A 72,089-nucleotide genomic window follows, 5' to 3' on the forward strand; every position below is an offset into this window, starting at 1 on the left:
ATACAAAAGACTTAAGGTATATAGACTTAAAAAAAACAACTACCAAACAACAATCTTTAAAACATAAACATGTTTATTTACAAATAACTCCTTTGAAATTTAAGGCTTATGTAGGTATAAACTACATAGCCATATATTATGTTTTACAATATCTACATAAACTTCTCTACAATTACATAACTTACATAGCCATATATTATAATTTATAATATCTACATATACATATCACAATTATCTACACATTTCCAACAAAAGACAACTAATATCTTACACATCTAAACCCTCCAACTCGTTACATCAACATTTAAAAGTCTATTTCACTAAACCACTCACAACATTAGCTAATCATATCACGAAGTGACAGACAAAAACATATAATGACAAGAGTTGTCTCTAGTAGAACATGTCACAGTAGGGTCGCGGTGGCTGAGCGGTAAAGCGCTTGGCTTCCGAACCGGGATTTCCGGGTTCGAATCCTGGTGAATTCGGTAGCCTCTGAGTCCACCCAGCCCTAATGGGTACCTGACACTAGTTCGGGAAAAGTAGGGGAAAGTAAAGGCGGTTGGTTGTTGGGCTGGCCACATGACACCCTCGTTAACCGTGACCTTTAGATCGCAATGCCTGAAAGGAGAACTTTATATTGTAGAATATGTCCTTCCAGTTGCAACCCCTATGGGGCTGCGAGGTGACACCCAAGTGGAGAAAATTATATCTTGGCAACAGCAGACACATCAAATAAATTTTTAAAAAGATGTAATTAAGAAGGAAAAACATATTTTGTGAATGTGGCACAGTGGGATGTGGAAAGAGTGGCTTAAACTTCTTGACTATTTAACTGAGAGGGCTCGCGCTGTTAACAGAAAGATACTTCTTGCAATCTATGTTTCTATGACCGACGTTTTAATGACTGTGTCATGTGTCCAGGTCAACGACTAGAGTATTTTAGGCACCCATTAGACTTGAGTGGTTGCAGGGACGTCCGAAAGATTACAAATTTCATAATCGCAATCTTCGCCTACATTGGCACTGGAGACCCGTTGGCTACCTCGACCTATCCGCCGTGAACAAGGAATTTCAATATGAGATTTCATTCGAGCAGAGTTATGTTTGCTAAGAGCATAATGGCAGCACAGAAACCTTCTCCCAGATACCCCATCTCCCCTCCCTCTCTACGCCTACATGTCCACAGAAGCGACGAAGCTTAGTAAACTGAGCCTGCTAGAGGAACTCGGAAGACCCGATACATACACGCAATAATAAACAGGTATGGAAGTTTCGTGTAACTTATTTAAAATGTTATTCTGACCCACGTGATATGTAACTAGAATATTTACATACATATATACATATTTATTGTTACTCGAATGTAAAAGATAGTATATATTTTTGCCCAATTATTCTAGTATATCTTTTTGCTCAATCATTCTAGAATATCTTTTTGTCCAATTATTTTAGTATATATTTTTGCCCAATTATTCTAGTATATCTTTTTGCTCAATCATTCTAGAATATCTTTTTACCCAATCATTTTAGTATATCTTTGTGCCCAATCATTCTGGTATATCTTTTTGTCCAATCATTCTAGTATATCTTTTTGTCCAATTATTTGAGTATATCTTTTTGCCCAATCATTCTGGTATATCTTTTTGTCCAATCATTCTAGTATATCTTTTTGCCCAATCATTCTAGTATATCTTTTTGCTCAATCATTCTGGTATATCTTTTTGCTCAATCATTCTGGTATATCTTTTTGTCCAATCATTCTAGTATATCTTTTTGTCTAATCATTGTAATATATTTTTGCCCTGTCATTCTAGTATATCTTTTTTCCCAATCATTCTAGTATATCTTTTTTCCCAATCATTCTAGTATATCTTTTTTCCCAATCATTCTAGTATATCTTTTTTCCCAATCATTCTAGTATATCTTTTTGTCCAATCATTCTAGTATATCTTTTTGGCCAATCATTCTAGTATATCTTTTTGTCCAATCATTCTAGTATATCTTTTTGCCCAATCATTCTAGTATATCTTTTTGTCCAATCATTCTAGTATATCTTTTTGCCCAATCATTCTAGTATATCTTTTTGTCCAATCATTCTCGTATATCTTTTTGTCCAATCATTCTAGTATATCTTTTTGTCCAATCATTCTAGTATATCTTTTTTCCCAATCATTCTAGTATATCTTTTTGTCCAATCATTCTAGTATATCTTTTTGTCCAATCATTCTAGTATATAATTTTTTGCTCAATCATTCTAGTATATCTTTTTGCCCAATCATTCTAGTATATCTTTTTGCCCAATCATTCTAGTATATCTTTTTGTCCAATCATTCTAGTATATCTTTTTGTCCAATCATTCTAGTATATCTTTTTGTCCAATCATTCTAGTATATCTTTTTGTCCAATCATTCTAGTATATCTTTTTGCCCAATCATTCTAGTATATCTTTTTGCCCAATCATTCTAGTATATATTTTTGTCCAATCATTCTAGTATATCTTTTTGTCCAATCATTCTAGTATATCTTTTTGTCCAATCATTCTAGTATATCTTTTTGTCCAATCATTCTAGTATATCTTTTTGTCCAATCATTCTAGTATATCTTTTTGTCCAATCATTCTAGTATATCTTTTTGTCCAATCATTCTAGTATATCTTTTTGTCCAATCATTATAGCACAAAATTTTCCTATTAAATTACATCCAGAAGACTGTCACCCATAAAACACAGAGTAATATCCCCATTCTTGACCACCGGATGACTGCGGCCTTGCAGGAGTATTCTGACGTGACCAGTGACCGAGGGCAAGCAGGCGGATAGAGAATATCTCCAAGCAGACGTTGATACAGGCTGGTGACATTACATCCACAGGAGCTGGCCTCTGTCTTAAGACACATCATATAGAAGACGAAGTATCTGCGAAACAATTATAGTATGTTAAACAACTATCAATGAATAAAAAGAAAAGATAAGGGAGATTATAAATATTTGTCAGACCATAGCAAAACATTAACACAGTTATCTTTCCAGCAACTTAAAGGAAAAAAAAAATATCTTGAAATTAAGGAAATTTTTATAATTTCTAATTAATTCATCAATAATGGAGAACAGGAAACAATTGCTATGTTTAATATTTTTAGTTTTACAGGCTAATAAAAATTGTTAATCAATAATTGTGATTACATAAATATATCTCACGAGACTAAAGATAACAATGCATTTCTTATAAAAGAATTGCACTCGATAGATCTCGTTGTTGGACTTTCCGTACATATATATTACTAATTCATGTGCGTATATTAGAGTGAATTATAAATTAAAAACAGTATAAAAGAAACATGTTTGAAACACTAAGTTCGAATTTTAGCGTTAGAAATATAAAGACTATCTGTCTCTGTAGCATATTCCGTCTTGAGAGACGATCCTGTCCCTTTGCAACTTCTCGTGTGACTAAAGAGGCCAATCCTCGATACACATCTACAATCACAGGTTGGACATCTGTAACCACAAGATGCCGCTATTTTCACCGTTATTTTATACTTTGTATTTGTATATCCGCAATCCGGGACCGTTCATTTATGCTCGCTCTCCATGTGGATCTATGCAGTGGTTCTTCCTCTCAACAGTTGGTGTCGACTCTGAAGAGCTTCGTGTCACACTTGTATACATCAGTATATCTCAGGAATAACATTTAGTTGCAGCCCAAATATTACATAAAATATCTTAAGATAGTAAGCTATACTTTTTACTTAGCCATACTCATGAATTTATTTTATTCGTGTTGTTGGTAATGCAAATTTTAGAAAGTTAAATCTGAACGATTTCCAACCTAAGTATTAAGATTTTTCATCCCCTGACGGATAACGGCACAAATCCAAGAGAGTACATTTTTAAGCTTAAAAAAAAATAAACTGTTAGACCATTGATGCAAACTTTTCCTTTAATAAGTCCAAACGATGTCTAAATAGATCAATCTAATGGGGTCTGCATTTGGCGTAGTTATACATTGTACTGTTTATATATTTATGAAGTTTACAATATTTTGTTTTCTTGTTCCAAACAATTTGAAAAACACAAAAGCATATTCTGTATGAGTCATTTTCTTGTCAATGGGATTACTGTCATTAAAAGAAATGATCATAACTCACTTGCAAATGTACTCTGTGATATCTTTCAGCGTCTTCTCATTGCTCTTTGACCGTTTCAGCAACCCTTGTAAATAGTTGGACTTTTTGTTCTCCAGGCATTGGTGAAGACCTTTATGTTTACTTTGAACACATTCTCCATCTTTGTCTGTGAAAGGAAGAGCAGATTGAGAAAATTCAAAGATAAAAGCTCTAGATTAAAATTAGGAATTAAAATTGAGCGTGGGGTAAGAACATGGTATTTAGCATGGCTTTTTTGTAGGATTTCTTTGAAGCAAGAGAGATTACTTCCTTCTCTGTTATTTGGAGTTTTAAATTTTAAAGTAATAATAACTCAACATTAAAGACGAATTGCGAAAAGTGTGAAAAAAATAGAGAACTAGATTAAGCACATAATTAAAGGATGTCTGGCTCTGTCAGAATATGTCTTTTTAGTTCGCCATAACCAAGATGCGATATTTATTCAGCACCTGTCTATGACATATTATTTTATTAAGTAAAATACTCCCCCTTATATAAATACTCTCTAGATTCCCAGAGAGATTCACGTGTACTAACACACAAAACAGTAGACTTCAATAGACCAGATCTACTTTTATCTTATCTTATCTTATATGATACAGACGTTACTTAAAAAAAGAAGGTGATTACGTCCTACGCGTCATGCATTCAGTCATGCATATTAACCAATGACTTGAATTCTGCCAAGTCACTGGTTTTCCTGGCTAGCTAAGGCAACCCATTCCATGCTCTAATAGCACTAGGGAAGAAGGAGTATTTGTAGAAATTTGTACTAGCATATGGGACGAGGAATGTGCCTTTATTTTTGTGTCTTTCTGTGTATTTGATTAAATTTGGTTTTTGTATTTGTATTTGATTACTTTTATATTGAAAAGCATGAAAAATTTGCAATAATCATCGCAGCTACTTTTCCAAAACTTGAAAAGAATTGACTGTGTAAGTATGCTTGGATTCAGTAGCGGCCCTAGGGACAACCGTCCCAGCAGGCGCCTGAGGAGGCCCGTGATCCTAGATTTCCATGTCACCTAAAGCTTCGCAATCCAGATCATTTCTCATTAATTAGGAATTGTTACACAATATTTTGGAAGCCTTCCCGGTATCTATATGATATCAATTACCATGCAAGCTCTTAATATGACATGTTTGGTTTCAATACGGTTCAGTTTCGGTAAAGACAGCATCTTATGACCTGTCAATTCTACAGGCTATTGTTGTTTAACTGTACACCTTGGCATCAATAAAAACAAATAGTTCAGATCAGATTTGAATAGGAAAACGAAAGGAAAATATGAGGGCCCTGAGCCAAAATATAACGCTAAAGGGCTCGACGCTTCTAACGTTGTAGGCCTTATTTTTGCTACTAAACATAGTACCTTACGCAGGTATTTGTACTATTGGCCTTTCACTAATTAAAAACTGTATTGTAATTGTTCTGCATGAAAGACTTACTTACTTAGACTTAGGTCCTCCCGCGCCGTTCAGCAAGCTGTCTCCATAAAGATCTGTCACTAGCAATGTCTGAAGCCTCCTCCCACCTGGTGTCCACCGTTCTGAGGTCCTCCATGAAGGTGTTGTCGCCAAGTAATACGAGGACGTCCCTGTTTGCGCTTTCCTCGTTTTGGCTTCCATGTTATCGCAACACATGGTGTGCGTAATTCATTTTGACGTAGAACATGTCCCGCAAACATCATGCGCCGCTCAGTCACAACCTCACTAAGTGTTCGACTCCCAGTTCGGCATAGGATTTCCTTAAATTTCTCTTTTTATTTCATATAGTTTTGATAACAGTGACAATACTTTTTCTATGTCGACAGACAACTAGAGATCATCTTATACACTTGAGATGGAAGCCTGGGAAGTACTCTATAGTAGAAACGATGCAGTCCACACTGTAGTCTCCTCCTTTCAACGCAGCTTGTGTGACCAATGGAACGGCATGTAAAAATATTTTCAGTAGTGGCGTTGCAGGTTCCGTCAGAGTAGAGCAATGTTTTCTGCAAGCCGAAAAGAGCCACCATATCCTGGTTCTTCCTCAGGACTAACTACGAATCCTTTTCTCATGTTTGTGTATAGCCGCAAGTCAACAGAGTTTTGAATTCGGATTGTTTCCTTCTAAGTGGGTAGCCAAACAAGGCTGCTTGAAGCTATCTGGTTTAAGCGCCCGCTGCTTGCCTTTATCCCTGTCAGTGATAAAAGGTTCCGCCGGAGTCAATATTTGACCCACACGTGAAGGCCAGGGGTTGGACTAGATAGACTGGGAGGGTATTTGAGACGCATGACATTGAAAGCGTTTTTAGATTTAGGACGGCCTATATCTATTACCCCTTCTGACAAAAACAAACTTACGAAATGTACATATTTTAAAAGTTTACAAAATTTTGTTGCCTTGTTCAAATTATAACTTGAAAAAACAAGACGCTAATTCTGTATGACTTGTAATCTCGGCTATGGGCTTATCGTAATTAAAAGAAAGGGTCATAACTCACTAGCAAGAGTTCGGTTTAGATTAGAACATAATATATTGAGTTATGGAACTTACATGTGACGTTTTCACACAGCTGGTCCAGGAAGAGCCTCATCATCTCAGGCTGGGCGATGTACCCGTTAAGTTCTTGGGGGAAACACTGGATGCTGGAAGTCATAGCACATTCAAAGGCTGACTTGAACTGAACCTTATTTCTGGGGGCGTGGGCAAAACATGAATGACTTGGAAGTAAAAGGTAACAATTAAAATGTCAAAATATTTTCTCAAAGTAAAAAAGGTATAAAAAAACAAAAACAAATTCTGTAGATATGAAATCTTCTAGTTTACGTTTTCGTTTTTATGTGTTTTGGGGAAGTCAACACCCAGGTAAAGTTAGTAGGTCTCCAAGACTAAGAAGATACTATACCCAGACTTTGTAAGATCAACATAATCTTCATTCCACCCTGCTTCTGACACCAATCGTAAAATAACTCTTTTCTGTAAACAGCCAAAGTCTGGATATTCATTCTCGTTATCAATCTTCATTTTTTTCTGCCTAGTTGTTTTGATACGACATGTGATATATAGAGTGTATGTGCTATATAAATACCTTTTTTGTATCCAGTACTATCCAGTGTAAGACTGGACTTCCGGTCACTTGAACGTCTCTGTACATTCCAGGTGTTACAGGGTGGGGGTATTGTTGGCTGTAGGTTTTTTGCTTTTGCTTCATCTTTCTTTTATCATAGTATATGTTTAACTATGCAGCATATAGAAAATGCACAAAACAGCAATACAAACTCACTAGGCCAGACCGAAGCTGTAATGCTATAACAGTGTTCCCCTAATGACCCTGGTTGCCTGAGCCAGTAAGGAAAACCAACGACCTGGCAGAATTTAAGTCATTTGTTAACATGCATGACTAGATTGACTTAGGAACACGCGTAGGACATAATCATCGTTTTCTTTTTTTTTGAAGTAACGTCTGTATTTTATAAGATACATAAGAAGCTGAAGATATATAAGAACCAATGTGTTCCGCGAAGCCTGAATAAGTGTTTCATTACTACTGGACTGATTAACGAATCGGCCACCACATGAAATGGACCTCATTCACCAATCGTAAACAAACAACATTTAGTCACGTGGTGCTCTATCTCTTCTATATAATTTACGATCTCATGTTTAATTCATTATGGTTGTCACGTGACAGTTTTTATTTTCGTCATTTTTATCAATAAGATCACGTGACTAAATGTCGTTTGTTTACGATTGGTGAATGAGGTCTCTAGAAAACAAGTAAAGCATATGGCTTATTACACAGAATGTGCGAAGGGTTCTGTTAAGGAAAAAACACTGCTATAGTGCATAGGTACCTCCGGTAATTGTCTATCTAAACACTGCTATAGTGCATAGGTACCTCCGGTAATTGTCTATCTAAACACTGCTATAGTGCATAGGTACCACCGGTAATTGTCTGTCTATCTTAAGTTGAGCGCTTGGTTAAAAAAAAAAGAATAGCTTTTTTTGAGCACCGAACCAGAAATGTAATTTACAAGCTTTAAAGCCTGGCAGCAATTCGGGGGTAACCAGACGAACCAGACCTCCCCCTTTAGGACTCTACCTTCCCTCCTGCCCATTTATAAGTTTAGTTACACAGTGTATTGACCATGTTGTTTTAGTATTTTATTTTCTGGACGACTAGTTCAAACTTGCTTGATAAACTTTGCTGGAAGCAACAGATTATTTAGGCTTCCATTAGCCCGTACTTCTATTAGCCATATTCGGCTTCTGTGCCAATCACGCTATAAGCCAAAGACAAAGTCTAGAGGCTGGACTTGATGGGGAGAGGCTGTTATGTATAAACAGTAGGGACTTAACCTTCACATTCATCCACTTAGGAGGCAGCATTGCAAAGTCAGTTGTAAGTAAATTGGTTGATGAACAGTTAATAAGACTTTGACTGATTGTTTCTTTAGTCTTATGTTTTATGACGTGATTGATATGATGTGAAGGTGTGTAGTGTAACTGAGTTGATTTTCTGCGTGCGTCCAGCGTGTCAGAAGGTCATGCCCAGTGTGTGTGTTTCATGTCCAGTGTGTGTGTGTGTGCATCAGTGTTATGCGAGACGTGCTGGTTTTATTCACTGTTTACTGTAGTCTAATTTTGTCGAAAAAAGCCATGTTATTGGTATACTAGTATTTGTTGTTTCATTACAGGCTGTGCGTAACATAGTAACACTAATTGATCTGTGGCACTTGTATGAATTTGTCTTGGCATAGGGATTAAGAAAGTGCCTTTCTTCTTGGAAATGTATAACTTATTGCGTAATTCTTTGTATGTCTTTTTAATGGCGTTAGTGCCTGCAGCTGCTGGGTCTCTCTAAGAGATCTTAAGCTAAACGTTCTTATATCTCAGACAACTTACTCAAAGAAAATGCTATAAAGCAAGTTGCCCAGAGAGATAGAGAAAGAAAGAAAGAAAGAGAAAGAATATAACCCAGAATGCAGATGGTAGTGAATGTGAGAACATGGAGAGAAAGAGAGAGAGAGAGAGAGAGAGAGACTTGAAAGAGTGAGATTAAAGAATGAGAGGGAGATAGAGAGAGGAGACCACGAGAGAAGATTGGAAAGAGAATAGCGATAGCAGAGAACGCCTGAGATCAAGAGAGTCGAGTGAATGAGAGAAGATAGAGTAAGAGTAGAGATGAGAGTGTGTGACAGTGGAGACAGAGGCGAAGGAATGAGAATGGATACAGAGAGGCGAAAGAGAGAGAAACTAAACAAGTACCTGGGATTAATTTAAGTGTGGGATTCAATCCGACTTATTGACCGGCCCTCGGTGATGTCCGATATTTGCCCAGCCATACTTAAGCCCACTACTTTGACCACTGAAGACGTATCCCATTCCATCAGAGTTGAAAAGGGTTTATACGGACTGAAGGCAGAGTCGATGAGAAGCTTTGTATTTTTCTAACCTCTACTTCCCTACAGGAGTATGACATTCGGTGTCTTGTCGATAATATAGTCTAATGGAAATATAGCAGGAAAAATCTGGGATCGTTCGCAGCTGTTTAGTCATGTCCCTCTTCCGATGTGTGCAATATCAAATAAAACAAAAATTGTTAAACTTATTTATTTTTGTACAAAAAAAGAAATAGTTTTGAAGAGATGTATTACTTTAGCAGCATTAAAAGATACATGACCGAAATCTTCAATTTCAAAGACTATTACTTAATGATCAAAATATAATTAGCATCAAAACAGATCGACAGTGCCATAAAATCATAGAAATAATAGATTAGATTTTCAAGTGGTAAGCTTCTAAAAGTACTAGGGCATTTGAAGCAAGATTATATAGTAAATTTGTGGCGTGTTCTATAAACTAATAAGAAAGTAAAGTAAAGTACAACCTTTTTCTACATTACTAATCAATAGGCCGCACCAGATGGAGAGAGACAGTGACCAAGAAAGCTATGGACATGAAAGTACATGGGTCTCAACTCAGGAAGAAAAACGTACAATCCGAAAAACAGCCAGCTCCTCTACCACCGAAACAAGGGCCACCTTAACCTGCGCTATCTGTGGATGGGAGTGTCCCTCCAAAATAGGGCTCCACAGCCACATGAGGAAGTGTGCTCAGAGATGAGCCATAGTCGTTCTACGACTGAAGGAGGCCAACGGAGTCAATGGGGCAGACGATTTAGTTCGTAAGCTAGTGAATCTAGTCGTGTATGTTAATTAGAGACTCTCCTAAGTTATATATCTTCCTGGCTGATTTAGGATACATACGATGCATTTCGTGCTCTGATAGCACTATAGAAGAAGGAACACTTGTACAATATAATATGAAATATATTAAATGAAAAAACAAATGTGCCTTTCTAAGATAATTCAAATGTCTATCAAAAGATACTTGCTTAAAATTGGAGATGTGATTGGAGATTGGAGATATTATACATTATATAAAAGAAAAACATTGATTTTTTTTTTCATTTGTATAGCATCTTGTATTCTACAAAGTTTTAAGCTCTACGCTAGTTGTTTCCCTTTCTATCTTTTTTTTTTTCCATTTGAAACCTAAAAACAGCAGCCTGTAAATGTGTGTGTGTTTGTGCAGTTCGCGCGTGAAAGCACGAAATAATCTAATAATCCAAAAATTAAAGAATTTGTTTAGTTTCATCTTAACTTTATAAATATTTTCGTTAAGGTAAGAAAGGGCAGAACTACATCGTCATGGTTAGCCTGGACACGAGAGAATTAGGTTAAAGTTATATAAGTCTTTATTAAATTAAAAACAAGAAAAACAGTTTTAAAAAATTAATAAAAAAAAAAGCTTATATGAAGTGTAATTGTATCAATTAGTTTGGATCACTCATGTAATTAAGCTTGTAATAGATCTAGACCAACAACATAAATATTTATACCAATTGAATAGGATATATGTGTGAATTTTAACGTAATCGCTTTTATATTGCGTTTATAAAAAAAAAAGGGCGGTACGACATGATATCAAACTCATGGCTCAAGCCTCCTCAAGCTGACATACTAGCCACTCTGCTAATGAGGTGTGTATGAAAATAGAAGATTGTATGGTTATCTTTTTTTGTTTTAAGCGTATTGTAAAGCGTGACCTAACTAGAAAGCGGACTTATTCAGCTGTCTCAGTTAAGTACGATTTCTTCCCCCTGTTTGATATACCAAACTAAATAATTAATTACCAATAGTTAATGAACTAATTGTTTATTTTTTTATGATTTTTTTTTCGTCAATTAAAAGAAATAATTGTGCAAAATTTCAGCTTCATCCGAGATTGGGTATCGGAGAAATAACGTGTACAAACTTTCTACCAGACAGAGTGAGTTGCTATAAGCTTTGTAATAAGTGAGGAGAGACATTAGGTGGAGATATAATATATAACATATAACACAATTTGCCCATTTCACCAATAAAACTGTAAACATATACACTTATGATTTACCTATTCTTTCACAGTTTATTAATTCTAATTTAAAACTATATGAAGATTTAGATATAGGTCTAAGACAAATTTAAGTAGGCACACTGTTGATACACAAACATATTTTAAACTGCATAAATGGAATAGATAGAATTATACACAGGATCTAGCGAGTTTACCCTAGCTAGTTTATTCTAGCTAGTTTATTCTAGCGTATATTCTGCAAACGCTAATTCCAGTGTTTAAATACATTGTCATCTAAAAAGTGTATAATTAATTTCTATTCAAATGATAAATTTGAGTCCAATCCTTATTATTTGCATTACAGATTAATTAAAACTAGTTCATGGATGAATAAAAATAACTTTGAAAATTTATTTGTGATCCTGGGGTCCACGTGTCTTATGATGTAAAGCTCATCTACCTTTTTGCCTAAAATTAACGAAGGGCTTCATTCGGACAGCACAACGACCATGACTTTTTATTATCTTTACATTTTAAATCATTTTTCATCAAGATTCGAACTTGTGAATCATACGTTCGGATGAATAACATTATTTTACTTGCGCGTTAAAAGTTTTAAAAGATTGTAATTTTGTTGTGTTTTTACACTGGTCACATTATGTCTGTCTTTCTATATAGATTTTGTGCATGTTATTTATGTCAATTTCTATTCTCGGATCAAATGGAAACTTTACACAATTATTTATTTTCGATGAAAACTTATGAGTCAATAGAAAATAAAATTAACCAGTTAGTTTCATAATTAGTGTTGATTAATCAATGTTGTTTTATATAGAAAAATGGAGACAAATCTGGCAGTTTTGAGAGATAATGCAGTAATTGTGGCGATTATTTTCCTTACATAAGCTTTGTTTAAAAGAAATATATATATATTCTTTTTTTAAAAAACCTTTTACGTTTTTGATAGGCATACATTTGTCGAAAAGACTCAAATCATCTATTCAATTCTGTCAGCGTATTATTCTGCATAGACCGTGGACAACAAACCAATTTGAAAGAAAGATATCAGTCAGAATACATCCAGCCACATAATTCAATCTGCTCTAGGCGCATTCTATCTTAGTGCAAGCAGGCCACAAAGGACACCCGCGGGCCATGGGCTACGCAAGGACGTGAGCTGAATGCGAAGTTTTAAAGAAAATGCTCGGTGTCAAAACATATTTTTGCCATGCACCCCCCCATCCCCTTTTGCTATTCCCTTAGCCTTGATAAATGAGGGCAATAAATAGAAATGTATACCAACTTTCAGGAATTAGCGCATTGATACTTGGGCTGAGAAAGCACTTTAGATTGGTGCGCCCAAAATAAGTTACTACTATGGCGACTAATTAAGGTAGAAACATTACGCGCTACATATTTTAGAAAGTCAAGACATTTCTTAAAACAATAAAATGTAGTCTATGTTTGGTATGGGTAAGTATGGAGGGAATGAATGTTATATTTATTTGTTGTAACTTTGGTATAAGTTACATCCCTTCGTTAATGTACTCCTATGTCATGATTGTGAACAGTTCTGCACGTGGTGTGAACTGAATGTTTTAGCCTTTATTATATACGAGCCGATTCGCGGCGTAGCATACGCCACTGTGACTGAATTGGAGGCGCGGCGGCTAAGCGCTTGGCTTCCGAACCGAGGTCCTGGGTTCGAATCCGGTGAAGACAAGGATTTTTTAATTCCGGGCGCCTCCGAGTCCACCCAGCTCTAATAGGTACTTGACATTAGTTGGGGAAAGTAAAGGCAGTTGGTCGTTGTGCTGGCCACATGACACCCTCGTTAACCGTGGGCCACAGAAAACAGATGACCTTTACATCATCTGCCCTATAGATCGCAAGGTCTGAAATGGAAATTACTTTAATGTGACTGAATTAATTATTTGATCTAACTCCTGGCATTGTTGGCTTTTATGTGCACCAGTAGTTCTGGTCTTTATTTACATTTTTTTAAAGTAGGGCACAACCGTAGTTTTTGTGATACTCCAAAAAATAAGAAAAAACAAACTGGGTTAATAAGGATAAATGTTTTGCTTAAGGCTATCATGTCACATAAATAGCCACAGCCAATCCAATTTTCAGACACAGCTTAGGAGATTTAATAATAAAAAAAACATGTTTCGATCGATTATTGAGAAAAAAAAAAGTTTGGCTACAAATCCGAAGGTCTAAGGTTGAATCAGTGTGGAGATACACATCAGACTGTGGATACAAAGATCTCCAGACTCTGAGCCATTGCACTATGGAAATATTTGACCTTAGAATACTTTAAGGAACTTGGTTCTAGCCTCGAATTCTGGTGAAGACGGAATCTTTGAATGCAGGGTTTTATAAAACAACCCAGAAAATACCCAGTTCTAGTGTGTGCCATAAATGTATAGACGTAAGGACCGATTGTAAAGGGTTTGATGCCGCCAAGCATTTATTTACCTTCATAACAACCAAATGATAATTGGTGCACACGTTTACACACACACACACACAAACACAAACACGTACAGAAGCTAGATGGCAATGTTAGTTATATAAGATAGCCAAGAGTTGATTGACTACAAGTATTTGTTATTAGGGTAGAAATTACTTACTGACAGAACTCCTCTGGGGACCTCATGAGAATAGTGTCCATGAAATTGCCCCCTCCGCCACCAGCGGCATCAGAACCTTCCTGCGGTAGACTTGGAGCCTCAATGCCGCTGTTGAGGAAACAGTTTTTGAGTGTGGTCATTCTGGCGTGTCCCTGGCAATCTATCTCTCCGTGCACGATCTGAAATGTCCCTGCGAAGTAGAGATATATCACATATCAGCAATCTATTCACACATCACATATAAGATAAGACCATTTATATTGGTCCAATCAAATGGAAATTCCCTTAGACTACAAATGACCACCTCACATTAACCACTGTAATTATAACATTATAGGTACAAATACGAACAACATTTACACAAGAAACACACTCACAACCAGTGCTTTAAGAATGAGACTTTTATGTACTTCTCGATGACGACAGGTAAGTTGTAACACTGTGGTATTCAATGAACTTGACCAAGTGAACTGCTATTTATTCATTCATCCCCTAACAGTGACTAGCACTTTACTATGCGGAAGTGAAACATGGTCAACCTTCTCATGTCAGGAAAAAAGCTTAAATATGTTCCACCTCCGATTCCTAACGATGATCTTTAAAATAAGGTGGCAGGATAAATAACCAATGAGGATGTGCTAGTGAAAGCAGGGTGCCAGGATATCCACTGTGTCATCAGCAACAAACGCCTTGGCTGATTTGGTCACGTTAATAATGCCAAAAGATCGACCCTCACAAGACATTCTGTATGGCGATCTAATAGAAGGCAGGAGAGCCCGCTGGTCGTCCACTGTTACGGTATACTGATGTATGCAAACGCGACATGAAGCTCTTCAAAATCGACACATTTTCTTCTTCTCCTGCGTTGTAAATTTTTATGTTGGAGTGTTCAGATGGCTAGACCAATACATGAGATAGACTGCGCTGTGGTTTCCAAATCAGGGAGCTCTCCATATAGTTTTCTTAATATTGGGGTGATTTGGCTTTGGGGCAAGCGTCTCGTACTGGCCTCTTGGTAAAGAGAGCAGTTTTGGAGGACGTGGTCAGCATTCTCTGGTGACGCTCCACACGGGCAGATTTCACTGGTTCCAATTTTAAGCTTCCGGTACATATGTTGTCTCATTTGACACTAACAGCTGGGAAAAAGTGGCACATGATAGATCCACATGGAGAGTGAGCATAAAGGAAGGGTCTCGGTTTTCAGATGCCATACACAACAATAGTAGAAAAGAAGGGTGAAAAAGCAATGGCGCCAGGTGATTTCAGAAGTCCCACCTGTGACCGCAGCTGTGCATAAAGGATAGGCTTCTTTAGTCAAACAAGAAGTTGCAAAAGGAAAAGATCATCTCTCAAAACGTAAAATGCCACAATGGTTTGTGCAAAATTAGGCAGACAGTGATACAAAAGAGAAAAAAAACATATATTTACTGCCTTTATTATATTAAAAGAATAAAAAGAAATCTTATCATATTTTATATAATAATAATAGTAATAATAGTAATAATGATTACGTCCTACGCGTCATACATTCAGTCATGCATATTAACCAATGGCCTAAATTCTGCCAAGTCACTAGTTTTCCTGGCTGGCTCAGGCAACCCATTCCATGTTCTAATAGCACTAGGGAAGAAAGAGCATTTGTACAAATTTGTCCTGGCATATGGAATGAAGAATACGCCTTTATCTTTGTGTCTTTCTGAGTATTTTATTAAATTTTGATTTTGTATTTGAAGATTATGGTTCAGTGTTTTATGTATGATTGCTACTTTACTTTTAAGTCTTCTATCCTGAAGGCTTTCTAAATTTAGTAATTTTACTAAAGGTGTTACTCTAGTCAAATGTGAATATTCTTTTGTTATGAATATCGCTGCTCTATTTTGTGTCTGTTCCTGTTTCTTAATGTTTTCTTAAGTTAAGAGGTCTCAAACGGAATAAGCATATTCTATTATTGGCCTAACCAAGGTTAAATAACATTTTAGTTTTATGTTCTTATTTGATTTATAGAAATCTCTTTTAATAAACCTTCTACTTTGTTTGATATTTTGATAGTTTCATCAACAAAGGGAATACCTTGACAATACCATGACAGTTTTTCATTTATTATAATACCTAGGTATTTTGCGTCTTTAGTCTGTATGGATAGGTAGCCATGAATAATATGATTGGAATTAATTTGTTTTAAATTTTTTGTTACTCTAAATAACTTAATCCTCCTGGGCGCATGCTCCAGTTTGATTCCCAGTTCTGTAATTTATCTAATTCTCTTTGTAAAATTTCTGTACCTCGCAACATAACAGTTTATATTAGTCTGTGAATATTTTATTATTATTATTATTGCATGAAAAAATGCAGATAAAAGCCAACCTGTAAATAGTAACACTTTAATAAGTCTATAGCTTTGTTGTATAATAATCTTTGATTCTTGCGGTCACTCCAACATTGCAACTATTTGATAATATTAATGCCATATAACATTCCAGTATACATCTAGTGCCACAAGAATACAAAGAGAAACTACTAGTAGTTTTTTAAAAATCTTTTCATTGTCCGTCTGTCCCAAGTAAATAACAAAGGCTAAATATGTGTTTAAAAATCCGTAATCAGCATGTCTAATAGTGTTCAAGAAATGGAAAGAGCGGCTACTTTGGGCTTTCTGAAAACGAACCTTTCTTATTTTTTTAACACGTACAGAACATTGTCTATATCACATTTTTCAAGTCATTTCATTGTAGTGCATTAAAAATAGTAAATGTGAAGTAAAGGGAGGGGGGGGTGTAGGAAACTAGAGTTTATGGGCAGTAGCTTAGCAATGTCCAAACGCCACGTTCAGTTTTCACATTTGTGTCCAGACTCAGAAAATCCTGCAAGAGACTGACTTACTTGACTTAATCCTGTGCACTCCCAGAGGAGCATAGGGCCGCAACCACACCTCTCCACCGAACTCGGTTCTGAGCAGCTTTCTTCATCTGCTTCCATGCCATTCCAGTACCCTCAGCTTCACTGATGACTGACCTCTTCCAGGTTTGCTTGGGTCTGCCCACCTTCCTTGTGGGTTCCAGTCAAGTGCCTGCCTTGCAACATTGGTAGCTGGTTTTCGCAGGGTGTGTCCTATCCAGCTCCATTTTCGTTTTGTGATGTCTTGGGCTATGGGCTTTTGTCTAGTTCTCTCCCACAAATCGATAATAGTTATCTTTTCTTCTGGCCACCTAATTCCTAATATCCGGCGTAGGCATCTGTTAACAAAAGTCTGGAGCTTTTCCATATTTGTTTTAGTGACTCTCTGCAAGAGACACACTGGCCATATGTAGACAGGGGCCAAACTGAAACTCTGACATATGTATGTGAGTGATGGCAGGCTAACATGAAGATTTGGTTGTTGTCATTGTTAAATTGTTGCTCGTCTAAGAATAAAGTATAACAAAGTTTCTCCTTTCAGGCGATCTACGGGGCATATAATGTTAAAGTCATCTGTTTCTTTGGCTAAGGGCTTAACGGGCAGGGTGTCATGTGACCAGTCAACAACGACCAACATCCTTTACTTTCCCCAACGAAAGTCATGTACCCATTAGGGTTGGGCGGACTCAGGGGGCGCCCTTAAAATCCGAAATTTAAAATCCCAGTTTTTATGAGTTTCGAACCCAGGACCCGTTACAGAATCCAAGCGCTTAACCACTCAGCCACCTCGCCTTCTAGAAATGCCAACGACGTCATTGAAAAAATGCATAATTCAGGTGAAGGCCCGAGATGAGAATGTGGTTTAATTTCAACACGAGGCTGTATTCCTTCTCGTCCTGGTCTACTGCCAAAAACTCGCTCGGGTTAGAAGAGAAATACATTAGTAGCCAGCGCTTAGGTTGTGTCAACTTCAGTTTCGCATCAAACGTAATATAACATGTTCTTTGATCATCATCTGGACATCTGCTCAACACCCCCCCCCCCACCGCCAATATGAGTTCTTTGAATTGAACGATCGACAAGTGTTTGATTACAGCAAGTTATATTGATCTTATATGAAATGAGCCTGTAGAAGATAGATGATGGACATACTACTAATAATATAATATTGAGAAAAATGTTTATTTCGTCGTCGCCAATATTAATGATATTTCTTGTTCTTGAAAGAAAGTCATTTTTTTCCCTTTTGGGGGGGGGGGGGTATATACAATCTTCTGGCCAGAGTCAGACAGTGTCAGTTGAGATAAGCTTTGTAAAAATAATAACCCAATGGGCCAACTTCACTCCGCTGCAAGGCTCATTTGTTCCTTAACCTTTAACTGTCAGTAATGCTAAGCTGTTTGATAGACGTGGAAAAGATCAAGATATCTGTGTCTTGTAGTCACGTTTTGTCTGTGTCTTGTAGTCACGTTTTGTCTGTGTCTTGTAGTCACGTTTTGTCTGTGTCTTGTAGTCACGTTTTGTCTGTGTCTTGTAGTCACGTTTTGTCTGTGTCTTGTAGTCACGTTTTGACTGTGTCTTGTAGTCACGTTTTGACTGTGTCTTGTAGTCAAGCTATGTCTGTCTTGTAGTCACGTTTTGACTGTGTCTTGTAGTCACGCTATGTCTGTCTTGTAGTCACGTTTTGACTGTGTCTTGTAGTCACGCTATGTCTGTCTTGTAGTCACGTTTTGACTGTGTCTTGTTGTCACGCTATGTCTGTCCTGTAGTCACGTTTTGTCTGTCTTGTAGTCACGTTTTGTCTGAGTCTTGTAGTTACGTTATGCCTGTCTTGTAGTCACTTAGTGTCTGTGTCTTGTAGTCACGTTATGTCTGTCTTGTAGTCACGTTTTTTCTGTCTTGTAGTCACGCTATGTCTGTGTCTTGTTGTCACCTAATGTCTTTGTCTTGTAGTTACTTATTGTCTGTGTCTTATGGTCACTTAGTGTCTGTGTCTTGCAGTCACGTTATGTCTGTGTCTTGTAGTCACCTAATGTCTGTGTTTTGTTTTTACTTAAAGAACTATTGTGTGTGTTGTGTATGTTTTTTGTTTAAAAATGACTCCAACTAATGTATGCAATCAATGAAGAATACTCAAGTCTTAGTCTATATTACGAACTTTTTTTTATCAGCTTTCAGCTTCTTGATACAACACTATCTTTCATTGGCTGCCTCAGCTTTAGTACTTCTTGATACAGCACTATCTTTCATTGGCTGCCTCAGCTTTAGTACTTCTTGATACAACACTATCTTTCATTGGCTGCCTCAGCTTTAGTACTTCTTGATACAACACTATCTTTCATTGGCTGCCTCAGCTTTAGTACTTCTTGATACAACACTATCTTTCATTGGCTGCCTCAGCTTTAGTACTTCTTGATACAACACTATCTTTCATTGGCTGCCTCAGCTTTAGTACTTCTTGATACAACACTATCTTTCATTGGCTGCCTCAGCTTTAGTACTTCTTGATACAACACTATCTTTCATTGGTTGCCTCAGCTTTAGTACTTCTTGATACAGCACTATCTTTCATTGGCTGCCTCAGCTTTAGTACTTCTTGATACAACACTATCACTATCTTTCATTGGCTGCCTCATCGACTGCCTCAGCTCATCGACAAAATGTCTCAGGATTCTGAAAGAAAAACATAGAAACACAATTCTTCTCTCCCCCCCCCCCACCTAGTTTTTATTGGCTTTGTCTGACGGCGATAAATGTACAAATATACATAAACGATTATTGACTGCTGGGGTGTTAGTCACTAAGATTGCGATCCTAGAGGGTCATTCACTAGTTTGGTCTTGCACTGAATGGATCGAAAGCCAATAACATGGATGTGTTTGTATACTAAGTATGGGTGCTGAGCATACTTAGAATAAGCAAGGAAAGTACATTAACAAGGGAAACAACTCAACTAATGTCATCAGGCTATAATACATTGCTCAGGCCTTAACAGCCTCCACCACGGGGAAATGCGGTCAGGGCGCCTCGTACGCTCCCAGTGTCCACGGGCTTTTTGGGACTTGTGCCAGCACTCAAACCAATAAATAATGTTCGTTTGTTTTTTCAACATTCATATCCATACCATGTACTGAGGAAGTTCGTGTATGCGTATCACCAAGACAGCCAACTCTTCTTTGGTCTCTTCAAGACCATCTTTGTCATTCCCAAAGAGCAAGTTAATAAATTCTTCAGCCGCCAATACTTACAGAGACTTCTTAGTCCTTGAGAGCATCTTCCAATATCATTTCCACAAAAGAGTTGGTGAAAGAAGCAGTCTTACTCCAACTGTGGTTTAAAACCGGTCCTCAGTGCTACTGTTGAAGAACACTGCACATGTGGCCTGCTTGTAAAGATTCTTTATGATTTGAAGTATATATTTTTTTTTATTTTATGTTGTACATTTCCATTGTCGCCCAGAGTACCCCTGCATTACTCTATCGAAAGCTTTCTTGAAATCAATGAAAGCATGATAAAGATTCTGTTGGTATTGAAGGTATTTCTCATATAAGATCCAGAAGTTTACGATTTGTATTGTTGTGATGTAGCCTAGTCTAGAACCTGCTTGTTCTTGTAATAAAATTTTGTCTGCTATCGGTTTTAGACGGTTTTGTATACATTTTAACAGGTGTTTGCTGGGATAGCTTATCAGGCTGAGTCTCTCTCTCTCTCTCTCTCTCTCTCTCTCTCTCTCTCTCTCTCTCTCTCTCTCTCTCTCTCTCTGAGTGTATGTGTGTGTGTGTTGAGCTGGTGAAACTTAGAAGAAAAAGAGCTAAGTCTTGTCAATATGTCTCGCTATCCAAGGGGAAAATAAGTTCCTTTGATGATAATTAGATCTATATGAATATTAAATCTACATTTGGACTAGCACAATCTCTAGCCATATGTTTCTTGGAGAAAAAAATGTGGTTAAACAGACTGGAAACAAAACTAAATCAAAACTTGTTAAAACACACCCACACAAATAGAAACACTCGGGAACTCACAGAAACACAAACAGGCACACAATAGAACAAAGAGAAAAGAAAAAAAAATCACTTTCACACAGCAAACAGGCAAGGAAAAATAAAAAAAACAAAACGGCCTGGCGTAGCCTGTATAATTCTCTCCGTTTCTCATATAAGAAACAATTTGCCGCATGAGCGTCATTGATTTTTTAATCTTACTTATTGATTTGCATTTTTTTTCCTCGCCAGGAGTTGTCTGTCCTTTTTGTAGCTTTTTTTTTTTTTTACTTATACTGATGAGTCTCAATCTCTTTTTCTTTCGTTCTCTCTTTCTCTTTCTCTTCCTCCCTCTCACTCACCTTCCCTCCCTCCCTCCCTCCGTCCCTCTATCTATCTATCTGTCTATCTATCTATCTATCTATCTATCTATCTATCTATCTATCTATCTATCTATCTATCTATCTATCTATCTATCTATCTGTCTTTCTATCTATCTATCTATCTATCTATCTATCTATCTATCTATCTATATATCTATCTATCTATCTATTTATATATCTATATCTATATCTATATCTATATATATATATCTATATCTATCTATCTATCTATCTATCTATCTATCTATCTATCTATCTATCTATCTATCTATCTATCTATATATATATATATATATATATATATATATATATAACCCTAACCCTATCTATCTAAAATATACAGTATATTGTTTTTTTTATATATACATTTATGATTTACGGACATGTCTCAAGGTATTCAGGGCTCGTTTTATAATTATGGGCTTTATGTCAAACATGGACATTGGTAATTTAACAGTGCTTTAATGGTTTCAGTATGGTGCGTGCTAAAGCCTTTGGATTCTGTACCGAGGGTCTCTTGTTAATCTTTCAACGAAAAAAAAAAACTGGATTTGTGAAATATTATGATTTTTGAGACAGCCATGAGTCCACCCAGGTCTTATGTTAAGAAAGTAAAAGCGTTTCGTCACTGGCTACATGGCAACCTTATCAACTGTCAGCCATACAAACGCATGAGTTTTACATAATGTTCTTCTTTATATCGCAAGGTTTGTTATGGGCATCTCTTTGACCAAAAGAATTCAATAAATCAATGGTTTTGAATATATACTAGACACTACTCTATCTACATTTACTTTTACATGTGTTAAGGTTCCTGACTGCTGTCCACACCTGCAAAGCTAATACACACTACGAAGAGATTTCTCACGAAGTCAAACAAAAATCAACAAAACAAAATAAAATAAAAATAAATACAACACTTTCACCTGAAAACAAACACAGAACTCTTTATGAAAACAAACACACAACTCTTTATGAAAACAAACTCACAACTCTTTATAAAAACAAACACACAACTCATTATGAAAACAAACACACAAAACTCTTCATGAAAACAAAGGGAGGTAATAAAGGTGAATGTAGATCTCTCATATCATATCACTTTTGACATCTATCAGCGTAGATACAAAGGAAAAGAAATGTGTTTCCCCCCCCCCCCCCCCTTTTTCTTGTCAGAAAACGAAATTCCTCTCAAAGGGACGCTACTGTCCAATCTCGTATCGGTTTCTTTGCCCTTTGCTCTGTAATCCTAATGTCATTTCCGCCTGAATATATTTTCGCTATTCATTGTCCCCTGACACTGCATAGAATATCTTTCACTGTAAACATCACAGAGATGCAGAAAGGAGAAAAAAAAAACACAAGAAGAAAGTTGCAAAGATAGTTTGTGTTGAAACTCAAACTCAAGATTGGCCTCGGATGGTCCGCTTAGGCAGGTAAAGAGGCAGGTTTCAATACTTTCATCATGAATGTCAGTTGCTATGAACTAACAACGATCACAAAAAATAACTATATCTCCGCCTAGACTCTAGACAAGGGGCTCTCAACCTGTGGCTCGCGACCCCTTTGGGGGTCAATGAACATTTGCCAGGGGTCGCCTAAGACTATCGGAAATTTCGGTTTTTCGTTTATTTTTCATTAAAAAAAATTGTTGTCATACGATTTCTTAAGTGTTGTAATAAACACATTTGTACCATAGATGGCCGAGAGGCTAAGTGCTCTTTAACTTGGCATGGCTTGGCTACCTATGAAGGGGGCTCGAGGTTCGACACCCGACTAGGGCAGAGTTGTGTTTACTGAGCACCTGAAGGCAGCTCGGAAAACCTTCTCCTAGATACCCCCTGGTCCACAATTGAGATTGGACCATAACGCTCTGAGCATGCTATAAGCATGAAAGTAGCGCTATATAAAAGTCATAATTTATTTATAGATGGTATACATTAAAGATAAACTTTTTTCTAAATGACTCTGGATCAGAAGAATGTTTTTTTGGACATTCCGATGGTCTAGAGGTTAAGTTCGCTTAGTGCGTTATCGCTAGGCGGTGGTGTCGTTTCTAGAGTCACTGGTTCGGGCCTCGGTCGGCTCATTCCCTTATTTTCGTAGCATTTTAATTCACTACTTTCTCTCTTAAAAACGTGGTCCCTGGTGCTGCTATTCATTTATGTTTAATATATGTATGTATCACATTTGTTTCAGCACCTAGCTTCAACTCTGTTTACGCTCCAGAATTAGATTGATTATTCACACCAGATTCTGCCCCGTCTAAAGATCTATAGTGACTCATCCGGGCACATCCATTGTGTTCCGAGAAAGAAGTAGCCATATTATACATATGCATTCAATGAACTGATCGTTATGAAGATATAGTTTAATGTGAACCTGGCCGCTCTGATTTTATTGAATAATTATAGAGGCGCGGTAGCTGAGCGGTAAAGCGCTTGGCTTCTGATCCGTTGCCTCTGGTTCGAATTCTGGTAAAGACATGGATTTTTAATTTCGAGCTCTTTGGGTGCCTCTAATGGGTATCTGGGGAAAAGTAACGCCAGTTGGAGGGTTAGGGGAGACTACAAGACACAGACATTAACTGACTACAAGGAAAAGGCTTATAGCCATATCCTTTGTGCTTAGTATTAGAAAATATGCAAGCCGTAAGTGGATTAGCGTAACTGCGTGAAACACTGTACTCAACAGGGCCGGATTAAGGATTGCGGGGCCTTTTGCGAAACGTAATGCGAGAGGCCCAATCTGGGTAGGGATAAGCTTAATGTCAAAATTAAGACTTTATATAATAAAATAAATTCGTCTACGCAATTAATTCTTATTAAAAGAAAGCTGTTAATGTGGGTTATTTTTATCGCGATTGGGATTGGCACCCCAAAATTGACAATGTTGGTCTATTTTTCAGGAGATTGTAATAATTTCTGGAGAATTCCAGGACTTTTGTATATTTTGCAATTACAGGAGATTTCCAGGAGTTCTGGATAATCGGGAGGCCGCGGTTTAACTTTATAATTTACACCAAGAATTAGGGAGGGGCCTTTGAAAGTGCGGGGCCCACTGCGACCGAATAGGTTGCATTGGCATATGGCCGGCCTTGGTAGTTAATACTACTCATCCGTAATCTTCGAATTGCAGACATAACCATTATTATAAATATTGGTGAAGGCTAAAAAAATAATAGAAACTTTACTAGTGTAATAGTTCTTCCATCTGCACAGATTTATTTCATATGATAGAACTATAACCGTTGTAATGAAAGAATCACAATCTGTGTCCACAGTTGTTATTTGTTGAATTCAAAGAGCTCATATTTGGGGCGACCAGATGTTCAGCTGATGATCAAAGGACATGTTATATTACATCAGATACGAAACTCAAGGTGACACATTTTAAGCACTGGCGATAAATATATTTCTATTCTAATCCGAGCGTTGCAGAGAGAATAGAGCCAAAGAGAATAGTGCCTCGTGTTGAAATTAAAACACCTTCTATTCTCAGACGAATAACAAACTAATAATAATTGCAATCCTATCTTTATCCATGGGGCGTGGCGGCTGAGTGTTAAATCCCTTGGCTTCTGAGTCGACGGGTCCTGGGCTCGATTCTTGGCGAAGGCTGGCATTTTGAGCTTTGATTCAACCCATCTCTAATTGGTACCTCATCAGTTAGGGAAATTAAATGCGATTGGTCGTTGTGCTGACCACATGACACCCTCGTTAACCGTGGGCCATAGATACAAGAACTATTCGTCATCTTCGCTATAGTTCTCAAGGTCTAAAAAGGGTGCTTTACTTCTTTTACTATCTTGATCGACACTTAAAAAGCAATGTTTAAATGAGTATACAAATTCAGCTTAGATAAAAGCCGACATCAATTTTATATCCTGCCCTATGGGTACAGAGGCTGCTGACTGCTTCCCTGTCTTTATAATTTGGTAGAGCCTGGATTCAGTACAGCGATGAACCTACAAAAAGAAAGGGTTCGGCAACCACTGGTTTAAGGCGATACCATTCCTTCAAGTAGACTGTTCCCATACATTAAATCCAAGGTAACTTTTTTTTTTAACTTCATGCAAACTTTTGCGAGATACCGTCAGTGGGTCTAGATTTATGGCCATTTTCCTTATCACCTCCAGTGGTACATTCATGGATATGGTAATTATGGTTTTGCATAAAAAAAAAAAATAAAAAAAGAAAATAAATACCTTTATAAAACAGTTAAAACAAGTGTTGTGATCAATGCATACAAATGTGTCCTTTAAATGAACTTTCTTTTTCTCTACATTTCAAGCCAAACAAATGTATTCGAGTCATTATTAAGTCTTCTCTAGAGAACCTCAAAGGATTCCATATGAAGAGAAATGAAACAAAAGAACAGAGAAGAATGCTAACAACGCTAAACAACAACATTTAAAATTATTCCCAGTATTTCTAGAGGTGAGGAATAGTCGATTTAACATGAAAAAAAAAAAAAAGGTCTAAGTGGATAATTTAATAATGTTTTCGTTCACGAAGAGTTGGCAACAGTTCATTAAATATGTTCAATTAAAAGATATCGCATGTGATATTTTATAAAGCATCAACAAAACAAATAAAAATTACATAAGCAACGCAGACCACTTTTTTTTTAAATATATGAAACGAGCACATATACATAACACATAATGCTCACTGATAAATACATGGACATATTATTATCTTATCTTATATAATACAGACGTTACTTTTAAAAAAGAAGATGATTACGTCCTACGCGTCATGCATTTAGTCATGCATATTAACCAATGACCTAAATTCTGCCAAGTCACTGGTTTTCCTGGCTAGCTCAGGCAACCCATTCCATGCTCTAATAGCACTAGGGAAGAAGGAGTATTTGTACAAATTTGTCCTAGCATATGGGACGAGGAATGTGCCTTTATCTTTGTGTCTTTCAGAGTATTTTATTAGATTTTTTTTTGTATTTGAACATTATGGTTCAGTGTTTTATGTATGATTGCTACTTTACATTTGAGTCTTCTATCCTGAAGGCTTTCTAAATTTAGTGATTTTACTAAAGGTGTTACTCTAATCAAATGTGAATATTCGTTTGTTATGAATCTCACTGCTCTATTTTGTGACTGTTCTAGTTTCTTAATGTTTTCTTGAGTTGAAGGGGTCCCAAACGGAGGATGCATATTCTATTATTGGCCTAACCAAGGTTAAATAACATTTTAGTTCTATGTTCTTATTTGATTTCTAAATTTTTTTTTTACTAAACCCTAATGCTTTGTTTGATTATTTTTTTTATAGTTTTATCAATATGGGAATTCCATGACAGTTTTTCATTTATTATAACACCTAATTATTTCGCGTTTTTTTCTCTGTGTCTGTATTCTTGACACACACTGACACAATAAAAGAAAAACAGACTGCTCGACAACCAAATGATATTGTAACCAGATAGACCCACAGTCACTATACAATTATCCAGACTTTTCGACACACTGACACAGTAACCAGCCAGACCTCATGACAATATATGACACTGTAACCAGCCAGACTTCATGGCAAGAATTGACACAGTAACCAACCAGAGATTTTGATGACACACTGACATATTAACCAACAAGACTTCTTTACGCATACTGACACAGTAACCGACCATATGTTTTGATACAACACACTGACACAGTAACCGACCATATGTTTTGATACAACACACTGACACAGTAACCGACCATATGTTTTGATACAACACACTGACACAGTAACCGACCATATGTTTTGATACAACACACTGACACAGTAACCGACCATATGACTTGATACAACACACTGACACAGTAATCAGCCAGACGTTTACCACAAATATTGACACAATAACCAACCAGACTTCTTGACACACATTGACACAGTGACAAGTCGGAATTCTTGTTACACACATACCGACACAGTAACCGACCAGACGTTTTGGCAACACGCACTGACACAGTAATCAGCCAGACTTCTTCACACATACTGACACAGTAACAAATCAGACTTCTGACACACACGGTCACAGTAACCATCAAAACGTTTTACTGACACTCACTGACACAGTAACCAGCCAGACACGAAAGGGCATGTTTAAAAGAAATAAAAAAAATAGGCCTATATCTAATCTAATGTAAGATGTTCATTCCTAGCTGACCCAAAAAATGAAGAATTGGTTGGTAGTCTGAGAGAAAAGTTCATTTCCGGCATTTCCTCAAGTCAGTCAGTCCTCTTGAGTACCGCCATTTCCTTACACTCTATGACCAGGCCCGACTCACGTCTGGACATGTGGTCAGCGTCTTTGTTGGTCAACGTGTCACGCTTTTCACAAGACCAGGGGTCACCCAATGGGATGTGCTGCTTTTTTTTTTCACACTTCGAATGGAAATTGTCAGATGAATAATTCTGTTTAGGAAAAATAATAACAGAGGCGGCGACCTACATTTTTGAAATAATTAGGAATATTAGAATTAAAATGATAATTAGTTTATTATTACTTTATTATTATAGCTTTTATATAGCGCTACTTTCATGCTTATAGCATGCTCAGAGCGATTTGGTCCAATCTCATTTGTGGACCAGTTGGGTGGGGGGGGGGGGGAGAGGGGGTATCTAGGAGTTGGTTTTCCGTGCTGCCTTTAGGCGCTCAGTAAACGCAACTCTGCCCGAGTCGGGTGTTGAACCTCGAGCCCCTTAGCTACCTAGCTAAGACAATCCAAGTTCAAGCGCGCTTAGCCTCTCGACCACGCTTCCCATTCCTACAAATCCATCGGTGACCGGTCACTTCATCCCCGGTCACTTCATCCCCGGTCACTTCATCCCCGGTCATTTCATCCCCGGTCACTTCATCCCCGGTCACTTCATCCTCGGTCATTTCATCCCCTGGTCATTTCATCCCCTGGTCACTTCATCCCCCGGTCACTTCATCCCCCGGTCATTTCATCCCCTGGTCACTTCATCCCCCGGTCACTTCATCCCCTGATATTTTCATCATCTGATAATTTTATCTAACAAATTGTAATTTTAAAAAGCATTAAATGAGCAATATTTAATGTATTCCTTTTTTATTTAAATGACAGAGAGAGAGAAAGAGAGAGAGAGAGAGAGAGAGAATCACACCCTAAATATACATGCAAGATTATTTCCAATAAGCACTCAAACAATTAATTTTAAGGCTTTAGGAACCTCATCATGACGGGAATGTTCACATAACTAGAGGCCCCCCACCAGTTTCGCTATCTAAAGTGAATATCAATAAACAAAATACATACTTACATTTAGGCTACGTGTAGGAATGAAATATCGATAGAAATAAAGTCCTATAACACAATTTGTAACTTTAATTTTTATAAGGAAGTCCGTCTTTATTAGAAAAAATTAAACCTTATTACAAGGCTAAAAATGACTCGCCCATTTTCAAGAAAGAGCGATTGAAAAATCAAATAAAGTGAAACATGGTCGTACTTTCACCACAGCTTGGCCTTTGATGATAAGTTATCAGCGGCACGGTCATAATTATTCTAATCGCATTTCTATCTCTCAAAAGATTTCCACTACTTGCACCACACATTGGCCTTTGATGATAAGTTATCAGCGGCAAGGTCATAATTATTCTAATCGCACTTCTATCTTTCAAAAGATCTCCACTACTTGCACCACACCTTGGCCTTTGATGATAAGTTATCAGCGGCACGGTCATAATTATTCTAATCGCACTTCTATCTCTCAAAAGATTCCCACTACTTGCACTACACCTTGGCCTTTAATCATTACGCTATAGCTAAGTACACATCCAGATTTAACATATAATATTAGATTTCTCATTAAGAATACAAAGTGGAAGAGGAAACACTGTAAACGCATTAGTAATATGTCATAAAATGTAAAAAAGAAAGCATTCTACATAATCATATTTATATATAAAATATTTAATTGGGGATGAAATGACCGGGGGATGAAGTGACCGGGGGATGAAGTGACCAGGGGATGAAATGACCAGGGGATGAAATGACCGAGGATGAAGTGACCGGGGATGAAGTGACCGGGGATGAAATGACCGGGGATGAAGTGACCGGGGATGAAGTGACCGGGGATGAAGTGACCGGGAACCTTCCCATTCCTACAAATCCATCATTATCACATCATTATCATTATTTTTTACTCTTAATGTCGAGTCTACACAAGCACTTTGAAACAAAAAAAAAACAACACTCAAATAAATCAAAGTAATTTAATAATGACAAATTATTTATCAATTTTGTTCAGTTCCTGGAACAATCAAGTAAGTTCTTCTTTTGTTCTGGGAACAGGACAATCATTTCGCTCTCAACAATTTTCCGATAAATCTGACGGTGTATTTATATCTTTGGGAAAATAAAACACTAGCTAATTGGCCACACGGTGAACGTTTTTGTTATAATTTGTATAATTATTTAATCATCTTCAAATTGAATTTGGCTTAGATCTTTTCACAAGTAACTAGATTACAAAGAGAGTTTGTGTTATCACACAAACTCAGAGGCGGCCCCCATCGAATTCATCAATGGACCAGAGCCTTGTTATGAAGTAATAACATTTTAAAAATCATTTGGCATTATATTTCACATAAAAGCAAACAAGACAACACTTCGTCTTTGGTAAGACTCTTTTAGCGCTTCTGGAATAAGTAGAGTAGCGTTAACTGATCACCTCAGAGCACCTATTTTAAAGTTGAAAAGATTTATTCTACCAGGCAGAGTGTTATATTCAACTTAAGACTAATGAAAAAGTACGCTTATTATAAGCTATCCTGACATGACCAACGCATAATTTTCCCCCCTCAGAACCGGACACAACAGAATGAAGCAACATATGTTCCGAAAACTGAAAGTCGGGACTAGGGATATTTGCACTTGTGGAAGCATCACCAGAGAATGCTGACCATGTCCTTCAAAGCTGCATACTCTCTCAAGATTCCCGAACAAGACTTTGGCCCCGAAACCCTCCTATAGAAGAAATACTATACTGAGAACTGCCTGATTTTAAAACCACTGCGCGGTTCATCTCAGATAAAGGATTACTGGTATAAACCTTCCAACATATCAAATGTGAACGAAGAAGTAAGAAGGCTCAGTTTTATTTTCAAATTTAATGAATGTTTTAGAATGACTTCCTGATTATTTCCCCTTTAAGATCTCTTGAAGTCTATTTCGACTTACCGCTGTCTCAGTGAGAAGTCCATAATTGCCACTTGGCGTGTAAATGTAATGAATTTTTTTTTTTAAAAGGGGGCGGTCCAATCAAAGTTCAAGGTCACTCGTACTCAGCTTTTCTTTATCGGATGATTCATATAAGATTATTAGTGAAATATTACATAAAGAGACAATTAAATGTAAGTATTATATATGGCTCCTTTTTATGTCGAAAGGCAATGGATGCCACCAGATGAGTCACTGGTTTTGGTTTTGTCTTGAGACGGGGCAGAATCTGGTGTGGCTAATCAAGCCGATTCTGGAGCGGCAGACTTTGCCACAATTCTTGCATGTGTATGCCTCTGATTTGGACATTACACCAGCAAGTGTGCTCCGCTCAAGTCATAAGATGGCTCAATCATCAGTGATCGTGCGCTGCAAATGGAGAGATGGGTAGAGCACTATGCAGAACTCTACCAGATTGAAAACGCCATCTCACCAAATGCTGTTTCCAACTTCCCATCACTTCCAGTTTTAAGGGAATAAGACGAAACGCCCTCAGTAAAGGAACTGAACGTAGCCACTGACATGCTTGCTATGCTGTCTTCTTCCCATGATAGTCCCTCCAGTTGGTGGCTCGGAACGGCTTCTAAGCATAAGTATGATGACTGCATCTGGAAAATGCACTCTGATTAGTGCCTATGCCCCCACACTATATTCGCTTCAGGAGGACAAAGACAAGTTCTATGAAGATCTCAAAATATCCATTGCGAACATTCCTTCTTCCTCAAGTATTATATAAAGAGATATTATTAGATGTAAGTATTACATTAAGAGCTTTCGAAATGTGTTACATAAAGAGACTATTAGATGTATTACATAAAGAGATTACCAGAAGTAAGAGTTACATAAAGAGTTATTGATTACGTTTCTACCAGACTGCACATTATGGCGCGAAGTGTTTGAAATGTCAAAACTAAAAAATTAATTAAAATTTGAACGCTCCGTCAAATTAAAAACCATTGCTTTCTTCGGATAACCACGGCATTATGCTAATTAGGTCACGTGAAGTGGACATTCCCAAATACATACGGAAAATCCCCCATTCCTCTTCCCATCTTTAACCTTTATTAATTCACTAAGAGAGAATCTGATCTATGAAGACAGGGTGAAGAACAATCATTACACAAGTTAAGTGCAGTCTGTATGTGTGGGAGGGGCGGAGTGAAGAGGACATTTGGCCCACATGGAGAATCTAGATTGAGCAACAGGTTGTTAATTGGGGGGGGGGGAGGGGAAGAGGAGGCTGAATATCTATAAAAAAAAACAAAATGGCGAGGGTGTACAGATTCTTTCATTGCCGATGATTCGGTTATCATAAAAAAAATCTTTCATACTAAGAGACAACAATTTAATTAAGCACTCACAATTAGAAGGTAAAGCCCTATGTGTGTTCTCGACTAAAGTGTGTATTAGCATGATATTTGTGCTGAAGGCAATAATTGTCTATCTTTTCCCTGGTTGGTATGATTTGAGAAACTTAGTCAAGTTTGTTCGGGGGGGGGGGGATGAGTGGTAAAGCGCTTGGCTTCCCAACCGTAGGGTACCGGGTTTTAATCCTTGTGAAGACTGGTATTTTTAATTTCGGGATCTTTAGGGTGCCTAAGTTGGGAAAAAAATAAATCCGATTAGTCGTTGCGCTGGCCACATGATACCCTCGATAACCACGGGCCGCAGAAAACGATGAACATGACGTCATCTGTTCTGTAGATCGTTAGGCCTGAAAGGGAAACGAAATGACATTTCAGGAGACATTTCACAAAGAAACGTTTTTCTAGTTCCAGCTTTCAGACAGGGCCGGACTTAAGCCACTGCAACCTATGCGACCGCAGTGGGCCCCCGCACTTTTATAGGCCCCGAGCTGATTGTATGTGTAAATTATTAAATTAAACCATTATAGCCTATATATAATAACATGGTTTCCGCGGCCACCTGATTTTCCAGGGACTCCTGGAAATCTCATGAAATGATTAAAATCTCCTAAACACTCATAAACATCTCCTGAAAAAATAAACAAATTGGTAATTTGAAATACATTCGGTAGTGATTCTGTAAATACCTGGAAGTATTCACCCCCATATTCCAGTGTAACAGAGAGATTTTGAGATACATTGCAATATAAACAAGGTCAAGGAAGCCTTATTGAAATCTCTCGTCTGCCAACTAAATAATATAAATTATTTCGCGCTTGTATTTTATAGCGCTGAACATTTTCAAAAATTTATTACATTGTTTATTTAATAATTTGTTAACCAGTATGTTTATTTAATAATTTGTTAACCAGTACTTCCGTATTCTGGACACAGAATACAAAAAAAAAAAAAAAAAAAAGCTTGCTAGTTATTTTCCTCTATGTGCAAAAAATCTCCAATAGTTGTTTTTAAAACTTTGCTTTACTAACATTTTGATCGCAATCTTGCATGTCGCTGATAATAAAATTTTTATTTCATGACATGAAACGCTTCCATCGTTCCGTCTTGTAGCCAGGCTAGTTTATCGACCCCAGAGATACTCCTAGTCTTTTAGTACTCATCTTTAACAGTATAACAGGAGGAGGGATGGAGGGTGAATGTTTTGTATAAGCCTACAGCACCCCTCCCAACCCTCTCTCTTCCCTCGCCCCAGCTGATCCTCCCGAAATCCCTCATTAGTTAGATTCCCTCTGACGAGTGGTCGCTACCCCAGAACCCAGAGCTGGACAAGGTTTTTGTTTTGAAGGCGCTTAATCTTAGTTTTGAACCGTTAGCCCCCGCGCCCCGCGCCCTCCTAACCCCCTCCCACACACACCTAATCAATAGTCCGGGATCTTCCAGTTCAGTAGAGAGATTATCTGAGTGCAAGACGTCACAAGACAAGACGTATATCAGCCAGGGAACGTTTGATTCCATTCGAGACGATTTCTATTTCAGACACCAGAAAAGCATAGAGTTTAATATATTGGCTCAGAAAGAAGATATGTGTAATACCAAGATGTACCAAGACTCTCCATAGATACGGACGTCAATGTAAATGCTTCATGAACCAGAGCATATACAGCGCTGTTTCTCAATTATGTTCGACTCATTCATCTGTAACCAACTACCTTCAAGGATTGCTTCGTTGGTTTAGAAATCGTCATGTACATTTTTTAAAAAAGATAAACAAGCAAAATGGAGGAAGAAAGAAACAAACAAAATAAAGAAAGAAAGACAGAAAGATAGAGATAGAAACAAAAAGTTAATCAATTTTTACAAAAAGATGGAAGGAAAGAAAAACAGAAAGAAAGACAAACAGAAAGAAAGACAAACAGAAAGAAAGACAAACAGAAAGAAAGACAAACAGAAAGAAAGACAAACAGAAAGACAGACAAACAGAAAGAAAGACAAACAGAAAGAAAGACAAACAGAAAGAAAGACAAACAGAAAGAAAGAACGAACTGAAAGAAAGACAAACAAAAAGAAAAACAAACAGAAAGAAAGACAAACAGAAAGAAAGACAAACAGAAAGAAAGACAAACAGAAAGAAAGACAAACAGAAAGAAAGACAAACAGAAAGAAAGACAAACAGAAAAAAAAAGACAAACGAAAGAAAGAATAACAGAAAGAAAGACAAACAGAAAGAATGAACGAACTGAAAGAAAGACAAACAAAAAGAAAGAACGAACTGAAAGAAAGACAAACAGAAAGAAAGACAAACAGAAAGAAAGAACGAACTGAAAGAAAGACAAACAGAAAGAAAGACAAACAGAAAGAAAGACAAACAGAAAGAATGAACGAACTGAAAGAAAGACAAACAGAAAGAAAGACAAACAGAAAGAAAGAACGAACTGAAAGAAAGACAAACAAAAAGAAAGAACGAACTGAAAGAAAGACAAACAGAAAGAAAGACAAACAGAAAGAAAGAACGAACTGAAAGAAAGACAAACAGAAAGAAAGACAAACAGAAAGAAAGACAAACAGAAAAAAAGACAAACAGAAAGAAAGACAAACAGAAAGAAAGAACGAACTGAAAGAAAGACAAACAAAAAGAAAGAACGAACTGAAAGAAAGACAAACAGAAAGAAAGACAAACAAAAAGAAAGAACGAAATGAAAGAAAGACAAACAGAAAGAAAGACAAACAGAAAGAAAGAACGAACTGAAAGAAAGACAAACAAAAAGAAAGAACGAACTGAAAGAAAGACAAACAGAAAGAAAGACAAACAGAAAGAAAGAACGAACTGAAAGAAAGACAAACAGAAAGAAAGACAAACAGAAAGAAAGACAAACAGAAAAAAAAAAAAGAAAGAAAGACAAACAGAAAGAAAGAACGAACTGAAAGAAAGACAAACAAAAAGAAAGAACGAACTGAAAGAAAGACAAACAGAAAGAAAGACAAACAAAAAGAAAGAACGAACTGAAAGAAAGACAAACAGAAAGAAAGACAAACAGAAAGAAAGAACGAACTGAAAGAAAGACAAACAGAAAGAAAGACAAACAGAAAGAAAGACAAACAGAAAGAAAGACAAACAGAAAGAAAGACAAACAGAAAGAAAGAACGAACTGAAAGAAAGACAAACAGAAAGAAAAACAAACAGAAAGAAAGACAAACAGAAAGAAAGACAAACAGAAAGAAAGACAAACAGAAAAAAAAAGACAAACGAAAGAAAGAATAACAGAAAGAAAGACAAACAGAAAGAATGAACGAACTGAAAGAAAGACAAACAAAAAGAAAGAACGAACTGAAAGAAAGACAAACAGAAAGAAAGACAAACAGAAAGAAAGAACGAACTGAAAGAAAGACAAACAGAAAGAAAGACAAACAGAAAGAAAGACAAACAGAAAGAATGAACGAACTGAAAGAAAGACAAACAGAAAGAAAGACAAACAGAAAGAAAGAACGAACTGAAAGAAAGACAAACAAAAAGAAAGAACGAACTGAAAGAAAGACAAACAGAAAGAAAGACAAACAGAAAGAAAGAACGAACTGAAAGAAAGACAAACAGAAAGAAAGACAAACAGAAAGAAAGACAAACAGAAAAAAAGACAAACAGAAAGAAAGAACGAACTGAAAGAAAGACAAACAGAAAGAAATAAAGAACAAGAAAGAAAGAATGACAAATTGTAGGAAAGAGTGTGATAGAAAGCGTACTTTATAGAGAAAAAAGAGACAGAATTAACATGTGGTCAGTCGTTGTTCTAAATGTACCACCCACTTTGGTTAATCACAGTCTTTAAAACTTGCTTTTGATTTTCAACGCTTCTCTTATTACTGTAAAATGAACAAAATAAAGATTTAATTGTAGTAACTATAATTGATGGCATTGGTAGGAATAAAATTGAACTATTTCCACATAATCTGCCTCAAAAAATACTGAATGTTAAGTGCCAAGATAAAATACATGTCACAGAAGTTCTCTGAAGAGCAGGCTTTAAAACCAGCCATAAAATACCTGTCACAGAAGTTCTCTGAAGCTTTCAAACCACCCAGACGATCCTCGTGCAGTCTCAATAGCGATGGGTAAGCTTCGTTTGCAGAGTGGAAGATTCCCACATCTTTGAAAGACTCCTTTAGGGACAACTAAGGGAAGCAATCACAAGGTGGACAACGAAAACATTTTAATGACATTCTCAAAGCGTCTCTGAAATTCTTCAACATTGACCCCTGCCAGCTGGGATGCGGAAACATAGGACAGAGCATTGTGACGTCGCGCTGTGAATACTTGCGCAAAATTTACAGAGGACACGAGAACAACGCTGACATAAGAAAAGCGCCGAAGAAAAAAAAAGCCAACAGTCACAAGTTCCAGCTTGAAGTACCTGCCCAGTTTGCAGCCGAACATTCCGGGCTCCTATAGATCTCACCAGCCACAAGGGCAAGCACAAAACCACAATGACAAGCCCCGTGGTTGACGAAAGAGGTCATCAGTGAACAGTGATGGACGAACTATATATAAACAACTATAATTACTAGTAATCTATGTGCATCTATGTTATGAATCATTGGAACAAAGAAGAAGGCGCGGTGGCTGAGTGGTAAAGCGCTTGGCCTCCGAACCTGAGTCCACCCAACTCTAATGGGTGCCTGAATTTAATTTGGGAAAGTATACGTGGTTGGTTGTTGTCCTGGTCACATGACACCCTGCTCGTTAAAAATAGGCCAAAGAAACACATGACATTAACATCATCTGCCATATAGATCGTAATGTCAAAAGGGGGAACTTTATTTTTTTTTTATTGCAACAGAGAAGAGATGATGCTTTAGCTTTCAAATGGACCTTTAGAAATGTAAATAGCATAACTACTCGGTATAATCTTCTTATCTTATATAATACAGACGTAATAAACGTCTTATGTAATCAACAGGACTGATTTGTGGACTATTTTATCATCTTTAAAAACACGACCTTACTAGAAATGTACACCTCCCATTTTCTTGTGAAAAAAAAATGTTTTACGCCCGAAAGAGTTTAACCTTTGCACCAGCCAGTCAATCAAATGTCATTTGATTTATATAATGTTTTATGTTTGAAATGTTATTTTATAGTTACAGTACTTATGTTCAGTTCTATAAGTGAAGGCCTTCACAACTTATGCTCGTTCTATAAGTAAAAGCCTTACAACTTATGTTCGATATAGAAGTAAAGGCCCTTACAACTTATGTTCGTTCTAGAAGAAAAGGCCCTTACAACTTATGCTATTCTATAACTAAGGGCTCTTACAACTTATGTTCGTTCTAGAAGTAAAGGCCCTTACAACTTATGTTCGATCTAGAAGTAAGGCCCTTACAACTTATGTTCGTTATAGAAGTAAAGGCCCTTACAACTTATGTTCGATCTAGAAGTAAGGCCCTTACAACTTATGTTCGTTATAGAAGTAAGGCCCTTACAACTTATGTTCGCTCTACAACTAAGGGCTCTTACAACTTATGTTCGTTCTATAACTAAGGGCTCTTACAACTTATGTTCGTTCTAGAAATAAAGGCCCTTGCAATTTATTTCGATCTATAAGTAAAAGCCTTACAACTTATGTTCGATCTAGAAGAAAAGGCCCTTACAGCTTATGTTCGATCTAGAAGTAAAGGCCCTTACAACTTATGTTCGTTCTAGAAGTAAAGGCCCTTACAACTTATGTTCGATCTAGAAGTAAAGGCCCTTACAACTTATGTTCGTTCTAGAAGTAAAGGCCCTTACAACTTATGTTCGATCTAGAAGTAAGGCCCTTACAACTTATGTTCGTTCTAGAAGTAAAGGCCCTTTCAACTTATGTTCGATCTAGAAGTAAGGCCCTTACAACTTATGTTCGTTCTAGAAGTAAAGGCCCTTTCAACTTATGTTCGATCTAGAAGTAAGGCCCTTACAACTTATGTTCGTTCTAGAAGTAAGGCCCTTACAACTTATGTTCGATCTAGAAGTAAGGCCCTTACAACTTATGTTCGATCTAGAAGTAAGGCCCTTACAACTTATGTTCGATCTAGAAGTAAGGCCTCTTACAACTTATGTTCGTCCTGTTCAAACAAGTATTTATTGATTTCGCTGTCCGACCCCTCGACCCAAAATCCTTTCTCTTTGATTTCCGCCAATCATCTCGACTTTCATACGTCCTGCCCGTCACGTGACATATGCGTGTAATAGGAGGTCCAAATGTCAGATCTGCTTAGGATTGCGTCATTGTTATCTTGTCCGTCAAACATGGGCCAGTTTTTGTGGTTTTTTTTTGGGGGGGGGGGCTGTTTGTTGAGACTGTGTCAGATTGGATTTGGTTGTGGGATAGGGGGAAAGATTATGTGTGTGTGATTGGGGAACAGAAAGAGTGGGATTATGTGAGGTTGTGTGCGTGAGAGACGGGAAGAGAAAGAGAGAGAGTGAAAGAGAGAGAGAAAGAGAGAACAAGATTGATACAAAATATGAAAAAGGAGCTTACATGGAAAGAGGTGCTAATCAGTTGCCACGATAATTGATAGTGACAGAAATATGTCAAACAAACATAAGAACCAAATGCCTGATGACATATGAGCGTATGTTCCTTTTTTTTTCGGAGGGACGGGGGCTGGGGGGGGGTAGTTATTAGAGATCTTCTTACGTTCTCGACTAAACTACACTGTACAAAACAATGTTGTCGTTTTTTTCTTGCGTAGTACTTAAAGAGTCAACATCTAGATCTGGACATATATGGACATAGAACCATAACGTTAGCAATAATAGACTTGTGTTCGAGTCTGAAGACTAAAAAAGAAGTGTAGTGTTTCATGTGGCTACGCAGCCCCAGCTGCGACCTACATATTTTGTCACAACCGACGCAGACATAACCGTTGTCCGCCGGTTAGATTTTATTTTCACCGTCTTCGTCTATCCTCGACAGTAGAAATGTTAGAAATAAAGAGATGGAAAAATAAAGAGAGAAAGAGAGAGAGAGAGAGAGAGAGAGCAAAACTTACCGGTACAATATTTATGGCAATCAATTTATTGGATCATTTATTCCTTCAAAGGTCATTATTTTGGTGTCGCTCATGTAAACATTTAGACAGTAAGACTTTAATAAATGTGTTTCATGGGTAACGCTAACGTCTATAAAATGATCCGATATAGGCAATCGTAACAGCACACTGTCCTGTGATACAGGCTCTGATAAGACCTATTGAGCAGTTCTTTGACATAGTCCTCTTACACAGTACTCTGACACAATCTTCAGGAACAGTATTCTGACACAGTCCTCTGACGGTCACCTGACACAGTCCTCTGACATAGTCCTCCAAGCATCGTCCCAATCAGTGTCAAGATTTTCTTGTATGTTGTCCTTAAAAAGACTTTTGAATTCAGAAATTCCAGAGAACTACAATTGTAGACATTTTCAGCGTATCAGAAACTCGTTAAGTGTATGTCCATTCAGCGAGACGTCTTTACCTGTGGTCAGAGGAGACCAATAGTTCGTTGCCACGTCTCAGGTCAGTGTTGAGGTCTACTATAACGATTCACGCTCCTGTTTGCAGACGATATCGTGTTGTGGGAGTCGGGCAGAGATCGCCAGCAGCTCATTGGCACTCTGCAGCAAGCACTGACGACAGTGTCTTTTTACGCCAGGCTTGGGGCCTCGAGGTGAACCACTCGAAGTCGGTGGTTACTCGTGGTTCACGTAGGGATGACATAGTGAAGGAACCAGTTGAGCTCCGGATGGACGGCAAGATTCTGGCATGGGACAAAAAGCCCAAGTACCTAGGGGTCATCATCTATCAGAAACTGACCTTGTGCGACCATATCCGGCAAGCCCCTCGTAACTTCTGCTATTAGCGCACAATGTAGCCGCAGCGCCTTGGTTTTTATTGGATTTTTCTTTCCGGTGACAAACTTGTGTGATATTTAAATGACCCTCGCCACCATCTTTACCTATCACTCAGTTTGCTGAACCGTCGGGGTACCACACTAGATCTGTTGACCGTCTTTCACCATACCTCTGTCTTTTGCCTTTGATAAAATTTCTTTCAATGACACATGCTCACGGCCCCCCTCCCCCCCCCCCCAAAAAAAAAAAAAAAACGCATACATACACTATCAGGTAGGACCACAGGGGTGCGGTGGCTGAGTGGTTAAGCGCTTGGCTTCCGAACCTGGGGTCCTGGGTTTAAATATCCGTGATGACTGGGATTTGGAATTTTGGGATTTTTAGTCCACCCAAACTTTAGTGGGTACCTGACTTTAGTTGGGGAAAATAAACGCGGTTGGTCGTCGTTGGCAAATAAACAGATGACATTGACATCTGCCCTATTGAAAGATCTGAAAGGGGAACATTATGTAGGAGCCCAAATCTACTGTTAAATGACTCATTACAAAATCAAACAGGCTGTTACAGATTTAAGTGATTTAAGTTCTTTATTAATTTGTTCATATTTTTTTTTACTTACTCTATCTTTGAACACAAAACACATTAGAAAAAGAAAAAAAAATAAGCCTAAGAACCACAGTAGATAACATCATATTTATACCATGAGACTGCTTGGAATATGTTCTTGACATTTTGCACAACTACCACACGGTAACACGCCACCCTCAGATCCTCTCTTCAATTTTCATGTTTTTTAAGCCATTGTTTTCTATTCCCCCCCCCCCCCAGTTCCATATGGTAAGCGTTTCTAGAACAATCCTCTGGAGACAGTCTTTGTTAATATTTCCAAGACCGACTGTATGACTTAAAAGTCCCCATTTTACCATAGTCATTGTCTAGACTTGACGTCTGACACAGCCACTACTCCACAGTGAGAAAAGATTCAATTTGTACAGGAGCTTTAGTATTTGTTAAATGTCAAGAAAATCTAATAAAGTTGTTAATTGGTTAGGGTTAGGGTCAGTTCCATTCTAAAGTTGATACAGTCTTGATGTTTACATTAACTAGAGAGTTCAGATTTAGACATACACTCACCAGGACATTGTGTACAAGTAAATGTAACTATGTTTGTTACAGAGAGTGTAATTTATTCATTTATTAGTATACATTTACCAGAAGGTGAAGTATTTTAACAAAAGTTTACTTGGTTATGAGTTTATCTTATCTTATCTTATCTTATCTTACAAAATACAGACGTTACTTCAAAAAAAGAAGATGATTAAGTCCTATGCGTCATGCATCTAGTCATGCAGGTTAACCAATGACTTAAATTCTGCCAAGTTTAAACAGGGGTTAGTACTCGAAAGGGTATTTTCGTCATTATTTCGAATACAGTTACCTGCGCTTTCTTTACAATTTGCTTTGTGAGGTCGGCTTTACATTCACATTTCTTTGAGCAATATAATACATAACAGAAGAAGACTAAAAAAAAAAAACGACATGGAAACGTGTGAGTCAGATGTAATAGAACCTAAAAGTAAAAAGTAAAGTTTCCCTTTCAGGAGTTGAGGTCTATAGGGCAGATGATGTAAAGGTCATCTGTTAATGTGGCCTACGGTTTACGAGAGTGTCATGTGGCCAGCACAACGACTAACCGCCTTTACTTTTCCCCAACTAACGTCAGGTACCCATTAGAGCTGAATGTGTCAGAGGCGCCCGAACATCCTGAAGTTAAATATCCCAGTCTTCATCAGGATTCGAACCCCGGACCCCGGTTCGGTAGCCAAGCGCTTTACCGCTGAGCCACCGCGCCTCCGTAATAGAACCTACAGAAAAAAAAAAATTAAAATGAAGATTAGGGGAAATTTCGAAAGCGACAAAAACAAACGAAAAACAAAACGGTTGTCAAGGACGCTTTATTAAAAGATCAATGCTGCCAACTAACTAAAAAAAAAATTTCTTGAAAAACATGTACGAGAGCTTTGAAATACGATTCAGCCTTTACAAATGCTTTTTTTTTACTACGTTTATATTAACTCACTCTGTCTGTTTGTTTGTTTCAAAAGTTTGTACACGCTATTTCTACCACGCACTGTCTCGGATTAAACTTAAATTTAGACAACTATTTCTTTTACCTGACAAAACAAGAATAAAATAATAATTGAAAAATTAATTAATTAACTAATGGTAATTAATTTTTTTGTTTGGTATTGGGCAAGGAAAAGAAATTGTACTTGACTGATGTGATGGTATAAGATAAGATAAGGTAAGATAAGATAATTTTATTGATCCACTCAAATGGAAATCAGTTTGACTACAATTGACAACCTCAGCGTAACTACTTTACAAAAACAATATGGATGAAAAATTCGAACATTCACGCACGAAACACAAACACATTCACAACCAGCGCTTTATGAGTTTGACTTCTATGTACTTCTCGATGACGACAGCTGACCGATAGTGGGATAAAGGAGTTTTTAAATCTTTCTTTTTTAGTCCTAATAGAAAGGAGACGACCACTTCATTCAGATCTTCGGTAACAGTGGTTTAATGGGTGAAAGTTGTCTTTAAGAATCGTGAGTGTTTTGGAAATGCATCTTTCTTGAAAAAGCTCTCCAGGAGATGGTAGCTGTATTTGAGTGATATACGATGCTTTTTTAATTAAGTCTATTAAGTCTATGTCTTTGTGCCAGTGAAGTGGCAAGGTTAATGAGACTGCTGATAGATGCAGTGTAGAAAAGTTTGATTATTGTTTTGTCTATGTTAAATTTTCTTAGCTTTCTGAGATAGAAGAGAATAAGCTGAATCAGCCACTATAAACTTTGTAGGTCGTTGCTTTAACGTTTGAAGCTAACAATAGCTAACTATACAATTTTCTATTTTCAGGCATTTGCTGGCATAGTGATTAGTGTGTTGGCTTGAGGAAGCCTGACCCCGAGAGTTTGAATTCAGGTCTTGCAACTGTTTTTTTTTTATAAATGCATTTAAAAAGCGATCACAGTAACATTTACCAGACATTTCCTTCTTTCTCCACCACTCTTTCCCAACTAGTCAAGATTAGTGATAGGATCATAGCGGATGGAGAAAGCTAAAATTGCGCTGAACAAAAACAATTGGTAACAAATATTTCTAATCGCCACAGATTTATTATTGTTAGTCTAAATCAATTACATATTTAATTATATGACTGAGCCAAACTAACTGATACGCTTAATATAAACTTTGTTTTTTTTTTAAGTATTTATTTATTTATTTTTAGACAACTTTAGATAACTGAACAGGTTATTTGTCTGGCACCCATTCTCGAATCAAGTTGAATCTTTAAACAATTATTTATTGTACCTAACAAAACATAACAATTAGTCAATAAAATAAATAATTGGTAATTAACAATTTTGTTTGCTATCGAATGAGGGAAATAACTCCTACATTATTGAAAGTTATAGTTGTAAGTGCGGGGCTCTTTTTTCTTTAGATAAGCTTTGTTATTTAAAAAAAAAGATTTTTAAAAATATTTTATTTCTTTTTTCCTACGAAGAGAACTGTGTCTCTCCCGAATCATCTAGCCATTAATCAGTTCGTATTGATCTGTAACTCCTCACTTGACTGTTCATGGAAACATGTGTGCCCTAACCCTAACCCCTTCAAACTAGTCTGTTACACGTAAAACAAATATGCGCAGTCCTAGCTGTGACCTACATGTTTTACCACATCCAGCGTAGACAAATTCCGAACCAAGGAGTTTTCAGTTCAAAACCCGGTGATAAGTGATACTTTCAAAAAAAAAAAAAGCATACAAGCAAATAGGCTCAGACATAAAGACACGCAATACTGTAAGCACGCCAAATGTACAAGAATTGTGATCATAAAATGTTAAGACACCATCGCATCTACTTTCTGTTACTTAAAATTTTAAATTTACAGTAGTTTAAATGTCTTTATATATCTGCTGAAAAAAATAGAAGGACTTACTTGTTATGGTCATCGTCAATCCCAGGACTAAAGTTGACCAACAAAGGTCATTGAGGTGCTGACTCATGATGACGAACTCTTGGATTGATTCCCCGCAGGGTTACAAATTACGTGCGTGATTTCCAAATATCCTGTCCAGGGGTCATCTGGAGAACATTCAACGCGCTGGAGGGCCTCCAATCACATGTTCTACTCTCATTTGAGAGTCTAGAAGTCCAGATGGAATTTGTTTACTGTACATACATCTTTTCCTGTAAGCTGTATAAACATGGGCGACGGAGCGGAAAGCTCTGTATAAAAAATTAAACGCTTTAAAAACAAAGTCTTTTGTAGTTTAGTAAATAATAAGTCATTAACTGAGCTCTTCCAAGTAAGCAGATTCACCACTTTTTAAAAAATTCATTTCGAACTCAAGCAAGCCATAAGAAACGAAGAGACATAAAATAGTATGAATGCCTGGTCGTGTTGTATGCGCTCTGAACTGTCGTCTCGATGTCCCAGGTTCAAACAATTGCCGCCACAATGATCCGCCTTCCGTTCAGACCATATCTAATGCCCAGGCATTCATCTCATTTCTATCGCATGATCCATAGTCACTTCGTTTGAAAGACATAAAGATAGACACTAGAGCAGGTAAAGACCATAATACTGCTCTTTTAAAGAATAGTAAATTATACACAACAATTCCAGCAAGAACTATTTTTAGTTAAGTCCATCGTTACTTATGCACCGGAAATGACCTGATTGCTGTCAGATTTGCGATACCATAAATTTACTCCACGGAATGCGTCGTGTGTAAGCCTGATGTTTAATTATTAATTAAAGGGAAACTCCGATGGTTTTGACAATTTTTGATATACTATGTGTTTTGATTTACAGGTAATGAATATATTATTATTTTGTTTTTATTTGCAATAATAACTTAATAATTGATATTTTTCTGACGTTATTTTCCTGCGCATTCAAAACGGTCAGACTTTCACCGAGTTTCTATGTGACGGCACACATGCCTATTAATTTAATCTATTGACTTAGTGTATAACGGGAAACCATTACAGTAACGTTTACATTCTCGTAAAAGAAATAAATCTTCGTCTATGAAGTTAGATCTAGATCTTGTAAGCAAAGAAAAAAATGCGTGTTAAAGTAGATTTACATGATTGACTAATCACGGCAGTCGGTATTTTCTCGCCTGACCACTCAACACATAACAAACACTATCGCTTGGTTGTCTTGTCATGACCGACTACACGTAGTCTAGACTAGCCTGACACTGACCGGTCAGACCTGCGATCTTTTTACTTCTTGGGACAGGGAGGGGCTTAGACGAAAATGTTGCTTTTTTTCTCGAGTTGGTTGTCCTAATGCTTTTAAATCTATCTATCTATATACAACTGTACCATAGTTCTGGACTAGGCGTCATTAAGCCTAACAGCCTAACAGCTGGCTGCCTGGTCGTGCGGTTTGCGCGCTGGACTGTCGTTCGGATTTATCAACGGTCGAGGGTTCAAACCCTGCCCGCTCCCATCCCCCGTCGTCCTGCGGGAGGTTTGGACTAGGAAGTAAACTATCTTCAACTCTGAAGGAACATCCGAAACATGTAAAAACAAAACAAAACAAAAACAACAACTTCTATAAGAATGAAACGATACGATTGGTCAAATCTAGTTTCCCTTTCAGTATTGTTGAGGGAAGTGACGTATGCCTAACCTAAAAACAAAATATCAAAGAACGTTTTTTTCTTAGATGTCAAGAACTTACTGTCTTATTTATTAAATATAAATGTTTCTAAGCATTTAAATAAAAAAATGTAAAAATTTTTACTATTACAACTTTTTACTTAGAATTTAAATATGTAAATAACTCAAATTTGAAAAACCATCGGAGTTTCCCTTTAACATTTTTTTTTGTGATTTTGATGTTACTTTGTATTAAAATTGTATGAAAATTAGCAAGTAGTGTGTGAGTGAGTGTGGATTGAGTGAGTGAGTGAGTGTGGATGTTAGAGAGTGAAATTGAGAAGAGAAGAGGAGAAGTGATGAAGAGAGAGAGAGAGAGTGATAGTTAGAGAGAATAAGACAAAAGGAGAGAAAGAGAGGGATAGTTAGAGAGAATAAGTGAAAGGGAGAGAAAGAGAGTGAGAATGTGCAAATCCCAGGGATTATATGTTCAATAGTTTAGTTTGATTTGTATTTTTGTTAAATCGTGGTCATTACATATATTTACTCTGAAGGACATCACACAAAAGTTTCAATTCAATTCCTACCACTTCACAAGAACCTGCAACAAGACTTGTACAATAACATATCTAGTGAACGCAGAAGAGCTAAAACAAATCGATCAATGTAAACTCTTTCGCAAATGTTAATTCTAGCTTCCAGGATCTCTGAGGTTATTTTTCATTTCACAAGCCACTCTGAAGATGTTTCTTTCATCTCAAAGTAGGCGTGGCTATCTATAATTAGTACAGAGAACAAAATATTCCCTCAAAGCATTACTGGTCGTAAATATCAGGGGTGATCAGCATGTACATACACTGGTCAATTCCCCAAACTCCATAGTGATACGTAATAAAGAGTTAGGGGAGAGAACCACCGGAAGTACATTTGTTTTTGGAAATACAACATAGCTTGAATAGATAATTTGTAAAAACGTTATTTATAAAACAGAAAGATGTTTCTATAGCGTTTCACTCTGATACATTACCCGGTAAACCATGACAGTAAAACTAAACGAGGTAAACATATAATAATCTTATATTATTATTATACGTCTACATTGAGATTGACTTAGATCTGTTGTGGTTTTAATAAAAGAAAAAAAAACACATTAGCTGTTATACACTATAAATAGGAACATAATAACAATTAGAAAAAAAAAGATATAGATCTGACTACATAACGACAATCACCAAGCAATTGCTACTGAGATCCGATTTACTCATGCTTCTGATACAACTCCTTCGTGTTAATTCTCGATATCTTAGTTATTACAGAAATGTAGTTAGTTGTCCTTTGTTTTTAACCTTATTAGCATAAAAATGAACTATTTCCCTTCCAGGGGACCAATATACATCTCTGCCCTTCCCTTCCTCAACGACGGGGCAGAGAGAACTAAACATACATTTACAAACAGAAAAACAAAAACAACTAAAATACCCAGAAAAAAACACAAAGTTAAAGTCACATTTCTTATTTCTTATGCTAGGACAAATTCGCGCAAGTGCTTCTTCTTTCTTAGTATCTTAGAATAGGTTGCCAGAATCAGAGATGAAAATCAGCGACTTAACAAAGTTGAAGTGACTGATTACCATGCATGACTAGAATAACACGTCATCCTCTCTTTTGAGCCAACGTGTATAATCTATAAGGTAAGAAGATAAGTAGACACTGGTCTAAGGAAATACAAATGGACAAACCTGATCTTACATAGAATCCCCTTACTGTTAAGTTGAAAAACTTATCAAAGAGATTTTCATCTATGTAATTTGTAATCAAAACGACAGTACGGAGCTGATAAGAAACATTTAGGCCCTAACCTAGGTAGACCTATACACTAACTACAGACTACTATAACTATAACCAGTGCGTTTGAAAAATTACAATTCAAATTAAAGCCACTAAATATGGACATCTAATAATTAATTCCATATCTCCTTATCAAGGAACAGAAATTGGGCAAGGCGTATGCAGTAAATGCTACAATCGCATGACAAGGAAGAGATACGAAACTAAACTGCCAAATAGCTCTCCAGAAAGAATCCAACATTGCTTAGCCACTCACTACTCTCGAATCCCACAACGAAATGAACGAGAAGTTAGCATCACTTTTTTTTTCTTTATTGGTTTTAAAACAAAAAAAAAAACATATATGGGAGGTTTCCGTGAAGAGAAAAAAAGGGGGGGGGGCATCGCCCCGTATCACAGCCACCTCTTATTCTGTAAATGTGACTTTTAACTTTCAAACTAAAAAAAACAAATTACAGTGTTTAAACTAGGCGATCTAATAGAATAGGTAGCTCTCTATAATTAAAGTGATCGTTTCATTACTGCATGATAAGAATACCAAACACACACACACACACACACACACGCACGAAGTCGTACCAGTGTGAACGAAATCCTCCTAATGACGTAAATATATTTGTACTGACACATTTGTACTGCCGCCGCTACCCCCGAGGGAAAGTTTTACTTCACACCACGAGACGGGGGAGTGAGGAGAAAATGGAAGGCGAGAGTTTTGATGCATGTGGGGAGATAACTTGTGCTGTCCTTTGTTTGGTCAAACTGTCCGTGTTGGGGTCTTCTGGGAGTTTTTTTTTTTTTAAGAAGTCAGATGTAACATGAATTAGGGTTTGTATTTCTTAAGACTTTTGTTTGACAAAATATATATCTCTAGATGAACTCCAAAAAAAACCTTTAAAAAGAAATAACACAAATATGTAAATAACATTGGTCAATTGCTACAGTACTATATTCTTTTATAATTCTCTCTCCCTTTATCTGGTTTGTTTATAATTGAAGCACCTTGTCTCTCTTTTTCGTTTGAACTCTCTATTTTTTCTCTCTTTTTTTAACTTTACCTATACTTGATATATTTCTGGACAATAGTTATTATTTATTTAATCTCTCTTTGTAGCGGTCCCAGACAGGGAAATAGCCGCTATTAGTTTTGTGTGGAATGTCTGTCATTCTGTCCGTCCTTCCGTCCGTCCGTCCGTCCCTTTTAGATTTAGTAAACTTGAAAAGATTTTGAAAATCTGACATCATAATATTTTAGACCTTTCAGAATTCTGATGCTATGGCTACATTTTTTATTTTCTGAAAGCGAAAAATGTAATTTTAAAAATCAACTATGCGAGCTGTTTTTTTTTCCATAGAAATACACCATTTTTACAACTATTCACTATTAATAGTATCGTAAAGGGCAGAAATAGAAATAAATACGTTAAACAATAAAGCAGTAGACTATTTAGTAAGGAAAGTATCCAATATTTTCAACAAATTTATTCTATTTCAAATTTTAAGCAGAGATTTAATATGCCAATAACTCAAATTGGAAAAATTATTGTGAGTTTTCCTTTAACATGACCGAGATCTTCAATATCAAAAGTAGTGGTCACTAATCGAGTTGTGGTCCACTATTAGACAAACCTTTTCGAATGCACTTTGATAAATGATTTGCGCTACACGAACTCGGGTGTGTATTTTCAGTTCGTCTGTTCAGTCAGCTTAACATCTGCCAGGGCAATTTAGTTTGCAGACTTAGAAGTAAACACAAACAAGCGAGAACACAACTTAAGGTTTTAAGCCTGGTCTTCTTCTAGTCGAATCTGTGAACAGAAATAGAGCGACGTCTTTAAATAATATTTCAATAATAAATGTTTTACTACATTTTCGATGCTTCTCTGAAACTACATTTAATAATAGAATACCCAAAGTATTTAATACAAAGCAATGATAAAATCACTCTGTCTACCTGTTTGTCTGTCTGTTTGTCTGTCTATATGGTAAAAAGTTTGGATTTGTTTTTTCTCCCATATCCCACTATCTAGTTAAATTTAAACTTTTCACAATTTTTAATTGAACCTGGTAAGACATGAATCAATCAAAAAAGAAAAATTAAACAATGAATTAATTGTTGGGGATTAACTATTTTGTATGATTTTGAAATAAGGGGAATATATCCTACTTAATGATAGATGTGGATATATATATGTGGATTTAGCCCCCTTATTACGTTTTTATTTTTTTACGTGTTTTCTCCCACTTCCTATTCTCGGATCAAGTTGAGATTTTGCACAATTATTCAAAGTCGATAACATAACACGAATCAATCCAAAAATTAACCATAAGTTAATAATTTAGTACTAATTAACTAATTCTGTTGTTTTTTTTTTTCAAATAAATGGCAGTAATCCCCATTGATAAGCTGTGTTTTTGAAAAGTATTTTTCTTTTCTATTGCTTGTTAAATCTACTTAATTCGTAGTTTGTCCGGGTGTTAATGCAGTCAGTGATGAAAAACAACACAGAAATTTGACCTCTTGACCATTCTGGGAAGTAAAGTTGGTAAAGACAGTAATAAGAGGACGATATAGGACATCGCATCAATAAAGCGATGGTTTGCCTTCAAGCACTCAGCCACTCCGAAACACTGTCTTTACAGAAGAATCTATTAACCCTTAAGACGCGTGTGGTAGTTTAGCCTCTAAACACTAGAATTGTAATTTTATTTTGTATGCACTCTTGTAAAAAAAACTATTAAAAATACTCAGTATTTTAAGGGTTAACATCAACTCTAGGTCAGTTCTATTATATGATTTGTTGACACGAATAATCACAATAACAAGAAATACTTTTAAAATACTTGTAGAAAAATGCTTACATTATGTATAATTCTAGTTAGTTTGACTCTGTCATGTGATGAAATTAATATTAGATCTAGACCAGTGATGCTCAGCCTAAACCGACCTGCGGGCTATTTTAATTTCCGAAACTAGTGTCGCGGGCCACATGACCGAAAAGTTTCAAAAACGAAATGAAATTGACCTGAAACAATTTGATTAGAAGCTTGAGGATCAAGTACTTACATTAATTAATAGGATATCTAAATGTTATCAGTTCTACTACAGTTCACCTGTATTTTCTTCGCTTTTTCCACTTCCTAAATGTACCATTGTTAAAGGTCACGGTACCAATCCATCAGAGATAAAGTCAGGACCCAAACGTAGATAAGATACTTTTTTAAACCTTTTTTGTTTTTGGAAAGTGGGAAGGGATTTTCTACACTTTGTGCCGACGGATAGATCCACGTCGCGGGCCGGATGTGGCCCGCGGGACGTATTTTGGGCATCAATGATCTAGACTAACAATAATAAATCTGTGCGAAATATTTGTACTATTTTATGCTTTTGGTTTAAGTAAGATAACAATTTTTAATGTCGAGATACAGAGTTAAGGTAGAACTTATTTAATTTTGTAATTTGTTCTGGTTTTTCTTTTTTTTTTTTTTTGATTTTGTAGATTTTGTAGAAAAATTCAAGCCTCCATATAATATGCACATACATTTCAACCATTCAATGTAGATCCAAAACCTTTGAAATAAAGAGTTATTTTGGTGCATACGTTTCAAATATATGTATCACAATCATACCTTCAAAAGACACAGAAAAATAAAATTCCATTGATGTGTAAGTAAACGCTCCGCCTACAAAAATCAATGTCTACCAGGCGGTGGTTCCCTCAACCCTTGTATATGGCTCTGAGACATGGACACTATATAGAAAACAACTAAGACTTCTTGAGCACTTCCACCAAAGATGTTTGCGCTCCATCATGGACATACGGTGGCAAGACGGCACTACAAACAGCGATATCCTTGCGAACGGGTAGGGCATGTATCCCGTATGGGAGACGAACGTATGCCAAAGGCAGTCTTTTTTTGGTGAGCTAAAAAATGGTCGACGCGTGACCTCCGTGTCGAAGGCGCCGGTCGACGTAACAGAGGCGTGCCATGGAAACGCTTCAAAGATCAGCTTAGGCGTTAACTTTCCTTGGCTGACATAGAAGAGAGCCCCTGGTTGCATGCGGCCTCAGAACGAGACACCTGGAGGTCACTCACGAAGGCCGCGGGATACACATTTGAGACCAAAAGAAAATCCGCTGCCGAGGACAAACACAGACAGCGAAAAATAAATCTAAATCGACCTCCTGCGGACAATGGTTATGCTTGCCCTGGATGTGGCAAAATATGTAGGTCACAGCTGGGGCTGCGCAGCCTCGGGAAATACTGCACTCCTCACTAATCTTTGGACTCGAAGACAAGCCTTATTATTATTAATGGTGCGCAAGTAAAAATGCATTAATTAAAAAAAGAAAATAACAACAAAAATAAAAAGATCTCTTCTTCAATACATCACTTGTTGCTTCACATCTATTATATGCAATAAGCCCAATGCTCACCTGTCAATGCTTATTATGTGACATTTGATTATGCATATTAAAGTGACTACTACCAAGGCATTTAACATTTGTGCGTTCATGAAATAGAACTAGAGAATCTACTTGAAAGAGTGAACGGATCTTTACTTTTTGTAGAACATGATACCATTGCCTAGCCAACAAGTTTGTTGTTAAAAAGAAAATCTGGCTGTTTTTAAAAACAAGAATAACAAAATATAAACAGAACATACGCCATTTTTGTTTTAAGTGTAAAGAGAAAATTGAAATGCCCCAATAATTTAATGTCAGTACTAGATCCTCGGGTTTGAAAAAAAAACTAGTTTCAGGTCAATTTCATTAAGTCTTTGTATCTTTTCCATCATTTGCCCCGCGACACCAGTTTTGAAAATTAAAATGGCCCGCAGATTGAATTAGGTTGGACATCACTAGTATAGAGGGACTTCTTATGGTCTAACAATTACGCTGGGCAGGGCACGTATCTCGTATGGTTTCCTTAACAAAGAGCTGCTAATATAATATGTTTGTGCTATTCGGGCTGTTTTTGTACTAAGGCTTTGGGATACAAAGAAAATCGAAATAGGCGCACTGGGTGCTTTCGGTGTTCTAAAATCATTATTTTGTACCTTACATTAAGGGTTCTTTTAAAAAGAGATTTAAAAAAGAAAGCTGTTAACTTCTGGTCTATAGAGCCAGCAGTGTGAGTTGTACAATTCGAATTGTAAAATATTGTCATTATTCTCAAAAGTAGATGCACGTGATCCAGCGATTACTTTTTGGTTCACTGAATATTTAATTTTTGTATGTAAAATTAGGTCGACATTTTCCCTTTCAATATAAATACGACTGACCCAAAGAGACCGCCAAAAGGTTTGTGTAACAGAAACTCCTTATGTCTTCTTGTTATTTTAACTTTTCTGCAATAGTAACTTCTTTTTATCTCCCTTTAAAGTCGCTCTCTGAGGATTTAGTTTCGAGACTAGTAAATCCAAGAATGTTAACAAAGACTTTTTATTATGATTACATGTAAATGTGTTTTATTAGCAACAGACTATATAAAAAACATGACTATAGCAGTGCTAGGTTTTAACAAAAGTTTTAAATATCTTTTTTGAAATTTGTATTGGAGAAATATGGCTAACGTTTTGTCAATAAAAAAAATAGTAATAAAGATAGAGTTGATAAGTTATACTTTGTTTTAAAAAAGGTATACGTTTAAGTGCATCTATTTAATGCATTCACTTGATTTACTTGATTTAGCCCTTTGGAGTCCAAATAAAGCATAGGGCTGCATCAGTACGTCGCCATTGTACACTTTTTACTTGCCAGGTTTCTCGGGTCCATGTCCACCTGGCAATGTATGTTAATATAATCTCAATTGGTAACGTGTACATCGTTCCAGTGGTATTTACATTCAATGTTGGCTTTTAGAGCCAAAGGTACTTGGTTCAAACTCTCATGGACGCATTTTTTTTTTTTAAATAAACTTTTTTTTATGTTTTGTGTAAAAAAAAAAAAATACAACTGAGATTCTGTACTACGATAACCTATACAATAATAATTTTGTCTGAACAAATATTCTTAGCTTAAAATGAAGAGACTTGTTACTTCAGCATGTTCACGTAGCTTTCCTTGTAATTTTATTACTTCTGTATCGTCAATGATGATTTTGACAGTGAGTCTTGTCTAACAATCTGATCTAACCAGTTCTATTTTTAAAAAATAACATATAAACGGCATTATACAACAAATATGACGGCATTCCTGATTTTAAACGGTGAATAAAAAAAATGTTACTCTACGCTTAGAGATTAGAGGATCGATAGAAATATTGACCAAAAAAGAGAAAAAAGACAATGAGACGGTGCTATAGCTAGCTTTAATGTTGTTCATTTTTTTAAGTAGAGAAATGAAGCCATTTTCTGGCGCGTATAAAAAAAAAGATGAACGTGAAATATCCCATTAATTAATGTAAGTACTAGATCCACGGGCTTCTAATCAAATAGTTTCAGGTCAATCTCATTTTGTTTCTGTAACTTTTCGTTCATACAGTTCATACGGTCCGCGACACGAGTGTCGAAAATGAAAATGGCCGGGAGGTCGAATTAGGTCGGGCATCACTGGTCAAATTTTCTTAAATCCGGCACTTTGTTTGTTTTATGCGTTTGAGTAAATTGATGCTGTAGGTATTTTAAAGAAGCCGATGGACACGTAATGTACGCGTCAAGGTCTCATGTTTTGAATAAATAGAATGTTAATAACAAATTAAGTTCAAAAAGATACAAATACTGCCAGAATTAGAAAATGGGTTTTCCATAGTGTTGAAAATACATTTCTAGCTATTTCTCAGAAGCTGGTGAAATAAATATTAGGACAGTTATTTGTACAAGGTGAAAAGAATATTCACGGTCAATAAGTTGATCAAAATAAGTTTTTTTTTAATGTCCACTTTTGTGAATATAGTATTGAAATGAAATTATATTGTGTATTTCTAGCGAGTGCATTTTTTTTGTGGTGATTTTAGGTTCAGGATTAAAAGTGTTTTGCAGTGGGGAAAGGGGGAAGAAGGTGTAGCTCTGTTTTATTTCTTCACTGAAATGAGCATCTCCGGTAATAAGGTGAAGGTCAGGTCATCATTGTTCTGAGTAACCCAGAAATATTACATTACCCAAGCGATCCGAGCTTATCACCGATTAGTGTCGGATGTGTTGATTTTACTTCCTCCCCCCTTCCCGACACACTAAATATATTTGTCCAAAAAAAAGGTATTTCAAATTTGAATGGACCTCATTCATCAAAACGAACGGTCACGTGAAACTATTGATAAAACAACGAAAAAAACTGTCACGTGATAACCATTGTTGATTAAAATTAGATCGTAATTTGTATAGAAGAGATAGAGAAGCACGTGACTAACTGCTGTTTGTTTAAGATTGGGGAATGAGGTCAATTGCTAGAACATAGTTGATACTGCAATCATCTAATTAAAAGTATGTTTAGTAGGTATTTCAAATTTCAATTGCTAGAAAATAGTTTATACATGTTGATACTGCAACCATCTAATGAAAAGCATGTTTAGTAGGTATTTCAAATTTCAATTGCTAGAAAATAGTTTATACATGTTAATACTGCAACCATCTAATGAAAAGCATGTTTAGTAGGTATTTCAAATTTAAATTGCTAGAAAATAGTTTATACATGTTGATACTGCAACCATCTAATGAAAAGCGTGTTTAGTAGGTATTTCAAATTTAAATTGCTAGAAAATAGTTTATACATGTTGATACTGCAATCATCTAATCCAAAGCATGTTTAGTAGGTATTTCAAATTTCAATTGCTAGAAAATAGTTTATACATGTTAATACTGCAACCATCTAATGAAAAGCATGTTTAGTAGGTATTTCAAATTTCAATTGCTAGAAAATAGTTTATACATGTTAATACTGCAACCATCTAATGAAAAGCATGTTTAGTAGGTATTTCAAATTTAAATTGCTAGAAAATAGTTTATACATGTTGATACTGCAACCATCTAATGAAAAGCATGTTTAGTAGGTATTTCAAATTTAAATTGCTAGAAAATAGTTTATACATGTTGATACTGCAACCATCTAATGAAAAGCATGTTAAGTAGGTATTTCAAATTTAAATTGCTAGAAAATAGTTTATACATGTTGATACTGCAATCATCTAATCCAAAGCATGTTTAGTAGGTATTTCAAATTTCAATTGCTAGAAAATAGTTTATACATGTTGATACTGCAACCATCTAATGAAAAGCATGTTTAGTAGGTATTTCAAATTTCAATTGCTAGAAAATAGTTTATACATGTTGATACTGCAACCATCTAATCCAAAGCATGTTTAGTAGGTATTTCAAATTTCAATTGTTAGAAAATAGTTTATACATGTTGATACTGCAACCATCTAATCCAAAGCATGTTTAGTAGGTATTTCAAATTTCAATTTCTTAAAAATAGTTTATACATGTTGATACTGCAACCATCTAATTAAAAGCATGTTTAGCCGGGGCTCGTGCACTTAATGAAACGACCAGCGCAGACGAACTTTTTATTGTGGGAGGTCAAGCGAAGCATGTTGATCCCCAGCTGTATCAAGTCGTCGTGACATATTTATTCTTAGTGGCACGGCAAGAAGAAATGACAACACGATGGCTTACATTGCAGTGTTGCATGATGGAACTCTGCCAAAAATATCAGGTTCAGTATCATGAGAGGTTTTGTTTAGCGTGTGATCCTTTTTTTTCCCTTCCTCTAGACCAGCGGTTCTCAACCTTTGTAGCTCTGCGACCTAGAGGCTTAGGGACGTGGAAGGGGTGGGGGCAAAGTGGGATCCATACGGGCGGTGATGCCCCCCCCCCATTCGTTGTGGTACGCAGTATAGGCATATGGAGGTGTTTTTTTTTTCGTCCCTGGTAAAAGTTTGAGAAACACTGATCTACTTTTTATTACTGAGATATGATTTTCATTCTGCGGACAATGGTTATGCTAAATATGTATGTCACAGCTGGGGCTACGTAGAAACGGGAAATACTGCATTCCTCATTAATTTTGGGACTCGAAGACAAGCCTTATTATTACGATTTTCATTGAGGATGCATTTTAGCATGTGTTTCTAATAAATCTCAAAATTGATTCTGTTGGCAAAAGTAATATATATAGGCCTAAATTACAGACGTGCGATATTTATTCTTATAGCGAAAACAGTAGATTAACTAATCCATTTTTCGTTCAAGAAAGCTGCTAACAGTGAATCTGAAACACAGTGGAGCCCCAGAACACAAACGGTTTACTTAGCTGTCGAAAACAAACAGTAGAATGAAACAAGAATACAAGTCACTATTGTGTTTTCAATTATCTATCTAAGGGGACGAAACCCTACATATTTATTCGTATCTGTGAATAATGAAGGATTCGTTAATTTTTCTTATTGATTCATATCTTGTCTATGTTAATGAATAATTGTTTCAGGTTTCAACTTGATCCGTGCATGGGTGTTGGAGAAATAGCGTGTACACACTTTTTACCAGACAGACAGAGTTGATATAAGCTTTGTAAAATTAACATCCCCTAGAGTTAAACAATTTAAAACAAAACCTCTCTACAGTAAGTCTGTAATGGGTATTATGGTCCAAAAGTCATTTTCGTGTTAAGTCAGTACTTTTGGCAGTAGAATAAACCGCTTGGGCACTTAACAAAGGGAGTCAGAGTTCAAATTCCTAATTTAATTCCTTAGTCTATTTTAGTCAAAAGTGTTACGCAGCTTGTACTTTAGAAAGTCGGGGCAAATAGATGTAGGGTCAATGGCGGATAGGCTCCATTCGTAATCCACATTCTTTATGCTTGACTTCCCATTACGGCTGTCTGGGGGGGGGGGTGAGCTATGACGCTTATATAAAAGACATAAAAAAATATTACTTGTGTATGTGTGTGTGTCGTGTGTGTGTATGTTTTTTTATGTAAGGGGAGAACTCTTTATACAGAGGGCCGTAGATTACATAACAAGGTTTGAAACTTTAACTCTTTCTCTCTTAATTGACGATACCATCGTTGATTTGACCTCATTAAATTAAATTAATGTTTGATTTTATAAACTTTATTTTGTGTTATATAAAAAGAGCATGCATTCTCCTTTAAGTCTGGACCAAATTGAAACATTTTCTGATAACAAACGACAAAGCTATTGAAGCCCAATCATAACAGGGGAGTGAAATAGTCATGAGCGAAATGAAGACATCCGTCGAAATGTGGACAAATAAATACGGAGAGAAAGAGGATCTAGTACGTTTGAACAGCTTTATGTTTAAATAAATATATATATAAGGCTTGTCTTAGAGTCCGAAGATTATTGACGAGTGCAGTATTTCATGTGGCTGCGCAGACCAGCTGCGACCTACATATTTTGCCACATCCAGCGCAGACATAACCATTTTCAGCCGGTGGGCTATTTTGATTCTCCCTTTCTCCGTTTTTGCCTGTCCTCGGTAGTGGATTTTATTTTGGTCTCCCAATGTATATCCCGCTGTGTTTTGTAAGTGTGACCTCCAGCTGTCTCGTTCCGAAGCCGTCTACAGCTAGGTGCTCTCCTCTATGTCAGTTAGAGCAAGTTGGTCTGTATAGCGTTTCCGTGGGGCACCTCTGTAAAGCCGACCATCTTTCAGCTCATCAAAAAAGACTGCCTTTAAATACAGTTTCACTAACTAATGATTCAAATATTACATGAAAACAATTTTACAAATTTACCTGAGCAGAAAAAAAGAAAAGTCTTTATATTAACATAATCTCTGTTAAAGTTTTATATCTCTACATTGTATAAAATATAAACAATAAATTACTTTCGATATATGATTCACATACAACTACGATGTAAGAAAACTGGTGTTTCATAAGAGCAAAGAGGTAAATCCATTAAAATATTTCAAAGTCAGATCAGTGTTACGGTTTGATGCCCTTGTGTGCTAACAGCCTTATCGATCATGCGATACAGATACTATAGAAACCCAAAGCCACCGAGATTCGAACTATACGCCTAATTCTGAATAGTTTAGCGCTATATTCCTAGATACACATGCGGCATACCCCCAGGCCTGCTTTATTATATGTAGGTTAACTTAATAATTGAAGCTCTAAAAAGATAAATTACAAAGACTCGTCAGGAGGGGATTCAATAGGAGTTAGTTACTATTTTAAGAATTAAAATCAGTCAAGTCTGACGGGCTAAAAAGTATTATCAAAGGGTCCGCTGCTTATTTTGTTATCACCAAGTTAGCCTTTTAAAATAAGTATCCGTGGCTTATTTCTGGTTCATGCAATAAAAAAATATAATAGTCATATACTCTTTGGTTCACGGTAGACTGAGTAAAAGAAGCAGTTATTAAGGTTACGTTGGAAAAAAAATCACAAGCTAAATGTATGCACATACGTATAAACCATTTCTAATGCGGATCTAAAAATTATGAAATAAAGGGGCGATAGCTAGACAATGGGGGTATTGCAAATCAACTCATATATCTATCTGGTTAAAAGTGCGTACACGTTATTTCTCCAACACCCATTATTGCAGCGGTCCTCAACCCCTTATGCTCGGCGACCCCCCTTACATTCCCCCACTCTGCCGCGACCCCCCCCCCCCCCCGGCCAAACACACTCATACAGCAATAGAAGAGTAGACAATAACAATCTATATTTTCGATGGTCTTAGGCGACCCCTGGCCAATCGTCAATCGATCCCCAAGGGGTCGCGACCCAGAGGTTGAGAACCCCTGCATTATTGGATCAAGCTGAAACTTCGCACAATTATTCATTGACGTAGACAAGACATGTATCAATAAAAAAGCAATCAATTAGTCAATTATTTACTGGTAATTCATTATTTTGTTTTAATAGCAAGAAGCAAAACTAATACTTCAGTATTCAAATATATGACTGAATTTGTTGGGTTTAATCCCGTTAAATAATCGCTAACACCATTTATCCCTCACGCATTCTCCGATCAAGTTGATACTTTAAACAATCATTTACTGTACTTAACAGAACACGAATCAATAAACAAAAATACTTAATTCGAAAATTAATTAATGGTAATTAATTATTTTGTTTGATATCGAATAAGGGAAATAGATTGTACATTATTATTAGATTTAGTATTAAGGACGGAGTTCCTGCCATTTAGATAAACCTTTTTCAAAAAATATTCTTTATATAAACTCTTTCTGCCTTAGATTCTTTAAATTTTCTATAAGGTTTTCTTTCTGTTTATAAAGTTTCTTTAATCTATTATTAAACCAGAATTTATTTATTTTGTCTGTAATGTATCCAGTTGGAACGTGATTTTCCATAATGTTTTAAGATAGTTTTTAATGAAATTCCAGAGGTCATCGACTGGTTGGTTAATGTCTCTTTCTGATAAGAATGTTTGTTGAAAGTTTAATGCAGTTTGGTGTAGTTGTGTTAGGTTGCATTTGTTCCAGAGTAAGATTTCTCTTTTGAGTTTTATATTGGCTACTGCTTTTATCTGACAGCGAATTTTAATGATGTGGTCTGATAGACCAGGGATAATATCATAATCAACTACTAATCCAGGTCTGTTGGTTAAGAAGAGATCTAATGTGTTGTTTAATCTAGTTGGTTTTTTAATGATTTGATCTAAACTTAGGTTGTGTAAAGTTTCTATGCAAAGCTCACCTATGTTCTTAAGGTTTTGGTGTTTATCTATAGTTAATGTTTTCCAATTTATTTCAGGTAGGTTGAAATCACCCATAATAATAAACTGCATTTTTATTTTTCATTAGTGAGATGCAGAAATATAAATGAGACTCCTCCAGCAATGCTAACAAGATCGACCAACATATGATCCTGGTAATACCAAATTAAAATCAGTCAAGTATGACAGGCTAAAAAGTGTTATCAAACGGTCCACCGCTTATTTTAAAAAACTGTAGAATCACCAGGCTAGTATTTATAAAAAGAAGTGTCCTTGTCCGAAATTTGGTTTATATATTTAAAAACTAAAACTAGAAATTGGAAACTAAGACTAGAGACCCTTTCTCCTTATTCCGATCTGAGAGTAATAACTGCATTGTGGTGGCTGATTGCAAACAATCCGCCCTTGAACAATGCCATCATCATGGCTGCCTGGTCGTGCGGTTTGCGCGCTGGACTGTCGTTCGGATTTATCGACGGTCGAGGGTTCAAACCCTGCCCGCTCCCATCCCCCGTCGTCCTGCGGGAGGTTTAGACTAGGAAGTAAACTATCTTCAACTCTGAAGGAACATCCGAAACATGTAAAACATTTTACAAACAAACATTTATCATAATGTGCTGATGTAACGAGACATCAAATAGTTTAATCTTACACTCGATCACTTAACCCTTAAATTGCTGGGCTTTTTTTTTTACTAGGAGTGCATAGAAATTGGATTTACAATGCTAGTGTTTAGAGGCTAAACTAACACACGCGTCTAAAGGGTTAAGTATATCATTGATCCAAAACGATTGTAGAAAAGGGAAAGAAAAAAAAATCAAAACAGCGCTTAGATTAAAACGCACTAAAAAGTAGAAAAAAGAACAGACTACGTTGGGCAGGTCACCTGGAAAGAATGTTATTAAAACTGTAGATTCCCGAAGTTAGTTTTTAAAAAAAAACAACTTGTCCTTGTTCGAAATTTGGTTACAGGCAAAAACCAAAAGGCAGACGACCCAAAGGCAGACACCGTACGCGATGTATTGATGATGTGGAGGCAGATCTACAACAGTTGGGCGTTGAGACGACAGGCCAGGTGAGATCTAAATGGAGGGATGTGTTGAAGCAGGCCAGTGCCCTCCATGGGATGTAGCGCCACTGGGATGGATGGATGGATGGATGGATGGATGGAAAAAGTCGAAAATAAATTTAAGCGTTCAGTGTGAATTTAACTTACACTCATACTAAACACACTCAAAGCTTTTTATTTTATTGTATTTTAATTTATATATTAGGTAAATGTTGTTTAAATTTATTTATTTAGTTGTTTGTTTTTTTTTACATTTTATTATTTTTGGATACAAACTAAAAAAGCTCAATATTGTGTGTGATCTTTTTAAGCATGTGGTATTAGAAGAGTTTGATTATCACATCCCTTTTTTTTTCAGATCATGTGATATCAACAACTTTGTTTTGTTTTTTTTTTTCAAAATTATAAGCAACATCTTCTTTGTCAAAGTCTGTGTTTGAATAGAGACGGGTAAAGATGCTAGTAGAAGTTATGGAGCCAATATCGGCGCTTGAACATAGCGGCATAAGGAAATTTAGCCCAACAGTTTTGCTATTAATAATAATAATAATAATGATCTTTATTGTCAGTAATTAAATTTGTTTTACAATTTGTGTATTACACCAACCAAAACATTATAACTATAAAAAAACAAAATGTACATTTACACCAGACTCACTCATACTTTACATATGAAATGTTTTTCTCAGATTATTTCTATTTAATGATTTGATTGCCAGGGGAACAAAAGAGTGTTTGTGTCTGTTTGTCTTTGCTATCGGTGTCTTGTATCTCTTTTGTGATGGTAAAATCACAAAATCCTGACCCAGAGGGTGATTATTTATTTCTTTATTGCCAATAACTTTACCAGCAGCATTTAGGATTCTATGAAGTTTATTTTTATTTTTAATGCTCACATTGCAATACCAGTCATATTAAAACGTAAAATATTGCAGATGTGAGCGTGATAAAACATAGCCAAGCCTTTCACTAACATTAAATGAGGACAGTTTTCTCAGTGGGGCTAATCTTTGCTGCCCATTTTTTTGCTGATAAAATCAGTATTTGCAGTAAAATTTAGTTTATTGTCTAGGATAGTAGGCCTACCAAGGTATTTAAAGGTTTGCACTATTTCAATAGTTTCTCCAACTACAGAAACAATATCATTTTCCTTCTTTTCCCTACAAATAAAAAGTTTGAGAACCTCTGGGCTAGCGAACTAAATTCTAGATCCAACAACGGTTTATAAAAGAACTTTCGGTAATTTCCGAGAGTAAGGCATTATTGATTTTATTGAGTTTCAATAAATTAATTTTCAGAACAATTTTGGGGAGTGTCCTCTCTTAAGACTAGAGCTAAAGGCCTATCATTGGAATATTGCAAAGTGTAATAGGTTTATAGTTTTTACATTCGCTAAACCAGGATTCTTTCCCGTGGGGGGGGGGGGGGAAGATTTTGAAAAAAAAAATTCCATTGTTTTTTTATTCTAACATTTATTAGTTATAAAGAGAAAAACAGTCGCTCTAAAATTTGTATAAAGGAGGATTTGTCTTTTAAAAAAGACTTTTTTTTTCATTCATATACTATTGATTAGATTTATATATTCATGCTTAATTAGGAAGTTTTGTCGGACAAGGTGGGTAAAAAAAATCTATCGTTCATTAGTATTTTAGAACAAAGTAATCGCTCTCGCATAAAGTTTTAGAAATTGGCTTTTTAAACAAAAACTTTTTGTTTTGTTACATGTTACAAATTTTAACTGTAGGAAAATAGTTTGCAAATGTTGGCATTGCAATTCTGTAGTTAGATATTCTTTCTAGTCCGGACATGAGAGCTTAATAAAACGCAACCTTTATATCGCATGAATTGAAGCGAAATATGTGGCAGTCAGGTCTAGGTCGTGTTTTATGTCATGTCATTGCACTTAACACATTTATTCGAGCCGTGGTGGTGGCAAGGTTGGCAAGACATGGCAACACGGCGGCTTACATTGCCTTACATAAGGTCACATGACCTTGATCATTCAGCGCCAACAAAATAAGCACGGTCATTGCTGAGAGAATTCTTTTTTGTTCGTCTATTAATTCTTTCTTTTACAAAGAGGTGTCCCTAAGGATGGCGTGGCCTGGTTTGCGTATGGTGTCGAATATACCCCCTCCCCCTCCTAGATACACTTTCTTAAAAAAAAAACAAAAAAAAACTTTACTTAAAATTTGTCGTATTTTATTTCTTTGTAACTGATGCGTACACAGCTAATGAGCGCCGACTCCTGTTGCTTTTAAGCATTGCCATTGAGATCTATCACATACGTGTCATCCTTAAAGGAAATGCCCTACCTAACACATGTCCTCCCTAACACATGTCCTCCCTAACACATGTCCTCCCTAACACATGTCCTCTCTGACACATGCCCTCCCTAACACATGTCCTACCTAAGACATGTCCTCCATAACACATATCCTCCCTAACACATATCCTCCTTAACACATGTCCTCTCTAACACATGTCCTCCCTAACTTATATCCTCCCTAACACATGTCCTCCTTAACACATGTCCTCTCTAACACATGTCATCTCTAACACATGCTCTCCCCAACACATGCCTTCCCCAACACATGTCCTCCTTAACACATGGTCTCCCTAACACATGTTCTCCCTAACACATGTCCTCCCTAACACATGTCCTCCTTAGCACATGTTTTCCTTAACATGTCCTCCCTAACACCTGCCCACCTAACACCTGCCCACCTAACACATGCCCACCTAACACATGCCCACCTAACACATGCCCACCTAACACATGCCCACCTAACACATGCCCTCCCTAACACATGTCCTACCTAACACATGTCCTACCTAACACATGTCCTCCAGATGACCTTATCGTTTTCTGCTCTATAGATCGCAAGGTCAGAAAGGGCACTATACTTTTCTGTTTACTATACCTCCATCTAACAATAAAGAAATAAGTAACTAAAATAAATTCATTGCTTAGTCTTTTAACGAGTCCATAAACGTTTTATAATGTGTGCTTTTTTTTGTGACACTACAGCACCGTAACAATCAAAGCATAGCGGCCAAATGTCAAAGCAACTGAATACCAGTGTACCTACACAAAACTTAGCTGAATTCGTTTTGTAATCGAAGTTAAAAAGAAAGGGTTTTAGGCCACCCTGAATTAAAACTGTTATCTGAATTAGACATGGTAAACAAGCAAAATTAAAAATATAATTTCAACAAAAAAAAAAGAATAAATAAGGAAAAGTTTCCAATAATCAATGTCATATCTCAATAAAAGAAGTTTTATCTCCCTTTTTCTATATAATACGAAGTTAATTAGTTACGACTAATTGATTAACTAAATAGCTTTTTCAAAAATTTGATTTATGTATTGTCATTGACTATGAATTCGTGCACATAGTTTCAACTTGATTCGAGAGTGGGTAGAAGGAGGAAGAGAATCCTCCCCAACAGTAGTGGCATAGCTAAGGGGGAGGAGGGGGGAGCATTTGAAATGAGTGTTTTTTTTAAATATTAAATTAAAGATTAAATATTTCGCAAAATGCAGGGGCCCCAAAAGAGGTCAAGCCCCATGTCCGACAGACAGAATAAGCTAATTTGAGTTTTGTACAAATGTAAACATGTTATGTACTTTATTGACGTCCTAAAATGTAACCCGAACGTCTTACACAAAGGCTGTGTTTGGAACACGGGACCCCACTGAGGACAGACAAAAGCACATACCACATCAACTAGGCATCTACATGTTACAAAAGCTTACTTTAGACTTAGGTCCTCCCGCGCCGTTGGGCGCATTGGACGGCGATCTTTCTCCACAAAGATCTGTCACTGGCAATGTCTGAAGCCTCCTCCCACTGTTCTGAGGTCCTCCATGAAGGTGTGTCGCCAAGTAATACGAGGACGTCCCTGTTTGCGCTTTCCTCGTTTTGGCTTCCATGTTATCGCAACTCTTGGTGTGAGTAATTCATTTTGTCGTAGAACATGTCCCGCAAACCTCATGCGACGCTCAGTCACAACCTCACTAACTGTTCGACTCCCAGTTCAGCATAGGATTTCCTTGTTTGAGACCCGATCTGTGTAACTGACTCCCAAAATCCGTCTTAGCCATTTTTGTTGAGCCACATTTTGTCTCTTCTCAATTTTGACGATGACTTCCATGTCTCACATGCATATGTTGCTGTTGGGATGACGATTGTGTTGAGAAAGTGTATTTCTGTCTCGAGTCCAATAGCTTGGGTTGTCCAAATAGGCTGCTGCCTTTGGAAAATGCTCTCTGCATATTTGGCACGCTACATCATGGTAGGCACCCCCATCATTTGTTATGATGCTGCCAAGTTATGTGAACTTGTCCAGCTCTTCAAGCTTTGACTCGCCAAGTCTGTCAAAATATTAAGATTATATTAAAATAATTCAAGACAAACAATAAGCAAAGCTAAATGGGATACGTGGATATTGCAAGAAGAAATAGAGTTAGGTTTAGGAAGTAGAGATAGGTTTAGTTAATAGGAGTACCTTTAGGAAATAGAAGCACTATTCGTTCGGAAATAGGAGTATGATTAGGAAATAGGGTTAGGGTTAGGAAATAGAATAAAAGAAAGGAAATAGGTGTAGTTTAGAGAAACACATTTTTTAGAACCGCTAAATGCGTTTCTCTTTATTGCTTACAGAAATTAATGTCAGGTTCTATATCCAAGACCAAATCAAAGACCAAATCAAAGTCGGTCAAGCATAAACTTTCAGCTAGGACGACTTCCACTTTACCCCCTTTTTGTGCAATGATATTTACCTGTGAGGGGATTTTCTTTTTTGTATTGCACCTGTACTCTGTCTATAATTGTGTTAGTCTATGAGACTTGGTCTAAGTTTTGTAAGTGTACCAACCTGTATGTGCCTTAAATGGGTCTTTACATTTTGTTTCGCTATCAATAGTAAAACGTTTTTAGCCTGGATTTAAATCTGGATTTCAATAGCTGTAGTCCATGCGTATAAAATATATGTCCCACTAAATTAAGTCGTTTTAAAGCTCTAACGTTGGCAAACCAAAGTGTATTAGAAACGTATGCATATATAGTATGAGGGATAATGTACGATTCTTAATGTAGCCTGCTTCATTTTCTGCTTCTGACGTTACCTAAATCATTTTCTGCTTCTTGACGTTACCTAGATCATTTTCTGCTTCTTGACGTTACCTAGATCATTTTCTGCTTCTTGACGTTACCTAGATCATTTTCCGCTTCTTGACGTTCCCTAGATCATTTTCTGCTTCTTGACGTTACCTAGATCATTTTCTGCTTCTTGACGTTACCTAGATCATTTTCTGCTTCTTGACGTTACCTAGATCATTTTCTGCTTCTTGACGTTACCTAGATCATTTTCTTCTTCTTGACGTTACCTAGATCATTTTCTGCTTCTTGACGTTACCTAGATCATTTTCTGCTTCTTGACGTTACCTAGATCATTTTCTGCTTCTTGACGTTACCTAGATCATTTTCTTCTTCTTGACGTTACCTAGATCATTTTCTGTTTCTTGACGTAAACTAGATCATTTTCTGCTTTTGACGTTACCTAGATCATTTTCTTACTCTGACGTTACCTAGATCATTTTCTGTTTCTTGACGTTACCTAGATCATTTTCTGCTTCTTGACGTTACCTAGTTCATTTTCTTACTCTGACGTTACCTAGATCATTTTCTTACTCTGACGTTACCTAGATCATTTTCTGCTTCTTGACGTTACCTAGTTCATTTTCTTACTCTGACGTTACCTAGATCATTTTCAGTTTCTTGACGTTCCCTAGATCATTTTCTGTTTCTTGACGTAAACTAGATCATTTTCTGCTTTTGACGTTACCTAGATCATTTTCTTACTCTGACGTTACCTAGATCATTTTCTGCTTCTTGACGTTACCTAGATCATTTTTTTCTTCTGACGTTACCTAGATCATTTTCTGTTTCTTGACGTTACCTAGATCATTTTCTGTTTCTTGACGTTCCCTAGATCATTTTCTGTTTCTTGACGTTACCTAGATCATTTTCTGCTTTTGACGTTACCTAGATCATTTTCTTACTCTGACGTTACCTAGATCATTTTCCGCTTCTTGACGTTCCCTAGATCATTTTCTGCTTCTTGACGTTCCCTAGATCATTTTCTGCTTCTTGACGTTACCTAGATCATTTTCTTCTTCTTGACGTTACCTAGATCACTTTCTGTTTCTTGACGTAAACTAGATCATTTTCTGCTTTTGACGTTACCTAGATCATTTTCTTACTCTGACGTTACCTAGATCATTTTCTGCTTCTTGACGTTACCTAGTTCATTTTCTTACTCTGACGTTACCTAGATCATTTTCTGCTTCTTGACGTTACCTAGTTCATTTTCTTACTCTGACGTTACCTAGATCATTTTCTTACTCTGACGTTACCTAGATCATTTTCTGCTTCTTGACGTTACCTAGTTCATTTTCTGTTTCTTGACGTAAACTAGATCATTTTCTGCTTTTGACGTTACCTAGATCATTTTCTTACTCTGGCGTTACCTAGATCATTTTCTGTTTCTTGACGTTACCTAGATCATTTTCTGCTTCTTGACGTTACCTAGATCATTTTTTTCTTCTGACGTTACCTAGATCATTTTCTGTTTCTTGACGTTACCTAGATCATTTTCTGCTTTTGACGTTACCTAGATCATTTTCTTACTCTGACGTTACCTAGATCATTTTCCGCTTCTTGACGTTCCCTAGATCATTTTCTGCTTCTTGACGTTACCTAGATCATTTTCTTACTCTGACGTTACCTAGATCATTTTCTGCTTCTTGACGTTACCTAGATCATTTTTTTCTTTTGACGTTACCTAGATCATTTTCTGCTTTTGACGTTACCTAGATCATTTTCTGCTTTTGACGTTACCTAGATCATTTTCTGCTTCTTGACGTTACCTAGATCATTTTCTGCTTTTGACGTTACCTAGATCATTTTCTTACTCTGACGTGACCTAGATCATTTTCTGCTTCTTGACGTTACCTAGATCATTTTTTTCTTTTGACGTTACCTAGATCATTTTCTGCTTTTGACGTTACCTAAATCATTTTCTGCTTCTTGACGTTACCTAGATCATTTTCTGCTTTTGACGTTACCTAGATCATTTTCTGCTTTTGACGTTACCTAGATCATTGTCTTACTCTGACATTACCTAGATCATTTTCTTATTCTGACGTTACCTAGATCATTTTCTGACTTACAGCCTTGATCTATATTCTCGTCCGTGTCTATTTATTGCTCAATGGGTCAATGGGTCAGTGAGCAGAGGAGTGTTAAGATAATTTTTATTGGTCCAATCAAATGAAGATAGTTGGCAGAAAGAAAAATCTCTTTCCCTGCCATTGAAAGAGGTTCTAAACAAGGCAAAAAGACAGGGATGAATGGAGAAAGACGGTTGATGAGTCTTGCTTTGTGCCCCAACGGTCCAACGGACTAAGGGATAGGTAAAAAAAAAAGTTAGGTAAAAGGTCTACGGAACTAAGCTCGAGAACTGTGTGAATACCTAATTAGTACTTTGGTCAATGTTTCTACACGCTTCTTATTTTTTGCTCATAATAGATACATTTTACAAATCTTATATCAGCTCGCTCTTTATATTTCGACTGTCTGGAACAAATTCTGTTCACATTTGTCCTCCCACTTCCCACTTTCGTTTCAAGTTGAAACTTTGCACAATGATTCATTTACCAACTCATTAATTAATTACTGGTAATTGATTAATTTTATTTGATTTCAAAATGAAAATAAATATTACAGTATTAGAGAAATGGCTTTAAATGTGAAGTCCTTTTTGTTATATATCCTTTGTTTATAAAAAAGAATTATTGTTTTTTTACATTTTGATTGTTATATTTATTTTCACTTGACTTTTATCTAACTTTGACAAACACATCCATTTTGAAGTAACGTCTGTATTTTATAAGATAAGATTAGTATTTGAACTCTGAAAGTAGACCAATGCAGCTATTGATCACTTTTACAGTTTCAAACTTTTTTTTTTCAGAAATGAAAATTATTACGACCTAGCCCAAACTTCCCGTAGAGCCTGGCTTAAACCTGAGACAACCATGACTATAAACCTGAGCGCTTAAAACACGACTTAAGTGAGTGTGAGATAAGGGTCGACCATTTATGACCCTTTAACAACATGAAGGATTTGAACCCAAATACCGGATTCCCCACCAACTAGATGATCGTCTAATCGCATCCGTTACTCGACCTCATTAGCCAACGCGATGGTTTAGCCTTCTTCAGAATAGAGGGCCGGAGGCCGAGCCCACGAGGGTTTACTACGTGTTCCTATCACGTAAGCGTGGGTGGGCCATCCCCACTCGTATGACATTCGCTCTATCATCTAAGACATATACATATATTTGTATAAACTGAATCTCTAGGCAATATGTGTGAGAGAGGGGTGGCTGATATGTTTGGAAATCTGTGTACTGAAGCGATTTGCAGCGAAAGAAAGTTACGCACCAAAAATAAAAAAGTTTAATACATTATATATTGCTTATAAACACACGCAAATGCACATTATCAACATTTTAAAAAAATTCATCAACTTTAGCACAGTTATAGCCCGTGTCTTTATTAAGCTCATGATTTCAATAGACATCAAGTCAAGCTCGGATACTTCTGGTGTATGGGAATGAGAGCTGGAGGATAAAGAAAGAGAAGTTTGGATAGGTTAGCGAATACGATTACGCATTGTCACAAAATTTAAATCGTTTTTTTACATTTTAAAAAAGTGGAGAAGGATTGGAGAACACCTTTCTTGTGTCGTCTCCCCCCCCCCCCCAACCACCACCTTGCAACCCCCCCCCCCCCCAAGCACTGTGGTATCACCAATACCAACCTCAAGTAAAAAAGGCTAACGTGTATTTGGATCTGTATAAAGAAATTTAAATAGGTTGGCACCTACGTCTGCTATTGATTCACGCCTGCTATGAAATGTATAAAGGAACACGAGTGTCGTCTGCAATATCACTTGGATCTAGCTCGCTCTGGAAGAGGCCGTTCTTCTCTGACCAAGTGGGCCTACTGGACTTAATTGTTTGGTCTTTATAGGATTTAATGATGAAGACATTCGCCTGCATCGTCGTGCTGGCTATGTGTTTTACTTGCACAATACAACACAACAGATACCCAGGTAAATCAATGAACTCAAAACACTGTGCCTCATGTACAAATTATGGACGAAAATCGCTTAATCTATACAACATTTTCTATTATTAATTCATTGTTCCCTACAATCGACTTTAAAGCAAAAGAATTAAAATTATTAAAAAGTATTAAAAACGTGTTAAAATCTATCATAGGATTGTACTTTTTGAGGAGAAAATTAGAAACAGCTAGCTTTTTTGGTCTATTAGGTGTATGCTGTAATATGGCATTGAAAAGCTTTTTTTTTTTCGTGCACTAGTTTTTTAGCTCTGTAGAATAAGATTTTCTAAGCTCTTCCAGTTAAAGCTCTTCCAGTTAAAGCTAGTCCAGTTAAAGATCTTCCAGTTAAAACTAGTCCAGTTAAAGATCTCCAGTTAAAGATCTCCAGTTAAAGCTAGTCCAGTTAAAGATCTTCCAGTTAAAACTAGTCCAGTTAAAGATCTTCCAGTTAAAGCAGTTAAAGATCTTCCAGTTAAAGCTAGTCCAGTTAAAGATCTTCCAGTTAAAGATCTTCCAGTTAAAGCTAGTTCAGTTAAAGATCTTCCAGTTAAAGATCTTCCAGTTAAAGATCTTCCAGTTAAGGCTAGTCCAGTTAAAGATCTTCCAGTTAAAGATCTTCCAGTTAAGGCTAGTCCAGTTAAAGATCTTCCAGTTAAAGATCTTCCAGTTAAGGCTAGTCCAGTTAAAGATCTGGAACAGTTAAAGATCTTCCAGTTAAAGCTCTTCCAGTTAAAGATCTTCCAGTTAAAGCTAGTCCAGTTAAAGCTAGTCCAGTTAAAGATCTTCCAGTTAAAGCTGGTCCAGTTAAAGATCTTCCAGTTAAAGATCTTCCAGTTAAAGCTAGTCCAGTTAAAGCTCATTTAGTTTTTCTCCATTTTAGTTGGTAACTTTGAAACTTAATCTCGGCTTTGACATTGTTGAGTTTATCGCGAAAATCTTCAATGTCTTCGATATTTGAATTTAAACATTATACTATTCTAGAAACAAATCAACTATCGTAAGGTATTTATATTTAATTTTCTAGGCCAGTGATGCCCAAAATATGGCCCGCGGGCCATATCCGACCACGACCTGGTGTTATTCGGCCCGCCCGAATATTAGAAAGCAATGTAGAAAACCACACACATACACTAAAGGTTGAAACTATATGTTTCACTATGTTAGGACTCTCACTCTTTCTTCCGTAGATTTTATACTTTGCTATTCTAATACCCATTTTATTTGTTGTTTGCGTAAGAAAAATAAATTTATGTTTTCATTTTTAGGCGACATGAATCTTCTGTTACTTTTAATTCTTTGATATGTGCGTTGCTGTCTTGAGCTAGCCTTGCACGTGGCGTCTTGTGTGTATAACTCAGGGCATCATTTTTGCATTCTTTCGCATCGTCTTTTGGTATCAACGCAAGTGGTGCTGTACCGTTCACTTTGTGCACAATAAGGAAATGGGGAAAATCCGAAGAAAACAAAAGTAAGCTCGGAATGCAAAACTTTGAAAAAAAAGCTGAAAGTGGTTGGATGTCACAGCGGACTGGCAGCAAGAGTTATCAGAACATTTGTAAATTTCTTTTTTCTTTTCTTTGATATGGTCCGCGACACGAGTGTCACAAATAGAAATGGTCACCAGGCCGATGGAAGTTGAACATCACTGGTCTAAGCTATAATACAAAAGGGTTGCAAAAACAGTTTTTG

General features: G+C 36.6%; 2 protein-coding genes across 2 annotated transcripts in view; one reads left to right on the top strand and one right to left on the bottom strand.

The window, feature by feature from the left end:
- Window positions 1-1,591: 1,591 nt before the first annotated feature.
- LOC106079601 (uncharacterized) lies at window positions 1,592-47,758 on the bottom strand. Its single transcript, XM_056013377.1, has 6 exons — window positions 47,363-47,758; window positions 43,945-44,234; window positions 14,191-14,380; window positions 6,707-6,846; window positions 4,150-4,294; window positions 1,592-2,917 (listed from the first exon to the last, which is right to left on the bottom strand). The coding sequence occupies exons 2-6, from the start codon at window positions 44,009-44,011 to the stop codon at window positions 2,698-2,700; spliced, it is 762 nt and encodes a 253-aa protein (XP_055869352.1). The 5' UTR covers window positions 44,012-44,234; window positions 47,363-47,758; the 3' UTR covers window positions 1,592-2,697.
- A 22,446-nt stretch (window positions 47,759-70,204) lies between these two features.
- The window catches only part of LOC106065786 (uncharacterized), a 12,273-nt gene continuing 10,388 nt past the window's right edge, over window positions 70,205-72,089 (top strand). Inside the window, exon 1 of the mRNA XM_056014171.1 lies at window positions 70,205-70,386. Coding sequence (XP_055870146.1) covers window positions 70,311-70,386 — 76 coding nt within the window. The 5' untranslated portion in view covers window positions 70,205-70,310. The remainder of the gene's footprint in view (window positions 70,387-72,089) is intronic.

Source organism: Biomphalaria glabrata, chromosome 16 (assembly GCF_947242115.1).
Source record: "Biomphalaria glabrata chromosome 16, xgBioGlab47.1, whole genome shotgun sequence".
Taxonomy (NCBI): domain Eukaryota; kingdom Metazoa; phylum Mollusca; class Gastropoda; family Planorbidae; genus Biomphalaria; species Biomphalaria glabrata.

Excerpts from the sequence above, each read along its gene's own strand:
- LOC106079601 (XM_056013377.1), bottom strand. The coding sequence starts at position 44,011 with ATGAGTCAGCACCTCAATGACCTTTGTTGGTCAACTTTAGTCCTGGGA. Across the intron at positions 6,847-14,190 it reads TCCCCAGAGGAGTTCTGTCA|AAATAAGGTTCAGTTCAAGT; the intron begins GTAAGTAATTTC and ends CCACGCCCCCAG. Across the intron at positions 2,918-4,149 it reads ATCACAGAGTACATTTGCAA|ATACTTCGTCTTCTATATGA; the intron begins GTGAGTTATGAT and ends ATTGTTTCGCAG.